The sequence below is a fragment of the Saccostrea echinata genome, unplaced genomic scaffold, assembly GCF_033153115.1.
Source record: "Saccostrea echinata isolate AGI-Se365-2 ecotype Australia unplaced genomic scaffold, CSIRO_AGI_Sech_v1 ptg000006l, whole genome shotgun sequence".
Classification (NCBI taxonomy): domain Eukaryota; kingdom Metazoa; phylum Mollusca; class Bivalvia; order Ostreida; family Ostreidae; genus Saccostrea; species Saccostrea echinata.
Genome location: NW_026889755.1, coordinates 13,414,183 through 13,486,271, shown reverse-complemented (window position 1 = coordinate 13,486,271; position 72,089 = coordinate 13,414,183). Strand labels below are relative to the sequence as shown.

Genomic DNA, 72,089 nt, shown 5'->3' with positions numbered 1-72,089 from the left:
GATTCTAAATTGTTCAAATCATGACCCACGGGGGTAGGGCGGGGCCACAATGGGGAATCCAATTTTTACAGTGAAATATATAGGAAAAATCTTCTTCTATAGAACCACTGGACCAGAAAAGCTGAAACTTATGTGGAATCATCCTGGGTTAGTAAAGATTCTAAATTGTTCAAATCATGACCCCCGGGGGTAGGGCGGGGCCACAATAGGATTCCAAGTTTTACATTGAAATATATAGGAAAAATCTTTAAAAATCTTCTCAAAACCACTTAGCCAGAAAAGCTGAAACTTACATGGAAGCATTTTGAGGTAGTGTAGATTATAAATTGTTCAAATCATGACCCACGGGGGTAGGGTAGGGTCACAATAGGAAATCCAAGTTTTACAGTGAAATATATAGGAAAAAAATCTTTAAAAATCTTCTCAAAACCACTTAGCCAGAAAAGCTGAAACTTACATGGAAGCATCTTGGGGTAGTGTAGATTATAAATTGTTCAAATCATGACCCACGGGGGTAGGGTGGGGTCACAATAGGAAATCCAAGTTTTACAGTGAAATATATAGGAAAAATCTTTAAAAATTTTCTTTTCAAGAACCACTGGACCAGAAAAGCTGAAACTTATGTGGAATCATCTTGGGGTAGTAAAGATTCTAAATTGTTCAAAGCATGACCCCCGGGGGTAGGGCAGGGCCACAATAGGTATTACAAGGGGGAAATCTGGTAAAGTACAGCCTGACCAAAGTCACTCAGGTGAGCGATGTGGCCCATGGGCCTCTTGCTTCATGGTGCTATGTTAGGAAAAAATAAAGTTTTGCATAAATTCGACATGAATATCTTTATAAGATCCCACAACTGTTAAAACATCAAATGCATCCTACTCTTTGTCATCCTTTATTTGTGTGTAAAGAAGTTGTATTTTCAACAGGTTCGGTTATTATACATGTACAGTCTACCTGCCCCGCATGAAATTTTTGATCGTTGCCAGTAGGTAAAAATTAAAACAAAGTCTGAATTAGATGTTTTTAAATAAATGTATCTGAATAGTTATTTTCTTTATATGTTTGTTAGATCAGTACTTTCCTATGTCTTGTAACAACCCTTTTGTTTCCATTTTAACTGGGTATGAATGCCTACACGGGGTGTTTTGAATAAATGGATGTCAATCTCGATTTATTCTCCAACAAAACAATAACTGATTTTAATTTGATGGTCATAACACATTTTTTTCCGATTTGTCAAAAAAATTCTAAAATATTCAAAATCTGCAAGAAGCAGGATAGGATAGGAAGGGATTCAACTGAAATCACGGGATAGGATTGTGGATGCTGGGTTCACGATAGGATAGGATAGGATTGTCAACTTACAGGAGAGCAGCACTGTAATTAAGAAATAAAGTCCGCGTTTTCGTGAATGTTGCAGGATAACCTCCGAGGTCCAGAAATGTTTGAAATATAAAACAATGATGCTTTTATATTTCAAAAAACAATTCGAGACCGAGGAGGTTATCCTGCATCATTAATGACAACAAATACTTTTTTCCTTTCTACTAATTAACAGCTCAAAAATACGGCTGATCGTTTTCTCTATAGAAAAACGAATTAGGTCACCATGTCGCAATTACCCAGAGGGTTAATTTGTTTGTTTACTTGTGTATCAATTGCTTTAAATGCAGGCGATTTGAGCTTTGTTGGGTACAAAACATTCTTTAATTAATCATAAATTTGTTTGTTACATATATTGATGAATTTTTATGAATGTAAAATAACAAAATTGGTTCTCTGTTTCATTGCTTTATCAGCAAAATCCCGGAGTGTAAATATTCTGGGGAGGTCCACTGAACAACCCAACTCAAAAACCCAGCTGTTTTAGGCAATACACACTCTTAAGACTGCGGATGACGACACATCGATAAGGTTTAAACTAGTATTAGATTCTTCAATGAAATATTCATTACTGTACAGGGTTGATATGTGTTTCTGATCTGATAATTTTTTGATGGCGGTCGTGATTTATTGGAGTATAATGTACGCGGCATTTCTTTGAACTGATAACTGTAGTAGAAATTCATATACAATGCTTCACATTTTTTTCTTGCATATTATACATCGTGTGGTTTAATGTATGTTAAAATGTACCAAAACACTGTCCTGTAATTATTCATTCTCTTATCCTTCCAATGTACTGTCCTGCAAAATGTCATATAAATTAAGGATGTATACCTCATCAGTGAAATCAGTTCTAACTAATCTCTTTTAAAACGTGGCAAAGGAATAGTTTAATGACAATCAGTAATGATTTAAATTATAACATTTATTTGTTGTATTCTGTGAAAATTAAAAATAAACCTTGTGTATCATGCAAAGCAATCATAAAAGTAGTATACAAAGGAATACGCACGTAATGAAAAGAAATAATTGGGTTAAATCCTCATAAATGACAGTCTCAACGTTCCATATTTACATACATGTACATGCGGTCAATGGGAAAGCTATCATATAAATATCCACTTATCAATAAAAAAATCTCCAGTTCACAATTTTTTTGTTTTTCGTTTAATAACTTTTTTCTGCGTGATTGAATGGTGTACAACTTTACTTTTTTAAAGTACGAAAGGATTTTTTAATTCTAGAAGGGGTATGTAGTGTTTACTTTAATTCAATACAAATATTTATGATGTTTAAGATTCGAAACTCCATGAATATTAAATTAAACCCTATAAATCGCGTAAAGGTATATGTATGAAGAGGTCAGTTAAATTTTCTTTGTTTTTCTCATGTTTCTAATTTGCCGTTCATAATGATCTTACTTTAATGAGGAGAGAGAAATAAAAACATTTAAAATAATGGGGTTGTTTTAAATATATGCTCAGGATTTGTTTGTTTGTTTTCTAACGTCCCTCTGAACAATTTTTCACTCATATGGAGACACCACCACTTGCCGATGGAGGGCTGAAAATTTAAACCTACATGTATACTCGGCACTTAGGGCCGTTAAGCAGTGAGGGATCTTTTTCCTGCCAACACCTACTGCGACATAGGACCTCGGTTAATAAGGTCTCATCCGTAGGACCGGTCTCCACGTAGGATTTCTTTGTAATATTTCTATGAATTAAAGAATGAATAATAACTTCCATTATTTTTTTTCCGGAGAAATGGAAGCACAACTTTGACTTTTTTGTCCTTTGCATTGGTTTTCGCGAATGCCAGCTAACAGACTGATTTGAAACGAAGTGAAGGCTAGTATCAATAAATAAGCAGCAATGCTAATATCTGCCCCCGAAAATATTCTCGAACATTTTCTACTTCAAAATCAGTAATATATTGTCTGTACATGTTAAACATTTAATCAGAACAACACAACACTTAACGAAACTCATCGGATATAGTGATGACTAAAGTGAACGTGCTCTGTCACATTTGCTTTTTAGTCATATCCGTACTACTGATTAGTAAGAAGTGTTATAATAAGTTAACAATGACTCAACAGACAGTTTAAACTCTACAAACAGAAAGCTCTGATCAAAATCAAAATCTGTAAATTGTCTTTCATGGTCGTCGTGGGCGTTGTCGTAAACTTTTCACAATTTCATCTTCTTCGGAACTACTAGGCCAAATTCAACCAAAATTGAAAATTCAATTTAAGTTTGTTCAAAAGGAAGGTCATACCTTCATTCAAGGGAATATAAAGAATTAGTAAAAAGAAAATTTAATAACCTTTCAGAAATCTTCTCAGCAACCAACAACCTGAGAAGATGAAATTTATGTGTAAGCTTTATTACATAGTGTAGATTAAAAATTGTTCATTTCCTGACCCGGGATAGGGTGGAGCTACAATCGTAGTTTTATATAGGAATATATAGGAAAAATGCATTAAAAATCTTATTCCCCCCAAAAAGCAAAGCTATGATTTTTCATAATAATTTAGTAGAATCCTCAGATAGTGTTGATTCAAGTGTTAAAATCTTGACCCCCTGTGGATTTACGGGGCAACAACGGGGGATCATAGATTGTTATAGTAATTTATAGGAAAAATTCTTTAAAAATCTTCTCCTCAAGAACACCAAAACCATGATTAGCATCTTCAGGTAACGTAGATTCAAATTTGTTTAAATCATAATCCCCGGGTGTAGATTGAGGCCACAATGGGGTTATATTGATATGGAAGCATCCTCATGTAATGTTGATAAAATCTTCCCCCCCCCCAACCCCCCCTTCATCATCGGGGGTGAGAGATCAAAGTTTTACATGGAAATAAACAGTTTTAAAATCTTCTCAAGAACAGCAAAGCCATGATTAGTTATATGAATTTGAATTTTTAGCATCCACAGATAGTGTAGATTCAAGTTTATTCAAATCATAGACATCGGCGGAAGGGTTGGGTCATAACAGGGATCAACGATTTACATTGGAATATGTAATTGAAAACCAGAAGACTGTAGCTCTACTGGATTCTACTTCACAAAAGTACAGATAGTAGCACTTTGACTTGAAACTGGCAACATCAATAAAAACAGGGTATTAAAATGATCCTTGGTTTAGTCTTTTTCTGAGACAATTTTACTTGCTGTAGTATAAATAACAATTTCACAAAAAATTCTATTTTTAGTAAGCATAGCAAAACTTCAACAAATATCAATATACTTCAATATGAATTTTAATATAGTCTACTTGTGTACCAAGTTATATTGAAATCGGACTGAAACTGTAGGAGGAGTAGCATTTTTAAAGAATTTCAAAGAAATTTCTATTTTCAGTACATACGAGGGGTGATCAAAAAGTTCACGAACTAATTGAATTTCGTCCATAAAAGAAATAAAATAAGATTTCAATGTTTAGTATTTTTAAAGTAGTACCCTTCGGTTTAAATGCACATCTGCCACAGTTCTGCCCATGCGCGAATCACGTGGTCTAGGCAGTCACGTGACATTCTCCGTAGCGTTCTGTTCACAGAAGCTTAAAGATACATAACAAGTTGCTGTCCTTTAAAAAAGGACTGCAATACGTGGACCATATGCATGTGTTTCTAAACGAAATTCAAAGAAAATTTCTAGATTTAGTGATTTTACAAAGGTGAAATTAAATTAATTTTTTTTAAATGTACCTTGTAATTTTCATCGATATTTAAGTCTGCTTAATTAGGCTGTAATAATGAAAAAAAATCATGACCTTGAAATGTTATGAATAGGAAATGTTGATCTAGGTATCTATCAGAATTGTAAAGTAGCCTTTAAAATTTACAACAGAATGAAAAGAGGGATAAGCGTGCAGGTATCGTAATGGTTGAATTTTAACTCCATTGGTGGATCCAGGGAGGGGAGGGGGTCGAGTGTTGGAACCCCATTATTTGTGCAGAAAGAGGAAGACAGAATGTTTTTCTGTATTGGTCTGTAACAAAATAGTCTCTAACCATTTTAACCAATTTTACATAAGATGCACATATGAAATCTAATACATCTGAACTTTGGGATTTCGTACACTATCTCAAATTGGAAGATGGAAGTCCCAAGCACTTATTTTTCATGTTTTTTACCCTCTCTATCACGAATTCTCGAATATCTCGAAGTTTTTTTTTAGCCCATCGAGCTTGACATAACGAGGGGTGACTAATTAATTTTTAGGTCACCTGAGTCACTCAGGTGACCTATTGCTATCTCACTCAGGTGACCTATTGCTATCTGTTTTCGTCCGTCGTCGTGCGTCGTGTGTTAACATTTGAACATTTTCAGCTTCTTCCCTGAAGCGCTGAACCAATTTCAGCCAATTTTAGCATATGGCATCTATGTGTGAAGGGAAACAAAATTTGTGAATTTCATGGTCCCTGCCCCCCTGGGGCCTGAGAGGTGGGACTAAAACCACCAAAATTAATGCAATCTTTAAAAATCTTTTTCTTTACTCCTGGACATCAAGCAGTCACACTGTTGGCATGATTGTAATAAGCATTGAACCCTCTACCAAAATTGTGAAATTGATGGCCCCAGGGTCAGGGGTTCTGGTGCTAGGGCGGGGCTATATAGATCATATAGTGAAAGTGCATTATTTCTTTGAAAATCTTCTTCTCTACTCTTGGGTATTATTGAAACAAATTAAATACATAGTTATGATAAGCAAGAGTGACTCTACCAAAATTGTGAAATTCATGGCCCTAAGATCATGGGGTTCTGGTGCTAGGGTGGGGCTATATAGATCCTATAGTGAAGGTGAATTATTTCTTTGAAAATCTTCTTCTCTGCCCTTGGGTATTATATAAATAAACTAAGTACATTGTTATGATACGCAAGGATGCCTCTTCCAAAATGTGAATTTCATGGCCTCAGGGTCAAGGGTTCTGGTGAAAAGGGGGGGGGGTGTCTATTGATTATATAGTGAATAAGCAAAATTTCTTTGAAAATATTCTTTTGTGCTTCTTGTTAAAAAGCAAAGAAGCTAAGTATATAGTTATAATGAGCAAGAGTGCTTCTTCCAGAGTAGTGAATTGCATGACCCCTGGGTCAGATGTGCTGGTGTAAGGGTGGGGCTCTTGATAATATAGTGAAAATGCATTAATTCTATTAAGTAATCTTGTCTGCTCCTTAGTGTTAAGCAGATAAATAAAGTGATTACTTATGATGAGCAAACTTCTGATCCCAGGGTGAGAGGCGCTGGTGTTTCTTGGGAAGGGGGGGGGGCTCTATTGACAATATAGTGAATCTGTATTAAAAATGCATTTTTTCTTTAAAAAGAGCTAAATCCACGAAGGGGCTAAATCGGCCTATATTTTCAGGAAAATTAAACTGAGGGGAAGAAGAAAATTAACAATAGAAATATTATCCTTGGGTATCAAACTTAAAAAGTTTATGCCAATTTTTTTTATTTGATGACGTCATATTTGTACAGAAAACGTCTGAACACGTGCACCTTGCTAGTTTTTATCAAAATAAAGCATTTTCTTTCGTCTTTGGTTCAAATTTTGTCTGTGGCCACACCCTTTCGAAGAAAATAAAATTTATACCATTGAAAAGAGGATTAAATTATGAATAAATAAAGTAAATTTTTATTTTGTTCGAGGGGTGTGGCCACATCGAAATTAATACTTTTCGTTCGAATCAAATATCTTTGCACCGACTCACACTGTAAAAATATCGAGGATTACCCTTCATTAATAGAAAAGAAAAAAAGATTCTATATTGTCTTTGTAAATATTAAAAAAGTTTCGAAATGCAAATGTTATATCTATTATGTTATATTGTGTTGTGGTGCAAAAAAATACGAAAAACTCTTGCTAAGCATGACTGCATGTAGATGCAATAATGTCGACATTTTGTGTACTAAGTGCCTCAGTCCTGACCCAAGACTTTTCCTTCAAGTAGCTGATCTGTTTTTATTTCATCATTATGCTGAAATGTTTAAAAAAAAAATAAAGTGTTCGCTTTTCCTCTGACAGCCTATTTATTTATGCTTTGAATTTGTTTTCCAACTCCCAGCATCTCGTCACCATGGTCACTATGTAATCAAAGGGAGATCACCCGAGAAACATGTAGGCTACATCTTTATTTTCTCCTGAGTGGCCGTGTCGGAATAGCCTAGAATATTAAACAAATTACATCGGATGTAACTACCAAGACGTATTTATAATGATTGTTTTGCCACCTTACAAAACATAAATGTCGTGAAGTCTGCATCGACAGCATACAAATGATTAATGTTACGCAATAGAGTCAATTATAACTACACATATTTTAACCCATACCCAACATGCGTTTCAGAAATCGCCAGTGGCATTTTAAGACAAAAGATTAATTAATATTTATTAGTGAAAACCTTTACTGATCCGAGACCTCTTAACATAAATTATGTTATGAAGTATTGAACCCAGAAAATTCGAGTTGACAAATCAAATAAACAGTAGATTGATTTAACAGATCGCGTGTAATTTTTGTGATAGGCCTCTATAAGAAAAATGCCCTATATTGTATAAACGAATAACTTACTACCAAGACAGTGACAACTCTTTATGGTTTTAAATAATTTCAGTATCGCATGCATGCTGTGACCTAGCCAACACATGAAAAAAAAATGTCAAAGGGGGGCTACTTGCTATCTCTTTCTATTTTGAGTTACTCCGCTTAAATGTAACAGGCCTAAGGGAGAGAGGGCAACCAAGATTAGCAAGCATGTTTACACATGTAACAGTGTAAATTCATAAAGGTGGATTAGAGCATTGATATAAAGTAAGAAGCAAAAAATAAACCTATTACATTTACAAAAAAAGACCGGGGTTATTGGGGGAGGGGGGTATCGGGATTCCCACCCTCACTCATTAAATATGTGGGACAGTTCGACCAATTACTGCTGCCATTTCAACAAGAAAGTAGTAAAGTGAATAAATAACAATGCCAATTATATTAATCCTTGTATATATATTATAACAAAATAAATTCAATAGCAGTTTTAATTTTTTTCAATCACCTTGATAAAAATTTAATTTAAAAACGATTGATTTTTCGTTACTCGGTCATTGCATAAATTTATTATAGATCCCAGACCCGTAGGTAGCAATTTCAGTTGGGGGGGGGGGGGGGCACAGCCATACATTTTCAGTTGGGGGAACTATCAACTACCAAAATTCCTTGACAAGGGAAAAAAAGTGTGGGGGGGGGTTCAGACGTTTTTATTGACGGGGCACAAGTATATAGTAGCTTTGTTATATATAGTATACTATATATCGGCAAAATTATAAGGGGTATAGTAGCTTTGTTATATATAGTATACTATATATCGGCAAAATTATAATCATAAAAATTATAGAGCACATGCCGAGCGACGTAGTCCCATACCCCCCCCCCCCCCAAAAAAAAAATCATGTTCAAATTCCCGATCTATTATGAAGTTATATTCTAGATAAACATCCCTTCAAAGAAACAAATATGATAGGCAGGCAGAATTAATATTAGCAGTTATATCCGTTAATAATAATAATACATTAAGGATACATGGCCGTAGGAACCGGGGGGTGGCCATGCCGCTGGGCAACAGAACAAACATCATTTTTAACCATCTCCCTGCCTTCACTAAAACATTCAATCTAATTAATGATTGAACTTCTGGTAAGTCTTTTGTCTTCATAATCCTCGTACAAATTATCATATTCTACTGCAAAGGAATTTCCGAGATATACGTTAAACTTTACAGCCGTTCATAGCTCGAGTACGACTGAGTCAACCGTTTTTTGTCACAAGTGACCTACATACTGACGTCATTTTCACACTGTGACGTCACAAACACGCATCAAAACATTATTTAACATCTGCTATTTATAGAACATGTGTATGACTATATGTGTGCCAAATTTCATTCTGATTTGAATTGTGGTTTTCTAAATATAGAGATAGTTCGCGAACTTTTTGATCACCCCTCGTACGTGCCCTTTCCGTTTATCTTGTCTTTTTTTTTAACTTCAGGTTCCGTTTTGAAATTCAAATACTTTGGAAATCTTGTGTTTTCGTTGGACTCTTAATTTTTTCGCGGCCGATTTGATGCTTACATCACTCTTGTTTAAAAGTCTGTAGTGGCTTCTTTCCTGACAATCTGTGGTGCGCAGGGTTGCCGTCCTACGTCACTATTTTACGTGTATTACATGTATGAATTACAATTTCATTTCAAATGTCCGGGAAATGCCATAAATTACGGAAGTGCAACGAAATTCTCAAAATGACAATAAAATAGATGGTTACTTCAAACGTATTAATTTTTAATGCAACTATCATTTTAATTTTATGTTTTCGTTATTAAAGAGTACTTGTGTATTTTCTGGAAAAAAACTCTATTTTTTGTTTGTACGCCGTACGACCATACAATAACACATTTAAGATTGATAAAATCCTTATCCATGGCTACCATAGTATATATTTTACTACATTAATTCAGTTCTACTCAAATATGATGGATTAACACTTTGTGTTTGTTTTCAGCTTAACGCGTCTCTTATTATCATGTGTTACATGTATCAACGATTATACCAGACAACCGTTGTATATAACAAATATTTGGCATTTCTTTAGAGTACAAATAGCTTTAATTAAAAAATAAACCAAAAGTTTTCAGAACTTCTTGAAAAAATCATAGTAAAATTTTCCCAACATTTTAAAGAAGAGCCTATATTGGTTATTTTTAATCCATTAACGTACATACGTTTCTTTCTTATACAAAATGTCAACGTCACGACGTTAAAATATGTGACGTCAACGTAATGACGTGATAGTATTAATAAGGAAAACAATACTAAACTTAAACGAATGTAAAAAGAAAACCAGAAAAAATATTGTTAAAAAATTGTTTTACAACATACAAATCTTAGAGTTTTATGTGAGAAAGTTTCATTTATTTTGATGACTGGGCCGATTTAGGCCCTTAGTGGATTTAGCTCTTTTCTCTGCACTTGAGCATATCAGAGGCAAAAAGAGTAAAAGTTTTAATAGGGAAGGGTATTTTTACCAGATATTTGAACATCTGGACCATTTGGTCAAGTGTTCTGGTCCTGGCCAGGGCTCTATTAATTTATATTCTACTGAGAGGAGTTATTCCCCTTTGCCACTTACTTTTGATAATTAATCACTGTAAATAAAGTACTTGAAAGGTTAATAGAATTTTTATTGTATAATACAAAAAGTACTTTCTTAGTTTTAATGATCAGGTAGACTTGTAAGTAATAGATAAATAAAAATGAAACAAAAATAACTTGTCTTAAATGTTCATCAAAGACCAAATAGAAGCCAATGTAAGAGATCTTAACAAGGAATTAAAATAGCATAGAGGAACTGATAGTTTGTTAATATACTGTATGGTGAGAGTGATAAATGGGGAACAGAGTAGAACTTAATTTATGAAACTGTTAATGAATACTAGACTAATTATTTTGTTGATCCTAATCACCCTATTTTTCTTGCTTTTGGGCAACAAAGCTTCACATTTCAGTTCATTTTATACTCTATGGATCCTCTAAATTGTTGTATTATACTCAGGTGACCGTTAAGGCCCTTGGGTCTCTTGTTTAAGATTATATTCTTCTGGTAAGAATTAAAATCTTTAGCCTATAAAATGTCCTTGAGATCCCAACTTTTTTCAGTATTAAACTCACAATTGTTATTTTTCCTTCTCTCACTTGGGCTAGTGATTATATTGCTGATATTGACCCATGGGTTGTTCTTGTCCCTGATCGGTCGTAATATTCTTTATTTTCTCTTGAATCGCTGAACCAATTTTATCAAAATATATCATCTATGGATGAAAGGAAAAACAGCGCACGACGATGGACAAGAAAACCCATGGCTTGATGCAAGATAGGGGTTAAACTAAAGGGAAATTAAACAGCATGCTCTGGTAAGATTTGATCCAGTTTAATGCTCTCCTCCAGATACCTATCGCAAACTATTTCATTTATAGTATTTTAGGGATTGTTAGTTTTGTTAAATGTCATATTATTTTTCGAATAATTAGACTCCGCCTACTCTTTTGAAATCTTACCTGTGTTGCTATCTTTTAAAAGAAGAACCATTTAAATGCACACGTGCTAAAATAAGCATTTCGAATCTAAAGTTCCTTTAAATGTTTACCATAAATTTACTGTTCCTTATTTTATTGCACCATTTCACCATTTTCTCTACGGACTGTTAAGGACTTTGATTCTACGAGTGGTATGTAACTTTATATAATTTACATATATAAAGTTGAGTCAAGATTGTGATTAAAATTGAAAAATTTCTCTCCGCTACTACACGTATCTAATATTTTGGTTAAATAATATTTAAGATCAGTATCTACTCTTTTTAGGCTTCATGTACCGAATTCCTAGTCACAATGAATTCTTACCTATTGCAAAAATTTATATTTTTAAATATTTTTTTTTAAATTCAGGGAGGGTCAGAGAGAATTGATGCTACAAATTCAGAAGCACCGATATTCTGTTTTGTTTTATAAAGTTTTATTCGTAAGGCATCAATAATAATAAAAAATGTACAGTACAAAGTGTACCAAACTCTTAGACCAATCTTGGGACTGAAAGGCGCAGGAATTCTAAATTGCAGTAAATTATCCTTAAATAATAGAATTTACAACACAGCTATTTTTAAGTGCTTCAGATATTTCGCCATCTTCAATAGGAATGTTTGAAACCTCTTATAACTAATACATAGAACTAAGGAAAAAAGTACGCCAATAACGAAGAAAAAAACGGATAAGGAGAAATATGTATATAAATATATTTTAGAAGTGTACGAAGTTAAACTGAAATGGGACTAAAGCTGTGGGAGGTTAATCATTTTTCAAAAATTGTTTAAAATAGAGAGACGAACACCTTCTGTCTTTCACCGAAGGAAGTAAAGAACATATTTTACAAAACAATTTCTTTCTTAAGACAAGCAGAAGAACTAAATACCCCAATTAAATTATTTCTTCAACAAGTTATGAACTTTTTTCATCTATTGCTGATACTTTGTGTGTACTTGTGATAGAGTTCCCTTTAACAATGTTCTAGATCCGCTTCTGGTAGAAATTGTATGAACATGTAATATGCAAATAATGTGATAGAAGTTATGTTTTACAAATATTGTGAAATACAAAGAATACGTAACTATAATGCGTAAGTCAAAGATTATAGTTCACTTGTATCTCAGAAGAAAGAAGTTTTAGGATAAGCAAATTCTCTTTTTTTTTTTTTTTGGAAAGTTCAAATCTTAACTTGATCATATAATTTTATGCTGCATAACTGAGTAAATTAACGGCCTTGAGTCTTTTAATGTATAATATTGCACATGTACATTAAGTAGTTGTAATTTTACGAGTTAAGAAGGGTATTTTTGGAATTTTTGTGTAGGAAAAGGACCAAGAAGAAACTACATTAGGCACAAAAATCGGCCGTATCCCCATATCTGATTTTTTTTTTAAACATATCTAATGTGGCCCCTTTCTAATTCGTTTTTTTTTTGTAATTATCTCAAACCATTTCTTCTATAGGGCTCTTTATATGGAGAGAGTTTTCTTTAGAAAATAACACTATATGAAATATATGGAGATAACGAACAGTATTCAAGCTCAAAGGTCCATTAAACATTACAAAATAGGAGCAGAGCAAACAAGGACCTCAAAAACATCAGAGGTGGGATCAGGTGCCATGTAGGAGTGAGTATCCGCTGCCAACCGGTCACACCCGCCGTGTGCTCCTTGTCATGATCTGTAAATAACGGAAAGATCCGTCGACAATTCAGTGTGTAAATAATGGCCTAACAATTATTATGAAAAACGTCAGTCAGCATTTGACTTAATGATAGACTGTATTTGCTGACAAGGTCATAGAACTCACAAAATGATGACTTTAAACGAGACTGTTGATATTCTTGTTTCATCAACTTGTTTGTCAATAACTTACCTCGTTTTAGAAATTGTTCATACGTAGAACATGCTCTTGCGTATCTAATCAACTGAGAGATATACACTCCATATGCAGGTGATAAATGTATATTGCTGCATAAGTAAGGGAAGTTGACGATTGAAAAGTTAGTCATCACGTTTATCATAAAGCTTTGTTGTTAGATTACCATTAACGTCTTTTTCTAGTGAAATATCCAAATATGAAACAGGTGTGTTAGACTCTGTGGTATCTTTTATTTCAAGCTCACTGGGATATTTCCTGTCGACATATGAATGGACATAACTATTGTTAATTGATAATACGTCGTCGCTATATCTAAATATCGATTTGAATGCCACAGCAAGAGATTTCTTTTCCTCATGTATAAGATTTTGAATAAATTCTGCTTCATATGAATACAAAAAAGGTCTGCTAATAAAAGAGTCTCAATTGGTACCCATGAGAATTCCAACAGATTGTTGGAAGACCTGGTGTCCAAAAACCACATAGATATTGTCAATCAGAAACTCAAGCATCTTTTTAATATCAACTTCAATGTACTTGAATGTACAATCAGAATGTTTTTAACAAAATTATTTTGTAAATGATCAGTGACAAGGCAAGTAAATTTACGAGTTCCATTTTTATTGAAAAAGCAGCTGTCAAAAACCCTTGACTTTATTGTATCATGGGAATGGTTGTATACAGAGTTGAAAAGTCGTAAATGTAATGTTATTGATTTTGGTAAAATCTTGTGATTTCAAATTTTCCAAAAGTTCCTTGGAATTTATAAGCATCCATACCTGATTTACACCACTTCTCGAATATATTGTTGCACAGTACTGAAGTTTTTCCTTCACTGCTATTTATATTTTAGTGAGGAGTAAAGTAAGAGGCTTGGTAAAACATTTACTGGAACCCGCTTTGTATCTTTGTACGGATATTTATGAAGTTTCGGAATCCAATATAAATATGGCAATTCAAATTCATTTTGGTTGTTGGGAATATTAAAAATATTGAATACATATGATTTTGAAGACGTTTCTCCTTAGAAAGCTATGGGTATAAGTTGGATTGCCCCTTGTAAAATTCAATCCCAGTTCTTTCAAAGAAAGACCATGTTGTTACCTGTTTTGTCAGCTGGGACAAGTTCATACTGATCGTGTAGTCTATCTGACTCTCTTTTTCACTTCTGAATTATTGAACACTGAAGAATAAATGGTTTTCATATTGCCCCTCAATCGATTAAGGTTTTGTCAAAGGTCAAGATGTCTAAAAATTTATTTTTACAATAGCTCGAAAACTATGTGGTTTATAAAGTTAAAACTTTTACAGTTTATAAATATATCATTGATTAACAGATAGAAAGTATCACTTGAAAACAAATACTTAAAAAAAATATTTTTAGAGAAAAAAAAAATGCAAAAAATTTGCACATTTTAAAAAAAAATGCACCTGCTTAATTCTGTACTTTTAGTGAAAACCATCATTGCAGAAATAATATATGTTTATCAATGAAGAGGAAGTTAGACGTGAATGGTCTCTTAAAGGCTGTTATTGAAAGCATGAGATGTATAAAGACAAGACCCCTATAAAATCCGCCATTTGCAATGTACTTTCGGTTTCAAATCTTAACATTTAGACAAAATAAACAGGGAAAACAACTTTCCAGAGGTCATCGAACTTGCCCTTCATTGATAAACATATATTATTTCTGCAATGATGGTTTTCACTAGAAGTACAGAATTAAGAAGGTGCATTTTTTGAAAATATATGCATTTTTTAAAAAGATTTTTTCTCGATAAATTCTTTTTTAAAGTATTTGTTATCAAGTGGTACTTTCTATCTGTTAATCAATGATATATTTATAAACTGTAAAAGTTTCAACTTTATAAACCACATAGTTTTGGAGCTATTGTAAAAATAAATTTTTGGACATGCTGACCTTTGACAAAACCTTAAGGCGTTAATTCATGAATCCGCCCTTGAGACATAATTTTCACCATCACTCGTAAATGTAGTTCAGAATCTGTTTCATGGATGGTTCGTAACACTGTATGACCCCCCCCCCCCTCCCGGGTCACACACAACACGCACATCCTTTTACAGCTTGACCTGCTATCACGGTTATATAAATAATTGCACCAACCTTTGCATTTCTAATGAATTGCGTTCATTTTTTTTTTAATTATTTAAAATATTTGCGTTTTTATTTCATGATTCAAACATCGATATATGTACCTTATAGGCATAACTCATAACTATGTTCTAAAGTTCCAGCCCGGGATATATTTTCCACCGGGTCATAATGACATCAATAAAATACATCAAAACTCCTTAGCAACCGGTTAGTTTAGTGTGACGAATCTCACAGAAAAAAGTTCTAGCGTCTTTTCAGCACTAATTTTAACTCCAACAGTTCACAGGGTAGCAATATCTTAATAAAAGGGGTCAAATCACATTCTTTATTTTGTAAAAAAAAACAAACAATGATCTGAATACAAGAAAAAGAGCTCAACTTACCTCCGATAATGAAATCCTTTTCATATCGTTTGGGTATGGGTTAGAGAAATTGTTGGCCGTGCTACATGTAGACCATTCAATTACACGTGTTCTTTGATTTCTGTGATGATACGATTGATAATTTTAGTTGTCATTTGACCATTCCTTTTTTATTGCTTTAGCATATTCATTGGATCCTAATTTGACAGATGTATGTAGGTTGTATATCGACATCTGTCTTATCCTTGCATAGTTCTTCTGCGATTTTAATGGCATATAGACTTGCATGAGAAATAATCAAATATCTTTGTATGGTATATTTATTTGTTAAAATTATTCGTGAAATAAGTCGTAATAATTTCACCTTAATTAAATAACACCTCTCAATCAACTAGGAATCTGCCACCAGAAGTAGACATGACACAAAATATAGATGCCATTTCCTCGAGCAAATTCTTACCAGTGTTTTTGCCTGTCTTTCATCAGAATGTTTTGAAAAATATATGTTTCATTTTGCTCGAAGGATGAACACAACTTAAATTTTAGGAATTCCTGGTAAAAATTGTGAAAAAAATTAGCAATTTTCGGGAAAAAACGAATCATTAAAAGTTGTGTATACGTCTAAATAATGTGGAAATTTTGCTATGCATATATTAAAACTGTCAAACTCTAAGTACATATACATAGTTGTTATATTTTGGCAAACCTTTTCATAAATATACGGAAATTTATGGTCCTCCCGATAATTGGTAACATTTTGAGTACTTTCGCAAACTTCATTAAGGTAGTAGTATACTCGGCACTAAATGGGCTCAATCTTGAAAAACCTGCTTTTATAAGATAGACATACATCCCAGCAGTGGATAGACATAAGAAAAATTATATGTCAACATGTTCATTTTTCCGCTATTGCCTCTCAGAGTATATACCCCGAAATGCAAAATTCTGAAATTAACCTATCCATGAATTTATTGTATACATATAAGAATTAAAATCTAAACTATCGACTTTAATACACAAAATAGAATAGAAACCTGTTAAAAAGCCTTTAAATAAAATGTTTTGCGTGAATTATTAGAAATATATGCACTTTCTTAGGATAACCTATCAAAATTTAGTATGTGAAAATATGCTTCACAGGTCAATCTCAGTCATTAAAAAAAAACATGGACTCAATCCTCGAAAATTTGCTTTATTTTTACTAAATAACATTTAAGAACAAGATGTGTTTGTGAAACACTGATGCCCCCGTATGGCAGTTTATGGCGAAGGTTAAAGTTTCTCAAATGCAAGTCAAAATCCAGACCAAAAGATAAAAAAATGTTGGTTTCCAAAGATAGGTCTTGTCGAGGAATATACCTGTGAAATTTGAAAGCCCTAGCTGCAGCTGTTCAAAAGTTATGGTGAAGGTTAATGTCTTTTAAAAGTAAGTAAAACGTCAAGGTCAAAGTTGTTGGTATCCAAAGAAAGGTCTTGTCACAAGGATTACGTATGTGAAGTATGAAAGCCCTAGCATCAACCATTCAAAACTTATGGCCAAGGATAAAGTTTTTCAAACGTAGGTCAAACTCCTAGGTCAAGGTCAAAGGGTCAAAAAGGTTGATATCCAGAGGAAGGTCTTGTCACAAGGAATACACATGTGAAGTCTGAAACCCCAAGCACCAACTGTTCAAAAGTTATGGACAAGGTTAAAGTTTTTCAAAAGTAGGTCAAAAGTCAAGGTCAAAGTTATTGGTATCCAAAGAAAGGCCTTGTCACAAGGAATACACATGTGAAGTTTGAAACCCTAAGCACCAACTGTTCAGAAGTTATGGCCAAGGTTAAAGTCTCATAAAATTTTGCAAAAGTGGGTCAAACTCCAAGGTCAAGGTCAAATATTATGGTATCTAAAGAAAGATCTTGTCACTAGGAATACACATGTGAAATATGAAAGTCATGGCTCCAACCAATCAAAAGTTATGGGCAAGGTTAAAGTTGACAACAGACAGACAGACAAACAGACAGATAGGACAAAAAAAACCTGGATCTTTCGATCCTGGGGCATAAAAAGAATAAACTAAAAAATTTATATGTTGACGCATTACTTTTCATGGTATGAGCTCTGCACTAAAGGGACCCCCATGAAAATTTTCTTCCAAAAGTAATATATTGTCACATTTTCCTATAATTCTGTTAGTTTTAGTGTCACTTGTATTTAAAAAAGTTGTTCATATTTAAAACAATAGTAATACACAGCCAATACCTATTGTCCCTTAAATTTATATTGTTTTATTTATAAAAAAAAAATTAAAAACACACTTGTCAGTAAATTAGAGACAATGTGATCGGAACGTGGTTGACTGATTCTCACAAACTGGATGATCTTGTTAAAGAAAGTAGTTGTGCTGCAAGTGAATCAACTATTTTCATATACTAGTATTCTAAAGATAATTTTGCATTGTGATTGATGGGTTTGCAGGGCGAAGGGGAGGGGGTATGCGTTTAATGAAATAATTATTACTCAAAGTAAATTTTGTAACGTTTAAATGATAAAATTTATTTGATTTGTCTATGTCTAATCATAGCAATCCCTTTTCTTGCGAACCATCAGTATTAGCTTCAACTTGTCCGCCGACAATAGTTGTTGACTTTGATACATGCTTACTCGTGTCCATGTTATCCGTAAATATCGGCATATTATCATGCACAGAAATGTCGAATATTTTATATCTTTATTACCTAATCGTGTCTCTGTTAACCAAAAGTTATTTCCAACCTTCCCTTTTTCAGTTAATTTATCCTTAAAGTGACAGTACGGCGCATCTCATCAAAAAACTGACTAGATAAAATTTTCCCACAAGATTTGGAATTTTTTCACTACTCATAAATGTATAAACTTTCAGAAAATTACAACTTTTACAATTAAATAATTTGGATTATTTGATTAAAATTAATAGTTATTTATGGGACGTAAATATATACATCGCAACGTGTTCGGGGTTCCACATTCCATGCTATGCATGCATGCGTAGTTTTCATAAACAAAACAGCATGGTTAGAGAGGGAATCCCGGTAGGCCTACTACATTGACAAAGTCGACCAAAAAGAAAAAGAAACTCAAAATAGAAGTTGAAAAAGCAACTTTCCTGACTAAAATTTAGTTTGGGGATTAATAAAATCGCTGGAAAAGGAAGAAACGGGAACTCGGCGACACTCACGCAGGGCTCTCTAAGGTTCTATTCGACAGGTTTTTTGATACTTGTTATCATTTCTCATTTTTTCGTCGCTTTCAAAGAAAAAAATAGTGTAAACTCAACATAAAAAATACACCTTTGACTTATAAACATTGTTGCCATTTGAAATGCTATTTTTTTTTTAACTGTGCAGAAAAATATTTTGTTTGACATTTGCCGCGATAACGTATGATTAGTTGGTTTTTCCTTTCTCGAACCCCAATACACAAAACGTAAACATTTGTACTTTTAATTCTGTTAAATTTGCCTGAATGCAGACTAAAATCTTTACGATTATTATTTTAGATTATTTTATCAGAAAGTTATGATAATTTGTGTTTTTGAAAATTGCTTTCACCTAATATTCATTATAACTGTAAACTCTACAGTGCAGGCACGTGCCGTTTTAGAATTCACGTGGTACAAATAAACAGATCTAAAATTGCTCCAGTTCGTACGACCCTTGATTTCCCGGCAGATTCTAATTATGTTAATTTTGTTTGAGTAGAGAATATTTCTGTTTCTCAAACTGCTTACATCAACTTTATACCTTATTTCTTAATGACATATTGCGTAAATTTGGATGAAAAAACACACATTTTGCAGCCGTACTGTCGCTTTAAACTGTGTAATCAAAGTTTGTACGTTTGTTGACGCGACCGACTTGGAGCAAAATCATTACCGGATATTTAAAACGCTAAGTAAAAGTCGAACCACAAAAATCACATCTCGGAAAAAGGAAGCGTGGTTCCGGTTTTACTATTAGTGCGAGTATTGGTCTACTTTAAATGATTGAATGATTGTAAGCTGCTTTGCATCTCGTTAGAATTTTTCACTCATATAGAGAGGTCACCATAATGATATGATGAAGGGCTCCAAAATTAGACCTTTACTCAGCACTGAGGGCAATTGAGGAATGAGAGATCTTCGTCGTGCGAACGCCTTCCTCACACGGGGCCTCGATTTTTATTGTCTCATCCGAAATTAAGACTCGCAGCATTCAATTCAAAGTGCCGCGCGCTTAGCAAAGGAATAGTCGATGCCCTTTTTTAAACGATTTAAGTTATAACCCACAACTTTCTGATCACTAAGCGAGCGCAAGATGATAAAGTTTCCCTACTAGTCGGTTTACAGTTATCAAATATACAAGTCTACTTAAATGGAATGCGTTTTATGTCATTTTATTACAATAGCATAAGTACATGTATCTCTGTTTTGTCAGTGTATGCATAATACTCGGACCTTAATGTTACTTTTTTGCAAAAAAAATTATCATTTTCATGTACTTTGTTTTATTTTTATAACTTGTAAACTTAGACAAATATTGAGGACTCGGTTTTCAGACCTGTCTTTGTATGTTAAATATCTGTAAAACAATTAAATTTTCGTCCGAACGAGTTTGGGCAATATAACAACTGATGTTAAAGATACCGTTAAACACAAACTTCTCATATTTCAAATTATTCAGGACATATTGAGGACATACTTTATTTATCTTTCAAACATTATCTTTCCACTACTTCAATTTCTTTCTTCTTTGATTTTTAGATAAAAGATTCAAATCGAAGACGTGCTTGCATGGCTTAACACTCTTTGTTATTCCAATACATTTATCTTTATATCGTATTTCAAAAGACGAGTAATTAAGCTGTCAAAGCAACGTTCCATTTATACACCTTACTTCTTTAGGAAACAGTGTTAAAGAAACATTTCTTTTAAAGTCAGACGACAAGTTCCTCGAAAATATATAATTTTTTCTGAAGAATTGTCACTGAAGTATTGCTACATAAAGAAGTTTCCTCACAAAAAATTGAGTTACCTTACCAGGCATTGGGGCAAGATACCAGAAGGTGATATTTCTTAAATAATCCTTATGGGTAATCTTTTAAATTGCCAATGTAACAATTTTTGGTGTACTAATTTTGTAAAACATGTTAAAAGCAATTTAGAGATCACAAGAAAATGACAATTATGAATAATTTTTTTTTATATACATGTAATGGCAAGGTATACAAATATATATTTGAGGTACGTGTCGTCTGACCTTAAAAAAGGATTTTGTTGATTTTTAATTTAAATAAACAATGTTATTTTCTGTCATTTTTTTTAAATCAAGAATAGAATTAAAAAAAAAAAAACATTAATTCGACAAAGACAATGTACTACAAAACAAGAGGCCCGTGGGCAACAACGCTCTCCTGAGACACTTTGGCCCTGCTGTTCATCATCAGATCCCCCCTTCCAAATACACATGTATTCATGTAAAAATACATGAAAAATTCATGATATGAAGAAAATTTGATCTAAACTGCCAAAGGAAGATTCATATAAATATGACTTAACAAGTTTTTGCTGCTTTGAAAAGGTTTTTAAAATCTCTTCATAAATACCTACATGTATGTAAAAGTATGATAATCTATTTGGCCCCACCCTACCCTTTGGGTTCAATTTTTTTTTTCAAACTAAATCTATACCACCTGAGGATGATTCCACATTAATACGATTTATAATGGCTTTGCTGTCCTTAAGAAGAATAGTTTTCAAAGCTTTTCCCTACTACAATCCTACGTAAAAATTGGTTTGTCTATTGTTGCCCACCTTACTCCCAGGGGCCCACGATTTGGACAAACTTGAATCTACAATACCTGGGAATGCTTCAATGTCCTTGAAATTATAAATATATTTCTATATAAACTTAATTCCCTTTTCTTGCCCAACCCTTTTCATGGGCGGCATGATTTGAACAATTTACAGTACCTCAGAAAGCTTCCTTACAAGAGTAATCTTTTCTAGTCGAAGAGTTCTTCAGAAAATTTGTTAAAAGTTTTTTTTTTCCTATATAGTAACACCAGAACCCCTGACCCAGGGGGCATGAAATTCACAATTTTGGAAGAGACATCCTTGCTTATCATAACCATGTACATGTACTTAGTTTGTTTAAATAATACCCAGGAGCAGAGGAGAAGATTTTCAAAGGAATTATGCTGTTTCACCATATGACCAATAGAGCCCCCTCCTTTCAAAAGACCCCCGACCCTGGGGCCATGAATTTCAAAATTTTGGAAGAAGCATTCTTGCTTATCATAACCATGTACTTAGTTTGTTTAAATAATACCCAGGAGCAGAGAAGATTTTTCAAAGAATTAATGCATTTTTACTCTATAATCAGTAGAATCCCTCCATTAAACCAGAAACCCTGACTCAGGGGCCATGAAATTCAAAATTTTGAAAGAGGAATCCTTGCTCATCATAACTATATACTTAGTTACTTTGTTTTATACTCAGTAGCAGAGAAGAAGATTTTCAAAGAATTAATGCACCATCACTAAATGATCTATATAGCCCCACCCTAGCACCAGAAACCCTGGCCCTGAGGTCATGAATTTCAAAATTTCGGTAGAAGACTCCATGCTTATCACAATCATGCCAACAGTTTAACTGCTTGATGTCTAGGAGTAAAGAAGAAGATTTTTAAAGATTGTATTAATTTTGGTGGTTTTAGCCCCACACTCAGGCCCCAGGGGGGCAGGGACCATGAAATTCATAATTTTTCTTCCCCTTCATCCATAGATGCTATATGCCAAAATTGGTTAAGATTGGTTAAGCGGTTCCAGAGAAGAAGTTGAAAATGTTCAAATGTTAAGCACAACGCACGACGACAGACAAAAACAGATAGCAATAGGTCACCTGAGTGACTCGGGTGACCTAAAAAGGGTTTTTTTTTTCTACGACTGAGCAAATTAAATGTAATGTAATGTCACATATATGTTGTAACGCTTTTTGTTCAAAAATAAATTTTACGGATACATTTATATCATAAATTCAACACTTAACGGCTAGGCTAGCTGTCCGTTCAATAGATTAGATATCTACCACTTATATATAGCTGCTAAGATAGCCACTACGATTTTGAACGCAGCCCTGGCATTGTGAGGATGATGGCTCAATGCCTATGATAATTTGGATGATAAGTCCAAGTATAAGTTTTGGTTATAATTCTTGCGCTTTAAAACTTCTTTGGTGTTACAAAGGGAAGAGGAAAAAAGGAATCAATGTACGTGGTTTTTTTTTTAAATAAAGACGCCCTCTGGGAGGACAACTGAGTACAGGCCGTTTACTTCTTCTCAGAATCCGTTGTTGAAAATAAACAAATTTACCCAGGTTAATAGCTAAAAAAACTTGCATTCTACTTCTAATTCTTTGACGTTATTGAAACCAACGAGATGACATTAAAGGCTTTCTGCCTGATATATTTAGATGATTAGTCCCAGTAAAAATTTCTTTGGGCTTGCAAAAGATTAGAAAAGGAAGAGAGAAAAAGGAATCCATATACGTGGACGCCCTCTGGCAGGACAACTGAGTACAGGCTGTTAACTTCTTCTCGGAATTCGTTATCAAAAAGCCAAACTTGTGACTAATTTCTGTTTGCTGGTAAATTAGTAATTGCTCACATTTATACTCTGTTTACGTGTTCATTGTGTGTACATCAAGTTTTTTTCTTATTTGTTACAGCTTTGTACCATCAAACAAATATCATAATTATCATCTCAACAGGCAGCAATGTTTAGGCACCACTTGTTCCATATATGATGTTCAACATGAATAAACTGTGAATTTGCCTGTGCCTTCTGCTTGGTTAACATTGTTCTATACTGTCGACACAACAGTAAGTCTTTATTAGTCGAGATGGAGATTATATATGTCTGTGCACTAAAATTTGTGCACTAAAAATAGTAAACCTTTTGTAGTATAACAGTGCGACGAAGTTCATTATAGAAAGAATTTTACCAAGTTATTTACGACTGAACTCTAAGTCTTCATAACAATTCAACATATTCTTTAAACGGCATATCATAACCTAATCGCAGACAATGTATTTGAAGTTTTTAGTGCGTGATCAATTTGTGGCTTGATCTCTTTTAAATTGGCATGTCTTTGTTTTTGAAATCCGAGATCGAAGATAGGGACATATTGTTCTTTGTCCTGTCTGGAAATGGGTCTTTTTTAATTTTTGTCATTAATTAACCTTACTGAGAACCTTAAACGTAAGTTTTAAAACTATTTCTGGTAGAGTTACGAATATATATGACAGTAATCACCTTCTCCGTCTGTCTTTCCATCATGCTCTCCGCCTGTTAAATTTTGGCCATATCATTGTAATAAATAAACACATTTAAGGTATATCTAATAATTAATACAAAGAAATTCATGGTCATTTGGATAAATTTAAGATCACTTGTAAGAAAGAGTAAATTTTGCGTCTAGTTCATAATTTTCCTATGTACTTCACTCGAAGAAGATTTCGTTCCAGTAATTTTGTCACGATCTTGACACCTCCTCATATAGGCAAAACGAAGGTCATGGGCCAAAAAAGAGTAAACAGATTTTAAAAAAAATAGATTGATTAATTGTTTAACGTCCCTCTCGAGAATTTTTCACTCATATGGAGACGCCACCACTACTTGCCGGTGGAGGGCTACAAATTTTGATCTATACTCGGCACTCAAGGCCATTGAGCAGTGAGGGATCTTTTTCGTGCCAGCACCTACTGCGACACGGGACCTCGGTTTATACGGTCTCATCCGAAGGACCGGTCTCCACGTCCCGCAGTGGGATTCGAACCCGCGACGTAAGGTTCAACTCCTTACTCCGCGACTCTAGAAGAGACGCTCTAACCACTGCGCCACGCGGGCTAAAAAAAAATGGAAAAACAAGGTTTTACGGGGAAAAAATCCATTTATTAATAAATTTAGCGCCCTTTAGGAAAATGCACAATTTCATAGGGTTCACGGCGGGTGTAACCAGCTAACAGGGGATGCTTGCTCCTCTTAGGCACCTGATTCCACCTCTGGAATTTCCAGGGGTCTGTGTTATATACCCTCTTCACATATTTGTATTGTTTATAGGTTTATTTTGAGGTCGATCACTATTCGTTATCTTCATCTTTTCAGGGCTCGAAATAATTGATGGCCCAATGGTCTGGGGCCAGTGAAATTTTAATCTGGTCTCGTACATTGTAGAAAGCATGTGCCCTTTTGGTCAGTGTTTTTTATGCATATGATATCAAAGTTCATTCACAGTCGGGCTAGTTAACCTTTGATTAGCCTCAGAGTTCAATCGGGTCAGCCATATTTGATTCCGTAAACAACTAGTAATATTATCCAATCGTATTTCACCGTTTAAACTTTAGTCATTCAGTTCGGATTGCATTCAATATGGTTGACCCGATTGAACTCTGAGGCTAATCGAAGGTTGAAAATGGAGCTGATCTCTCGAGACGGACGATCAACGATCCCTCAAATATTGTAAGGATGACCAAAAGCAGTTATATTTTTTAACGTTGCTCTAAGATAGAGTGCAACAGATGACAAGTGTTAAAAAAAAATTAAGGTAATGCACCAAAAAATGCAAGGAAAAAGTGGTGTAGGGTTAACGACAGCAACCTAATTCTCGGAAGTTCGAATATTTTTTTCTAAGTTTTAATGAAGTAAGGTTAATGACCAATTTATGACAATAAAGGACAACATTCTGCCTTTCGACTGGCAAAATTTTTTATGTTTTTTTTTTTTAATAAAAATCGAAGTTTTTTGAGTTTGAAGCGAGGCACGGAGGAATTAATGGCGGGTCGTTAGGTCCCTTCTCCCCTATTATATACTATATACCCGATTTCGCTAAAATTGTCTCAAGTCCCTCTGTGTAGACCCATCTGATAAAAACAAATAAATCTTGCCTCACAAGATTGTCTCAAGTCCCTATGTGTAGACCCATCTGATAAAATACAAATAAATCTTGCCTCACCAATATCCTTCTTTACTTTTTTCTTTCATAGCACTGGCTTAACTTTATGTTATCATCTTGCAACCTTAATCATTTTTATACATTGTTCTTGTATCCACATCATTTTTTTCTTGCAAGTTAAGTAACTCTGGGTAAGAAGAAAAAGGGCTGCGCCTTCTTAGAAATGTAAAAGGCTGTGTTGAACAGCACTCACTTTTTTTTATTCACATCATTACTTAGTTTAGACCCCTATAAAAATGCTGCATGGAGAGGGGGGCGCTTTTTGTCTGCAATCGACCTTTCAATACATAATTTGTGTTTCTTATTATCGTTGTGAGATTTGAGGGCACCTTAAATTTTCAGAAATTCAAACACCCTTTTACAAAAGCACTTTCTGGGTCAGATATTTTTTGAACTGCATGCGTACAGCACAATACATCTCCTCATTAACTTCTGTAACCTTCAATAACACCCAAGTAAATTCTTTTTTCGAAATCTCTTGAACTTTCTAATTTTTTTTTTCATATAATTTACGTTTCATGCTCTCAGTCTCGACCCTACATTCAACCTTTAGCTTCTTAGCCCCAGCTGTTGATTCTTGATCAGTGTAACTTTCAGATGACTCTGCATGATTTTTTTCTTTATCTGCTCTTTAATAAGGTTGTTTACTTTCAGTAATATTAAAATAACTCGTTATTGTCATCTCTCTCGATCGAGATGACAAGATGACATATTAAGATTGAATGTCGGAAAACGGTCCTGATGTAAGCTGCCATTATTGGCTGGTGGCCTAGCGATCTAAAAGTTCTATTTATTTCTATTTCTATTAATAAGATGGTGGAACTGACGATGAAGCGATTTCTCTATATAGAATTGTTCTTTGATAAACGAAAGAGCTTTGATAAGCGAGCGACGTCTAAGTTACTTAATCTACGGACAAGTAGAGCGATATGCACGTGCTTGTAAATGCTAATATTCTTGACAGTTTATATTAGAATAAGTAATAGAAAAAAATAATTGTAAATGCATATTTGTCTCACAACCACCTGTTTCGTAAAATAGAGCACTTCGTTAATGGAGGAGTGCTATTTAAATACAAAACAGAAGTCTGTGTGTCGTCTCCAAGACAAAAAAGTATCGATCTAAGGAACGTTTGTTCACGCTTAATTACTATTTGTATATCTTTAACTGTGTTTATTTTCTTATTTATTTATTTATTAAGTGAGACAGAAAACTTTACTTTTATATGTAGTACTCGTGTCCTTCAACAGCAGATAACTTTCCAGCTTGTGTAAAGTAACTTGTATAGCTGTTGTATATCCCTGGTGTTTGTTTAAAGTTTATGCGTTTTTCAGGGATGTCTCTACTGTCGTTTGTTTTATTGTCATTTTTTTTCTTAAAAAAACCCCAGCATATCAATTCCAGTAAGTTATTAAAATGTTACCTCTGAATAAAACAAGCAAGTACTTCATCTTAATTGTATTTTGAACTTATTAGACTTTCAGAAATAATTAGAACACCTGCTTAAAATTTTAAATATTCCTCCTGAAAAAAAAATTATCGGAGTAGATAATCTGCATTGCAAGAAAATGTTATTGCTGGACTTTTCACTTTGTAGCGGGCCTTTTCATGCTGATAGTGTATACATATACTGAACTTAAATGATAAAAGTACTATAAATGTAAATCATTAATTTTAAACTGAGCAACAAAGGGTATGGTCAGATCTGCCTTAATATCACCAGTTGGCGGCTCTACATCTTTACAACGCAAAGGGTCTTGTGTCAGCTTGTTGCCGTGGGAAACGAGTTTACATAGGACCCTGGGTTGCGTTCAAGAGCGTAGTCGCTATGTAACCTCTACGTAAAGCTACGGTCTTGAACGATATGGGGAGAGCTAGAATAAATATTTGATTCTAAGTCCCAAATCCAGGATGGCCTCCTTAGTTCACACAAGATTTTAACAAAAAGGGGGTTATTTTCTACGTATATGGTGAAACTTTTAATTCCAGAGTTATATTTTTATCATACATTTTACACTTAGCGGCTAGGCTAGCTATTAAATAGACTAGATATCTACCACTTATATATAGCTGAATGCTAGGATAGCCACTACGATCTTGGAATGCAGCCCTGATATTGTAATGATGTTGGCTCAATGCCTGATATAATTTAGATGATTAGTCCCAGTAAAAGTTTTGGTAATAAATAAAAGGCTTAAAAACTTCTTTGGGTTTGCAAAAGGAAGAAAAAAAAAAGGAATCCATATACGTGGACGCCCTCTGGCAGGACAACTGAGCACAGGCTGTTAACTTCTTGTCAGAATTCGTTATTAAAAAGCCAAAATTGTGATTAATTTCTGTTGGTAAATTAGTAATTGTTCAGATTTTAACTTATTCTAAATCCTTTATTGTGCAACTGAATTATGTTGAACTAATTTTTCGTTTAAATATGGTAACGTATATCGGACATTAGTTCAAGTGTACTCTGTTTACGTGTTCATTGTGTGTATATCAAGATTTTTCTTATTTGTTACAGCTTTGTACCATCAAACAAACATCATAATTATCATCTTAACACGCAGCAATGTTTAGGAACCACTTGTTCCATATATGATGTTCAACATGAATAAACTGTGAATTTGATATGCCTGTGCCTTCTGCTTGGTTAACATTGTTAGCTATACTGTTGATCCAACAGTACATCTTTATAATTAATTATGTGTAGCGTAGATATATTATTTTTCTTTTATTGTTTTATTTTAGATTCCCTTATTCATGTCTGTAGTTTTAGTTTAAATGTAGCATTCTACTGCATTGGTCACTTAGATAGATTTATTGGAGGTTTGACCCGGACTGTGGACAGGTCATGGGGAGCTAGCGGTAATTAAGTAAGGAGGAGAAAGTTAGGCGATTATAATCAGTGGGAGGAGGATGTTAGTGATTAATTACGTCTAGACTAGGTAAATGGATGGGGGGGGGGGGTTAAGTGGAGTAAGAGGAGTCAATAGAGTATATAAACGGGATAATTAGATAATTAGGAGAATTTTTGATATAGAAGTTGTTATAGAAGTAGTGATAGAGTTAGATATAGGAGTGAAGCAACGACAGACACTTGATCAAACAACGCGGGATTGGAGTATTAAACGAGCTATCAACTTCGCAGTAGAGAATATGGTTTACGAAACAAGTGCTTGTGAGACTAATACGCCTAATCCATGGTCACAACTAGCAAAATACAGGTTTACATCACAAAATCAGTTGATATTTGGTAAGCGGTATAGTAAAAGGAAGAAAAATGGATGTTCAGCTAAGCAAATAACCCAAAGATTGTGTAAAGAAACCCATGCAATGCCATTACATGTAAAATGATTCTTCATTTGTGCCCCCAAATTTTGTGAATGTTCAGTGTATCAATGTGAAATAAAGAGTAATTAAAAGTGAATTAGTGGAATTTGAGTTTGCCATGAATTCCTCAACATTTTCTTTGAGACATTCAGTTAACCCTACGGAATATTCATGCATATTTCAGTAGGATTATCATGTTAAATATTTATAATTTATGCTGCTAATTTTCTACATTGATCATATTAAAATGTTTGCTTTTTCAGTGCTGTTTATTTCTCTGCGTCACCCTTTGTTTTCATTTCAATGTTACCTGCAGCTATCCAATAAGTTGAATCGTATTGGACATCTAAGGTAACTTATTGGACGGAGTGCAGGACAATAAGATATTTACTTGCACAGGTTTAACAAAAGGTGACGTCACAAAAACGTTTTAAGTTTATTTATGTACACACTACTAGCATGAAAAGGTCCGCTGCAACGTGAAAAGTCCAGCAATTACATTTTGCATTGCAGATTTTCTATTTCAATAAGATTTTTTCAGGAGAAATATTTAAAATTTTAAGCAGGTGTTCTAATTATTTCTTAAAGTCCAAGTTCAAAATACAATTAAGATGAAGTACTAGTTTGTTTACTTCATAGGCAACATTTTTAATAACTTGCTGGAATTGACTTGCAGTTGTTAAGAAAATAATAATAAAGGGGGAAAAACACGACAGTGCTGACATCCCTGAAAAAACGCTTACTTTATACAAGCACCAGGGATGTACAACAGCTACATGTGCTTTTAAGTTGTATAACTTTACACAAGCTGGAAAGTTACCTGCTTATCGAGGGAGAAGAGCACTATATACAAAAGTACAGTACAGTTTTTTTGGCTTTCTTAATAAATAAATAAATAAGTAAATAGAAAAAAATAGTAAAAAGATACACAAATAGTATTTAAATACTATTAAATACTATTAAATAAATATTTAAATAGTATTTAAGCGTGAACCATCGTTTTTAGACCAGTACTTTTTCCCTGGAGGCGGCTTACAGACTCTTTTTTTTGTATTTAAACGGCACCTTTCTATTAAGGAAACATGTGCTTGTGAGACAGATATGCATTTACAATTATTTTTTCTATTACTTATTCAAATATAAACTGTCAATAATATTAGCAGAAACATACACGCGCATATCGCTTTATTTGTCCGTATAATAATGTACTTTCACTTTGCTTCATAGATCGCTCACTTATCAAAGCAGTTTTGTATATCAAAGAACAATTCTATATATATATATAGAAATCGCGTCGTCTTCAGTTCTTCATTGTCAGATCACTAGCTTTTAGATCGCTAGACCACCAGCTAATAATGGCAGCTTATAATATGTCATCTCTCTCGAGAGACGACAAAAATAAAGTTCCAATATGGCCACCATAGACAAAATCACAAAGTATAAAAACTGTGTTCATTAAACTCGTATTTAAGTAATATATCAAATAGGGAATTATCTATGTGATAAATACATGATTTATATAATTAAACTTACATTTTGAGCAGACCAGGATCAGTGGAGATATGCCCACCAAAAATTGCAAACAATAGTAGGTTCCATAATGTTAATAGATAATTGTACCAAAAAATAGATAACTCGTAAATAAAATCTTTCTAGTAAAAGCACAAAAGAAATGTGTATTTAAAGCTGAACATGACTCGTAAATAGGCATACGCCATTTTCGATATTTCTATCTAAGATATCTGCACCAGGATATACTCTTCCCATTCGTTACACTGACTTTATTGTCACGGGTTTCGGCGTGTAATGGCGACCCGTGTTCGTGCTGGTTATCTTGCATTCCCTTTGTTTACATTTTATTGCAGTTACGTATATTTGTGTTTGTTTGTATACTGCACTGACCTGTGCAAGTGTTGTAAGTGTCTTTGGTATCTTACTCTCCTGCATTAGAAGAAGCACACAGTTATTGTTTCGCTACCAAGTGCTGTACAGCATACGTCCGTCTACACCGGTGACGATTGATTACACTGAACAGTGACCAAGTGAGCGGCTCAGCCTCTATATATAGGGGCCCTCAGATACAGCTCGAGTTCAATCGAATATGGCACATTCTTTTTACGAAGCGTGTTCAGCTTTAATTGAATGTTCAAGACATGTCCGCTTTAAACACATTCAAGCCATTGCTGAACCCAGCTAAAAGAAGATGCAACACTTGAGATTTCTTTTTTCCATCATCATTGCTTATTTACCAATTAACAGTAAATTTAACATTTGATATATACATAAGTCGAAAGCAACGGTTTTTTTAGATTATTTTTTTTTTGCATTAAAAGCTTTGAAATCCTAGTGTATACCACTAATTAATAGACATTAAAATGTAGGCATATAAATTTAAACCGAATGGTACACATAATCCACATTTTAATATTAATAATTTATCTTTGGACAGGAAAGAAAATTGCGTTCATTATGGATTTTCCTTTTACGCAAGACACTCATTCAGAACATGTTGAAAAGGTAGCAAGATCAATTCGGTACATTTGTCCAGTCAAAACAGATGAATCTTTTGCACAGCCTATACTAATTGCCTTAGGACTTGAAGATTTAATAGTGAAAATAGACTCTCTTAGTAGAAGAGTTCAACTGATCACAGCGAATCAAAGCCAAGAGAGATTTAAGAATGGAACTGTGTGTGTCTTTGAGGTTGATGTGAGATTGGGAAGTTATGGCCTAGAAGTTCTGGATAAGGTAAGTAAAAACAGTTTTTGTTCAATACTCTTAGGTCATTATTTACACGTTGAATTTTCCAAAGATTTTACCGTTTACCCTTAACACCTGAATACAAGGTTTATATCTCTCTAAGTTGATTCGATACGCCAAATATGCTCTACGTACGAACAATTTCTAAAACGAGGTAAGTTATTGACAAACAAGTTGATGAAACAAGAATATCAGCAGTCTCGTTGAAAGTCATCATTTCGCAAGTTTTATGATCGATACAATAACCTTGCCAGCAAATACAATCTTTAATTAAGTCAAATCCTAACTGAAATTTTCAAACTAATTGTTAGATCATTATTTTACACACTGCATTGTGGACGGATTTTTATTTCCCGATCATGACAAGGAGCACTCGGCGGGTGTTACCGGTCGGCAGGGGATGCTCACTCCTCCATGGCACCTGATCCCACCTCTGATCTCTTAGATGTCCGTGATCACTCTGCTCCTATTTTGTAATGTTTAATGGATTTTTGAACCAGAATACTGTCCGTGATCTCCACATATTCCGATCATGCCAGGAGCACACGGTGGGTATTGCCAGTCCAAAGGGGTTTCTTACTCCTCCATGGCACCTGAAACTGATGTTTTCGGAAGTCCATGTTTGCTCTGCTCCAATTGTCTATTATTTCAGTTGAATTTCGATTTGATTGTATGCTTAACGTCTTAATCGACTGATTGCTTGTATGTTGTTTTACGTCTCATTCAAGAATTTTTCACTCATATAGAGATGTCACGATGTACCGGTAAAGGGCTTCAAATTTAGACCTTTACTTGGCACCCAGGGCCATTGAGTAGTGAGGGATCTTTATCGTGCCAACGCCTGCCGTGACACGGTCTTCGGGTTTAAGGTCTCATATGAATGACCCGCAACTTTCACTTTAAAGTACGGAGTGCTTGGCGAAGGAACAGTTGCTACCTATTTTTTATCAACTTAGGTCATTCGCGGACGAGATTCTAACTCACGATCTTCCGATCATGGAGTGAGCGCGACTTTGAGCTTGATTACTGCTTGTTATATCCATATTTCATAGTTTGATGAATTAAATTATAATGGCGATTTATATGAATTATTACAGTAAATGTCTCTGTGTCTCAAATGAAATAGGTTATCATGATGAACAGTCAAACCTACACACAGTTTGAAGTACTTTTGGTTTTACAAGAAACCTAGATTATTGATAAAAAGTAATAACAGAACTCCGAAAAGTTTCAACATGTTTAGATACATATTTACCTTGGGTTTTTTTCCTTCATAGAATTCCTCGAATAAGTATGATTTCTTCAGAGTGAAAGACATACCCAAAGCTATCCTCATACACAGCAAGTCTGTATATGTTGTTGACGCTAAGCTTAAAGTCTATGATCATTTCAAGAGCGAAATTCTATCAGGCAATATATTCCTTCAGCATGTATTTGATGGATATGAAGAAATATCAAAGATTTGTGCACATCATTCAATTTCCACGTTTAGTGAGAAAGTAAATGCAATGAAAAAAAGCATACCTGTTGGTGATCTTCCAAATATTCTTTCATTAGCTGCAGATAGGTCACTTTCAGAGACAAATTTAAGACATTTATGCCACAATGTAGTCATAAAAGATCAAGGAACAACTGTCGGTAAAGTGGGTAGTGCAAGCTATTCATGTCGCTTTATGCCCACAGTGAACCGCCTTAAACAGGAGTTGATGAAAGAAACACTTGACGAAGCAGTCAAGAGTTTAGCATCTGAGATATCTAAAGGTATTTTAGTACACATCGAATCTAAAATACTTGAAGAACTTGAACAAGACTTCAAAAAACTCAATATCTCAATATCATCAGAAATGTTTGAGCAAGTTAATGTTGTAGTTGTATCAATCATTGTTGTACTGTTTAATGAACTGAAAACCTTGATTATGACTGTGGTTACCTTTTTGGTTACAATAATTATACCGATTGATATAAATTCCACATCTTGGAGAAATAAAGTGGCAGAAGAAATTTACAACATTATTAAAAAGGAAAGAAATGGGATACTTGATAAAACTATACAAAAAATCCGTCCCATCTGCGAGAGAACAGTTGATGAATTAATGAATGTTTATAGCAAACTCGAGGAGGGAAAACGTGATCTACGCCTTGTCCCACAAGAAAGAGGTGAGTGATTCTGATTTGAAATTTTATTCTTGCATCACAAAGTTTGATTATATACTGAATGGGAAATGCAATTAATTGAACCAGTGAAACATCAATTTCAAAATCCTGGTTGAAGGCTTACTCTGGTCCTAAAAATAATAATAATAAAAACAAATTGCATGAATAAAAAAGTTTCTGAAAGTTATTAAGGTATTTTTTAAGTAAATGAGTAACTATTTTTAGAACATAATTTATATACAGCAAATTTTGCTATGTTGTCAACTGCCCATCATAATTTTGCAAAGTGTCCTACTGCTTAATAATCATAAAAAATGGCAAGAATATATGTATATTTAATTGTTCTTTCAAATTCACCATATTATCATGATTTTACTCTAAACTATGGAAAGAAATCTGATAGGCAAAAGATAGTTCCAATCATTACCACATATTTTAAAATTACTCGAATCATGCCTCTCTGGGACAAGAAATGACTAGATAAGGAGGTAATAGTAAACATGTCTTTTGATAAGAATCTGGGGGAATAAGACGAACCATGTGCCCATGCCCATTTTTCGGCTATGCAAGAACATTTATTGGAAAAAATCTCTCAATTTAATTGTTCGAATTTACTTAAGCATTTTAATGTTTACAGTAGTTCTCAAAATGATATTTATATTCTAAACAAGCTAAACAGTTGACTTTCATTCACTGTCACAAGTGTCTAATATGGGTAGGGACTTCTATTAATTAATCTGCACTAGACTTTGACCCGTGCGTGCACGGGTTGACATTGTTATGAATGCATCCATGTGCATATCGGACATTTACCAAGGGTATCCTAAGTAGGAAAGTAGGAACTTGAAAGTTCTTCTTGCTGCAATAATGAAGCCTTTTCATGGGGGGGGGGGGGGGTTTACAACTCTTTTTGGATCATACAATATCATTTCCATTTATTAATTGAAATCATACAATGTAATCAGAAACATTTTAAAATTAATGTTTTTGATGTAATTATTCAAAACATTTTTTTTTTCAAAATATTTAGTAAAGTCTGAGTTTACCAAACTTTAAAGTTTACTGACCTTGACCGATTTTATTTTGGGACAGCCAATGAGAATTTGGGAGCGGATCTTGAACTGAATATGGGAATTTTTCTTACTTCATACGTAAATAATGTAGCAAAAATAAAATACATATCTCATAAACATTTATATATCTGTTTAGTGATAACAAAAGTTAATCTTCTGCAGTATTAAACGTTTTCAATCAAAAGTCATTACATCACATGAGGAGTGTCATGGCTGCTGAAGAAGACAACTTGTTTTCACGCTGGTGTATTTTTTCTTTTGGCGATTTAATTAAACGTTAGTTTGTTTGCTACGATTAAATATAATTCATTTCATCAATGAATAAATATTCTTTATGATCTTAATTTTGTCCCACCTCATAGTTTTGAGATTTACTATGCATGGATTATATTTTACAAATCATAGGCGTCGTAACCGGGGGGGGGGGGGGCTAGGGGGGCTTAGCCCCCCCCCCACTTTTTTTTGGCAAAGATAGACATAGTATAGGTATTGAAAATTGGGGCTTACCTTTTTTCGTTGGTTTAGCCCCTCCACTTTCATTTAGCCACCCCACTTTCAATTTGCTTCCTACGCCTATGCAAATGATCGATATTTTAGCAGCATTGATAGAATGAACTGTACGGGCCGCAAGGACTGACTTCAGACTACCTATTAAGCGTAGTTACCACGACAACCTTTACATATTTAGAAGAACAGGCTGTCCCTTCTATATAACGTCAGGGTCAGAGGTCATGTATTTACATAACAAAGCTATAAGCCTACAATAATGCCATTAATTTCACTACACTCTCGTAAGAAATATAATGTGAATTTTTTTGCATGGAATCAAATATTTCTTTGCCCTTAGTTTTTGTTTCATATTTACTGCGTTATAAATCTCAGTAGTGAGGGTAATAGTAAACGTGGCGAACAAATTCAAGTTGCAATCATTTAGACACATTTCAAATTGAAAATATCGGTTATATTGACGTTATTTGATTATTTCGATTTATTTCAAAGTTAAGAAATGAAAATAATGTTATTGTAATTTTTGGCGGAAAAAGAATGCCTACTTCACTAAAATGTGATTCTAGCTGGAGCTGTAACACCCCCCCCCCTTCCCCTCAAAAAAGCAAAAAAGAAAGGAAGGATAAAATAAAATCGGGTAGTTACATTAATATTGCTCCTACAATCATGAGGTTTTTGCCTCCGTTGAGATGGCCAGAGACGTAAATAACATATAATAAATGCGTCTCCGAGATGGCGAATGAATACCCACGTGGCCACAATATCACATTTGCATGGATAAACTCAGAAACGATAATACAAATACGTGTATATTTTCATTGGAAATTTGCTATAAATTCTGTTCATATATATTTATGATTTCTTATTGGAGAAATTGTAAAATAACAAATATATATCTACTTAGTACTTTTGTCTTCTCTGATTTGAACACCGTGATTTAGCGTGAATGTAATGCGCACGCGCAAGATTGTAAAATCCAAAAAATCCAGATGATTTCCGGAATTTTTTGAGGAATTTTCGTTGATTATTAATTAGCGAAGCTTAATTGAGAAAAAATAAAAACAAATTGGTAATCTTCAAGTACCAATGATGTTTAAAAGATATAAAACAATAGACAGTACTCTTCCGATTTATCGGTATTAAAGGCCAAAAATTCGAGTCTATTATTTTAATATAGTAGTATAGATATTGAGTGTTAACACTTATTGTGGAGATATTATACAAATGTTAACATTGTATATAATGATAGTGGTGATCTAGGAGCGCTTGTGGTAAAAATAAATAAAAACGGGAATAAAAGTATTCAAATATCTATTATAATTTTTATCCGGCATTTTAAATAATTTACTGTAAATGAGTTCATTACTACATATATATATATATATATATATATATATATATATATATATATATATATATATATATATATATATATATATTATTTCCAGTGAAAATATGTTATTCCTATAGACATTTTGTATAAAGTTAAACAAAATTAACCCCCTCCCCAAAAAATAAAAAATTATGACTCGAACACTTTCCTCAATAAACGTCCCTTTAAAGAGCTCCTCGCTAATCACTATACCACGGAGTCACACATACATACACATTTAAATAGCATACAGTTCTCTATATTTAGCAAGCGTATTTGGACTTAGAATTTTTTAAGACCACGGTGAAAATTTAAGTAAGTTAACTTAATTTTTTATGTAGAGTGGGTCTTCGTACCAAATTTTTGCAAGTGTAGAAAGCAACATCTTTCCATTGCCTTTCATTAATCGTTCTAAAAAAATGGTACGATGACCCACTCTATTTAAAAAATGTAGTTATATCATCCAATTTATGTTACCGTTCACGGTAGCTCAGTCGGTAGAGCGCTCGCTCCGTGATCGGGAGGTCGTGAGTTCGAATCTCGGCCGCGACTGACCTAAGTCGATAAAAAATGGGTAGCAACTGTTCCTTCGCCATGCGCTCGGCACTTTGAAGTCAAAGTTGTGGGTTCTTCGGATGAGACCTTAAAAACCGAGGCCCCGTGTCACGGCAGGCGTTGGCACGATAAAGATCCCTCACTGCTCAATGGCCCTGAGTGCCGAGTAAAGGTCAAAATTTGAAGCCCTTCACCGGTATATGGTGACGTCTCTATATGAGTGAAAAATTCTCGAATGGGACGTTCAACAACATACAATCAATCAATTCAATTTATGTCAGTTTTTGTGAAAATTGAGCGTGATGCCATTTTTTGTGTTAATCAGAATCATTTTCGCTGTTACAGTATTCAGGTTTTGTCAAATTTGTATGCAAATGGTAATAAGCATTACATTAATTGAACAAAAAGTGAAATTTTTTTAAAATGAATTTACTGAATTTTTATCGATCGGTATGTAGGCATATGGCTTGGCTTATCCCCCCAGTTTCTTTGTTCAGGAAAGCAAGAATGTGATTTACCAAAATTATTAAGTATTCTCTCATGATGCAGATTCAACTAAAGTCATGCTCATAAAGAACAGGGTCTACAAGAACATTTAAATACTTTTGACAGAAATTTCCCTGAGATACATGCATTTCACATTTTGTCAAACCGCAGAATAAAAATCCTCCTTTAATGTAGTTAGATTTGGCAACACTCAATAGATTTTCTTCTTAGCAGTGCAGTAAGCCAGTCCTTATCGCCCTTTCATCTTTAATTCTGTGTATGAGGGTTCGAGTTAAAAATCAGATGATTTTTTCCCCTCTCCTGTGAGCATTTAATACATTTATTAATATTGTACATTAATAAAAATTTATATATATTTAAGAGTTGTTTTTATGTCCCCCACCGGTAATGCAAGACTCCGGGGATAGTCTTTGCCCATTTTGTCCGTCAGTCTGTTTGTCCGCAAAATCTATAACTTTGCCCTTAACGTTTGATTGGCTGGGTTTATGGCTTTCATATTTGAAATATGTATTCCTTATTACAAGGTCTTTCTTTGGGTACCAACTTATTTGACCTCTTAACCTTGGAGTGTGACCCACTTTTACAAAAATTATCAATCTTTAACATTAGCCATAACTTTCAAACAGTCGGTGCTAGGTCTTTCATACTTCACATGTATTCTCTTCAGGGATATCAATATTGTTGATCTTTTGAGTTTGATTTGTTTGTTGTTTAACGTCTCTCTCTCTCTCTCGAATTTTTCACTCATATGGACATGCCACCACATGCCGGTGGAGAGCTGCAAATATTGACCTATGTTTGGCATTTAGGGCCTTTAAGCAGTGAGGGATCTTTATCATGCCAGCACTTATATGGCACGGGACCTGGGTTTATACAGTCTTGCGCAAAGGAACGGTATCCACGTCTCGCAGTGGGATTCGAACATGCGATAAGGATCAGCTCCTTACTCTAGAGCAGACGCTCAAACACTGCACCACGCGGGCGACCTTTCGAGTTTGACTCACTTTTAAAATACTTTAATCTTGCCAGGACATAACTTTTGAACAGCTAGTACTAGCGCATTTATATTTCACAGGTGTATTCCATGTTACAGGAATTTTGTTAGGATAAAAACAATTTTTACCTTTTTATGTTGACCTTGAAGTTTCTCCTAATTTTGATAAAAAATAACCTTGGCCATAACTTTTGATTGATAGATGGTTCGTTATTTTACGTCCCATCCGAGAATTTTTACTCATATAGAAACGTCACCATATACCAGTGAAGGGCTTCAGATTTAGACATTTACTCGGCACTCAGGGCCATTTAGTAGCGAGGGTTCTTTATCGTGCCAAAGCCTACCGTGACACGGGGAACTCGGTTTTTAATATCTTATCCAAAGGATCCGCAACTTTACAAGTGTCGAGCGCTTGGAGAAGGAACATTTGCTATCATTTTTGTCGACTTAGGTCAGTCCCTGCCGTGATTCAAACACACGACCTTCCGGTCACGGAGCGAGCCATTTACCGACTGAGCAAAACTTTTGCAACAGTTGCTGCAAGGACTTTAATATCTCAAATTTATATCTCTTATACAAGGCCTTTTCCTGGGCACTGTTAATTTAACCTTGAAGTTAACATTAAGTTAACCCACATTTAAAAAAAAATTAACCATGGTCATTATTTTTGATTGGCTGGTCCTTGGCTTTCATACTTCGCCTATTTATTCATTGTGTCAAGGCCTTTCTACAAGTTTAAAAATATTTTGACCTTGACCTTAAGTTTGACTTTTTAGCCTGAGTGACTCAGGTGACCTATTGCTATCCGTTTTTGTCCGTCGGCGTGCGTCGTCCGTTAACTTTTGAACATTTTTAACTTCTTCTCCAGAACCGCTCAACCAATTTCAACCAAACGTGGTATATAGCATCTATGGATGAAGGGGAACAAAAATTGTGAATTTCATGGTCCCTGCCTCCCCGGGGCCTGAGGGGTGGAGCTAAAACCACCAAAATTAATGCAATCTTTAAAAATCTTCTTCTTTACTCCTGGACATCAAGCAGTCAAACTGTTGGCATGATTGTAATAAGCTTTGAACCCTCTACCAAAATTGTGAAATTCATGGCCCCAGGGTCAGGGGTTCTTGCCCCAGGGTGGGGCTATATAGATCATATAGTGAAAATGCATTATTTCTTTGAAAATCTTCTTCTCTGCTCCTGGGTATTAAATAAAGTTACTAAGTACATAGTTATGATGAGCAAGAGTGCCTCTTCCAAAATTGTGAAATTCATGGCCCCAGGGTCAGGGGTTCTGGTGTTAGGGCGGGGCTCTATTGACTATATAGTGAAAATGCATTAATTCTTTGAAAATCTTCTTCTCTGCTCCTGGGTATTAAATAAAGGAATTAAGTACATAGTTATGATGAACAAGAGTGCCTCTACCAAAATTGTGAATTTCATGGCCCCAGGGTCAGGGGTTCTGGCCCCAGGGTGGGGCTATATAGATCATATAGTGAAAGTGCATTAATTCTTTGAAAATCTTCTCTGCTCCTGGGTATTAAATAAAGTTACTAAGTACATAGTTATGATGAGCAAGAGTGCCTCTACCAAAATTGTGAAATTCATGGCCCCAGGGTCAGGGGTTCTGGTGTTAAGGCGGGGCTCTATTGATTATATAGTGAAAATGCATCATTTCTTTAAAATCTTTTTCTCTGCTCCTGGGTATTAAATAAAGGAACTAAGTACATAGTTATGATGAGCAAGAGTGCCTCTTCCAAAATTGTGAAATTCAAGTCCCCAGGGTCAGGGGGTTCTGGCCCCAGGGTGGGGCTATATAGATCATATAGTGAAAGTGCATTAATTCTTTGAAAATCTTCTTCTGTGCTCCTGGGTATTAAATAAAGTTACTAAGTACATAGTTATGATGAGCAAGAGTGCCTCTTCCAAAATTGTGAAATTCATGGCCCCAGGGTCAGGGGGTTCTGGCCCCAGGGTGGGGCTATATAGATCATATAGTGAAAGTGCATTAATTCTTTGAAAATCTTCTTCTCTGCTCCTGGGTATTAAATAAAGTTACTAAGTACATAGTTATGATGAGCAAGAGTGCCTCTTCCAAAATTATGAAATTCATGGCCCCAGGGTCAGGGGTTCTGGTGTTAGGGCGGGGCTCTATAAATTATATAGTGAAAAAGCATTAATTCTTTGAAAATCCTCTTCTTTGCTCCTGGGTATTTAGTAAAGTAACTAAGTACATAGTTATGATGAGGAGGTGGGCCTCTTGCAGAATTGTGAAAGCCATGGCCCCTGGGTCAGGGGTTCTGGTGTTAGGGTGGGGCTGTATTGATTATATAGTGAAAATGCATTGATTCTTTGAAAATCTTCTTCTCTGCTACTGGAGACTACTTAAACGCATAAGGATGCCTTTTCAAAAATTGTGAATTTCATGGCCCCATGGTCAGGGGTTCTGGTGTTAGGGCGGGGCTCTATTGATTATATAGTGAAAATGCATTGATTCTTTGAAAATCTTCTTCTCTGCTACTGGAGATTATTTAAACAAACTAAGTGCATTATTATGATAGACAAGGATGCCTCTTCCAAAATTTTTAAATATATGGCCTCAGTTTTTGGAGTTATTGAGGAGGGGGAGGGGGGCTAGGGCAACAATGCTTCATCTATCAGTGTATTTAACTTCTAAATTGTTGTATTATACTCAGGTGACCGTTAAGGCCCTTGGGCCTCTTGTTTAAAAGCATTAACCCTCTACCTTAACTATTGGACAGCTAGTACTTTGGCTTTTATATATTTCACAGGTATATTCATCGAGACAAGTCATTTTTTAGCTCTTCTGAGCCAAAGGCTCAAAGAGCTAATGCTATGGCAATTTGTGCGGTGTGCGTAAACTTTTTAGAATATGGGCCATAACTCGAGAACCCCTTGTCAAATTTGTCACAGGGTATTCTTGACCAAAGGGCTCCCTTTTATACTAAATCTAGGGTTGTGACCCTTAAACAAGGGGAGATAATTAGGAAAATAGAAAAAAACAAAAGTACTGGTTGCTAAAAAAAACCACTGGGCAGATTATCACCAAACTTAAAAGAATGAGGATAAGTTGAAGATTAAAGATTCTTCAAGGCATCACCCTGGGGCAAAGGGCGTGGTCTCTAGGTCACTTCAAAGTTGACCATAAATTACATTTTATTAAAATGTTGATATTTTGCTTACCGGTACTATAAGGACTAGGATCATCAAATCTTGTCAGTTGATGCATCTTAGAACCTCATATCATGATGACTCAAAAGTAGGTCACGGTGACCTACTTTTTAAATTTTGCGGCCATTCTTTTTCAAAATGATTTAGAGGCATATTTTGAACAATTTAAGGCCTGTGATCATCAAACTTTGTCATTTGATGTATCTTGGGTCCTTGAAGGACGTCAACTAAATAGTAAGTTACCTTGATCTACTTTTTGAATTTTATGGCTAATCTTTTTCAAAACAAATAAAGTCATTAATTCGAATACCGAGAGGTTTAGAATCATTAAATCTTGTAAGGTGATGCATCTTGGGGCCATAAAACATATTTATTAAAAAGTAGGTCACAGTGATCTACTCAGCTATGTTAAGGAAGGAAATGGAAAATGAGATCTTGGTACATTCTTAATAGGTATTATTTTTTAAAATCTTTGTAACAAAGTAACTGTAAACATTTAGGAAAGGTAATATAGATATCCATAATGGATAGGTTTGTGGCTTACTCAGTACCAGTTACATCGCATGTATCAGCGGTGTGTCACGTGTCTGGTATAAAAATAGAATTGTTCAGCCGAATGTAGAAAATGAGGCTAGTGCAAGGGCATACGCATGTTTTTGGAGAAAAATATTTATACATATTAAAAAAGATTTACATCGCCTTCCCGAAAAGTGCTGGGCGCTACTTTGAGCTGTTTCGGAAAGACTCGTGATTATCCCCTCGCGCAACTAGTTGCGGAGGGGATATAGCATCGCTACTGTGCGTATGTGTGTGTGTTACTGTGTCCGTTACAGCTTGTGGGCAAGATTTAAAGAGAACCTTTGCACTATTATTTCTCAGTCTTTACATACTTATGTGGCATTGTTAAAGGACGAACCCTATTCATTTTCAAGTTAATCGGTGAAATAGTTCTTAAAATATCGCCTGTTTACTACCTTCAAACCCTGCAATTTTATGTACGAGTTGACAATACTCACTTCCGGTAAATGTAACAGGTTAAAATTCGGGTCGTCTCGATAGCCGCTTCTATGAGTTCTACTTTGTATTTGCGTATTGTCGTTTTTTTGTGCGTATCTTGAGAATGTTTGTATGAATTAAAGAATTAAAAGTGTCATATCTGTCACTAAGTAATTGAAATAATTTGATGAACGTCGCGGTTTCAATACCAAAATCACCACACGTGTGTTTACAATAGGGGCCTGTGGAATTAAATCTTGAGGCGAACGTAATTCTTGAAAGCTATAAATATAAAGTTTCACAAGTTTCATTGACATCTCAACACCGGTATATTGTCATTTTTCGCTACAAAAAATATTACTTCCGTGCGTATTTTCAGATTTGACGCATAATGCATGCTACTGTGGGGTTTACTCAGATAGGTAAATTAATGAAATTTAGAGCATACGTGATATGTTTCTGCTAGGAATAAGGGAAACTGCCCAATCACGTATGCTTGTTATAACCCCCCTCCCCCGCCCCATGATATCCACCTTGACTTTTGTTAAAATTCAATTAGTGTTGCAATACATTTTAATATCTTTACCTTATTTTAAACTTTATATAGTAATACTGGGTACCCTTGATTACTAGGCCTAGATGATTGTATCTTGTTTAACGTCCCTCTTGAGAATTTTCTCTCGTATTGAGACATTGCCATTACTGACGAAGTTCCTGGCGCGAGGGGATGCTCCGCGTAGCGGTGCTCTTGTTATGCTTAAAATATGTATAATAGCTCAAAATCTTCACTTCGCTTAAATTCTGTCATGAATAAAAATAATGTTATGCCGACCAGAATCAGCTCCCAGCACTTTTCAAAATATACATAATATAAGCAATTGACATTCCATATTTCAGCTCAAACAGTCTAGTCTATGCCCTTGCACTTTTGAGGTTAATCAGGCATACACGTATCGTGTTAGCGATATTCTTTACGTTCTTTGTCTATGTGCAGCTCCATAGCACCTACATAAATTAATAGTCTACATTATTGTTTTAGATAAATTATTTCCTTTTTTTATTAATAAGATTTAAATATTGGCGAATGTTTTATATTTATTTAAGCATTTTTGTAATTATTAGACCAATGGATCCACTCCTCTGGATCACTTGTACTGCGTCAAGTCAAGGCTAGTGACTCATATATGACACAAGATTTGCTTCTAATAACTCGGCAGTATTGCTATCAGATGTTGTGATTTTGCAAACTTTTATAAATAATTGATAAGATAAATGAATGCAAGTTGTTATTTACGCATCTGTATGTGGTTAAATATATTTTTGTCGCTTGTTCAATTTTTAATGACGTCACAATAAAACTTCTCATACGGTGCATCACTAATGTGAACTCGGGCCTTCCTTAACGAAGCTGAGTACGTTTTGAACTTTACAGGAATTAGATTTGAAAGCGTTTTAGAGGCATAATTTAGACATTTTAAGGCCTATGATCATAAAACTTTGCAAGTTGATGCATCTTAGGTGTTCGGAGTAGGTCGAAAGAAAAGTAGGTCACTGTGACCTACTTTTAAATTTATATGGCTATAATTAAATATTTCAGGTACTAATTGGCTTAGATTCATCAAACTTTGTCAGTTGATGCATCTTGGGTCTTCGGAGTAGGTCGACCAAAATGTAGGTCACCTTGACCTACTCTTGACAATTTATGGCTTTAATTAAATATTTCGGGTACTAATTGGCTTAGAATTCTCAAACTTTGTCAGTTGATGTTTCTTGGAACCTCGGAGTACAACAACTGAAAAAATAGGTCACCGTGACCTGCTTTTGAAAATTTATGGCTTAAATTAAATATTTTGGGTACTTATTGGCTTTGAATCATCAAACTTTGTCAGTTGATGCATCTTGCGTCCTTGGAGTACGACAACTGAAAAGTATGTCTGGGTGACCTACTTCGGAAATTTTATTTGCTGTATTTATTATTTTCGGGTACTATTTGGCTTAGAATCATCAAAATTTTTCAGTTGATGCATCTTGCATCTTAGATCCTCGGAGTAGGTTGACTGAAAAGTAGGTCACTGTGATCTACTTTTGGAAATTGTCAGTTGATGTATCTTGGGGCCTTGGAGTACAACAACTGAAAAGTAGGTCATGTTGACCTACTTATAAAATTTTATGGTTATAATTTAAAAAAATATTTTAGGTATTAATTGGCTTAGAATCATCAAATTTAGTTGATGGGTCCCCAGAAAATGACGAGTGATAAGTAGGTCACAATGACCAAATCTGAGGTACTAATTGGCTTAGAATCATCTTGGAGAGTGTGAATTGGAATTTCAAGGGTTTATCTAAATATACAGGATACTTAGAGGCTTCAAATAGAAGTGATAGGTTGTACAGTTTATCAGAAGAGCGATACAAGGCCCTTGGGCCTCTTGTTAGGTTAACAACGTCTTTAATCTCTTGACCTTGACCGTGGAATTTGTCTTCCATTTCAGAAGTTTTCATCCTACTCAAAAGTTCCCAAACAGATTCAGTGTATCACAAACACATCTTGTTTCCCATGCCATTTTCATTCTATGTTTAAGAGCATGTTTCCCTTTAAATTAATTATTTCTATGCCCCCGTAATTGAAGATCCGGGGGTATGTTTTTGACTTGTCTGTCCGTCTGTCTTTTTGCAAAAACTTTAACCTTGCCCATAACTTTTGATTGGATAGAGCTATGAATTTTGTAAGTGTACTTCTTGTGACAAGACCTTCCTTTCAGTTAAAACATTATTGACCTTTACCTTGGAGTTTGACCTAATCTAACTTTTGGACTGTTGGCGATATGGCTTTCATGCTTCGCCTGTGTATTCATTTAGACAAGGCCTTTCTCCAGTTTAAAAAATTACCTTGCCTGATTAAATAAAAAGTTAACCTTTGTATAACTTTTGGAGAGTACTAGGTGTTCTATATTCAGATGTTTTCCCCTTGAGACAAGATCTTTCTTTGGATTCTAACAATTTTGTCCTTGATCTATTTAGTTAAAAAAAGCAAGATATGTTTGTGAAACACTGATGCCCCCATATGGCAACTTATAGCAAAGGTTAAACTTTCTCAAATGCAAATAAAATTTGTTGGTACCCAAAGAAAGGTCTTGTCTCGAGGAATATACCTGTGAAATATGAGAACCTTAACAGCAACCATTGAATAGATATGGAAAAGATTAAAGTTTTTCAAAGCAAGTCAAACATCAAGGTCAAGGTCAAATGGTAAAAAATAATGGTGCTTAAGGGAAGGCCTTCTCACAAGAAATATACTGGTGAAATATGAAAGGTGAAGCACCAATCGTTCAAAATTATGGCCAAGGTTTAAGTTTTCCACAAGTAGTCAAACTCCAAGGTCAAGGTCAAAGTTGGCGGTATCCAAAGGAAGGTCTTGTCACAAGGATTACATATGTGAAGTATGAAAGCCCTAGCACAAACCGTTCAAAAGTTATGGCCAATGTTAAAGTTTTTCAAAAGTAGGTCAAACTTCAAGGTTAAAAGGTCAAAGTTGTTGGTATCCGAAGGAAGGTCTTGTCACAAGGATTACACATGTGAAGTACGAAAGCCCTAGCTTTATCCGTTCAAAAGTTATGGCCAAAGTTAAAGTTTGGTAAAATTTTGTAAAACTAGGTCAAACTCCAAGGTCATGTCAAATATGGTGGTACCCAAAGAAAAATCTTGGCACAAGGAATACACTTGTGAAATATGAAAGCCATAGCTCCAACAAATCAAAAGTTATGGGCAATGTTAACGTTTTTGTGGACAAAACAGACAAACAGACAGACAGGGCAAATACTATATTCCCCCGAATCTTCGATACGGGGGCATAAAAAAACTATTATCATTGTCCTAGCTTTTTTGAGTTGTTGGTGATAATAATTTTTAAGGATTTAATACAACACTTTTGCATTTCTTATGACTAGGCCTTCCCCTGGGTACCATTAATTTTGACTTTGACCAAGCAGTTTAACCCACTTTAGAAAAAAACTTTAACATTGTGCATAACTTTTAAATGGTTGGTGCTTGGGCTTTCATATTTCAAAAGTATACTCAATTACATAAGTCCTTTCTTTGGGTAACAACGTTTCATGTTAAAAGTGAATGAATCTCTTAGAGAAGTGTTTAACAGTAGCAAATTTGCAACAATATCAAAAGCTTCATAAAAAAAATCCGCGTATCATTATTAACACGTTTTGATCGATTGTATATTGTTTTACATCCCCTTCGCGATTTTTTTCCACACACATATAGAGACGTCACCATATACATGTGAAGGGATTCAAATTTAGATTTTACTCGGCACTCGGGGCCATTGAGGGTTCTTTATCGTGCCAACGCCTACCGTGTTACGGGGCATCGGATTTCAAGTTCTCATCCGAAGTACCCTCAACTTTCGAAAATCGGGTCACTGTTCCTTCGCCAAGTGCTTGGCACTTTGAAGTAAAAGTTGCGGGTCCTTCTGATGAGTCCTTGAAAACAGCGACCCCGTGTCACGTTAGGCGTTTGCACGATAAAAACAATCACTGCTCAATGGCGTCAAGTGCCGAGTTAAATGTTTTTGAATTTATATTTTTTGCAGATGTTGAAGAATGGGGAAAAAAACGTGATATAATGAAAGACGTGTCAAAATTGAAAGATTACCCGTCTGTTTTAACCTTCATTGCTGGTCGTAAATATGGTAGCCCCCATGTAAAGGTGTTCCTCAAATTTGAAGACGAAAAAGCAAAGTCGTTTTTGAAATCAAGAATAATTCCATTTGGAACCAGCGTGGAATTCGTGAATGTAACTGAGCGTTTTAATACACTAAGAGAAGAAAATATTCAAAGGCAAGAGGAAAAAGAGGGAACTACCACTCTCAGAAATCCACTGTATGAAATACTTGAAAAAGAAGAAGAAAAAATTTATGCAAAACATTCTAGTGTTGTTGCCATCGAAGCAAATCAATCGAAGCTTTATTTTACTTTGTACTGCCTAGATAAATTTTTAATACCTTTTGGCGAGGAGCCCTTACCAAATCAACTTAGCGGATACCCTTGTTTTGTAAAAGAGGACATTGTCCGATTAGGCTACTGCGATGACTGTCGAGAACTAAACCCTGGTTGCAGTATCGGGTTACCGTGGACACCAAGCACTGGCTCAGTTGGATTTCTGGCAAGGTCAAATAACATTTCTTTACCAGTCACTGGCTTCTTGACTGCAGCTCATGTTGCGATTGAGGAGTATGGGGAATTGTTTACACAAGAAATAAGGTTTTCTGAAAGTTACTTTTCTAATCGTTGGCATTATGTAGTTCATCCTTCGTTGCCGGATAGTGCCAACAGTACCATCATTGGAAATGTTGTCGATTCATTTTGCGGAAATTATAATTCAGTTGGAATAGATGCTGCATTTGTTAAGGTGTATCAACCAAGAAAAAGAGGTATGCCACAATATCTTAAACACCCATTATAAAAGACATTTCTTGTTTCTTGTCTGCTTGTATTTATCATATGTATGTTTGTATATCGTATTTAAGGTCAAGATCTAAAAGTGTTTAGTCTCCTGATCCATTATGAATCATTCATTCAAACTTGCAGAACATACAGTACCGACCGGACACAACTTAACACCAAAGCGAACCCAAAGCGCACCCCGGGTTCGCTTCCTGGGTTCGCACGGGGTCCGCTTTCAGAAATGTTGGGACCGCTCTGGGTGCGCTTCGGGTTCGCTCCGCTTCGCTAGGGGTCAGCTCTGGGTCCGCTAGAGCGAACCTGCCATTCGCTTTCCGGGTTCGCTTAGCTCACTCATGCGTGAAGCGGACCCCGCTTTAATCTTGCCGCCAGTAAGGCCCGCCCCTTCTATATTCCAAATACAGTAGTGAAATCGATCATTGTTGTTTTTAATGCGATCGAAACATGTACATGTAGGTGACAATATGGAGTACGTTGATAAATTTTCAGGAATTTCACCGTACATTCGACGTAGAATTATAACTTTTATTTTTCTCAACTTACAAGTATATCTCGAGAAAAAAAGACAAGGTGTTGAATTTAATTTCGATGTATTGGATGGAGTGAAATTGATAAGAGTATTTTAACAAAAAAGCTTTTAAATTCATTTGTTTACATTAGACATGCGTGAATAGTATTAAAATCAGTTGGAACTTCCAATTGTAATTGCAATTGCTAAATCGTAATTTAAATGTTTGAAATACAAACAAATGAATTATGATCTTATCGATGAAATAGCTGAGACATACTGTACACGTAAAATGCTAAGTTTTTAGGTCACCTGAGTCACTCCGGTGAACTATTGCTATCCAATTTCGTCCGTCGGCGTTCGTCGTGCGTTTACATTTGAACATTTTTAGCTTCTTCTCTGTAACCGCTCAACCAATTTTGGCACATAGCACCTATGGGTGAAGGGGAACAAAAATTATGAATTTCATGGTCCCCTCCCCCCCCCGGGGCCTGAGGGGTGAGGCTAAACCCACCAAAATTAATGCAATCTTTAAAAATCTTCTTCTCTACTCCTGGACATCAAGCAATAAAACTGTTGGTATGATTGTAATATGGATTGAGTTCTCTACCAAAATTGTGAAATTCATGGCCCCAGGGTCAGGGGTTGTGGTGCTAGGGTGGGGCTATACACATCATATAGTGAAAGTGCATTATTTCTTTGAAAATCCTTTTCTCTGCACCTGGGTATTTAATAAACTAACTAAGTACATAGTTATGTTGAGCAAGACTGCCTCTTCCAAAATTGTGAATTTCATGGCCCCTGGGTCAGGGGTTCTGGTGTTAGGGCGGGGCTTTATTGATTATATAGTGAAAATGCATTAAATCTTTGAAAATCTTCTTCTCTGTTCCTGGGTATGAAATAAACTAAGTACATAGTTATGATGAGCAAGAGTGCCTCTACGGAAATTGAATTTCATGGCCCCAGGGTCAGGGGTTCTGGTGTTAAGGCGGGGCTCTATTGATTATATTGTGAAAATACATTAAATCTTTGAAATCTTTTTCTCTGCTCCTGGATATGAAATAAACTAAGTACATAGTTATTATGAGGAAGACTGCCTCTTCCTAAATTGTATATTTAATGACCCCTTGATCAGGGGTTTTTGGTGTTAGGGCGGGGCTCTATTGATTATATAGTGGAAATGCATTAAATCTTTGAAAATTTTCTTCTCTGCTCCTGCGTATGAAATATACTAAGTACATATTTATGATGAGCATGGCTGCCTCTTTCAAAATTGTGAATTTCATGGCCCCTGGGACAGGGGTTTTCAGGTGAAAGGGGGGGGGGGACTTTATTGATTATATAGTGAAAATTCCTGGATATAAAGCAAAGAAACAAGTGTATAGTTATGATGAGCAAGGATGCTTTTACAATTTTTTTTAAAACTTGTGGTCCCAGGGGTTCTGTTGTTTCTCTGAAAGGGGGGGGGGGGCTCTGTTTGATTTTATAGTGGAAATGTGTTAATTCTTTGAAGATCTTCAACTAATTGCATAGTGTATTGCATATGATGATGAGGGTACCTTTTCCAAATTTGTAAATTTTCATGACCCTAGTTCATGGGTTCTGGTGTTAGGGTAGGGCTGTGTTAAATAGTAAAACTGCATTATTCATTATGCAAATTTCCTCTGCTCTTTGGCATATTTGGAAACAAACAGAGTAAAAGTTTTAATAAGCAAGGTATTTTTACCAGAAGTTTGAACATCTGGACCAATTAGTCAGGTGTTCTGGTCCTGGCCAGGGCTCTATTAATTTGTATTCTACCGAGTGAAGTTAATCCCCTTTGCCATTCACCTTTGATGACTGATCACTGTAGATAATGTATTTGAAAGGTTAATAGAATAAGAGAATTATGCAAGATATTTATTGTATAATACAAAAAGTACTGTCAAAGTTTTAATTGTTAAGTAGACTTGGAAATAATAGATGAATAAGAATGAAACAAAAATAACTTATCTTTTTAAATGTTCTTCAAAGGCCAGTGTGAGAGGTAAAATATAGACATTTTGTTAAATGTCTGCATGGTAACAGTGATAAAAAATAGGGACAGATAGAAAGATACTAGACCAATTATTTTGTTGATCTTAATTGTACTATTTACCTTGCTATTGGGCAACAAAGCTTCATTTATCAGTTTATGGATCCTCTAAATTGTTGTACTTGGGTGACCGTTAAGGCCCTTGGGCCTCTTGTCATATTTAGCAGTTTATATTTAAGCTAGGTTGTCGTCCATTACATGTACATGTAGGTCGTGATAATCACTAAAAACTATCATAGTACTAGTGTAACTTGAGTTTCGTTTTACAGATCATTTTATCAATTAATTCCATGCTATAAATCATTGTTTTATAAGGCGAGTTTAACGGAAAACTTATTAAAAAAAACAACAATCAAAAAGCCAAAACAAACAAAAACTAATACTAGTAACTGGTCCACTGATAGAATGTATTAATTTTTTAAAGTTATTTTCAAATAAATGACCATTTGATTAGTTTTTGTTCTTTGCTGGTTCATGATCCCCCCCCCCCCCACTACATACATGTGTATACTGGAGCGGCATATAAACAATTAAAATTCTAAATGTTTAAAAATAAATAAAAACAAGAAAGAAGACAAACAAATCAAGAATTCAATAACTGTAAAATCGCATTTGATTAAGTAGATGAAAGTAAGTTAATAACACTCGATGTTGTTTTTTTTTTAATTTCTTTGAGCCCCCCACCCCCACCCCACTCCATATTCGAATTGTTTTCTATGGGCCGGTTGTAGCGATTTTTATTTCAAATAATATACAGTGCTCTCTTTTTCTCTCTTTCGTAAAGCTATTTTACTGATTTTCATTCAGGTGGCAGCAAATTACAAGAACATGTACTTTTCATGCAACGTACCGAAGAACTATGATAATAATAATAATTGGATTTCTCATTGATAACGTGCCCAGACGAGGTAACTTAAGGGACATGAATGGTTTATGAAAGGTTCAAATGTAGGGAGAGTATATAATCAGGTATACCGTAACCATGGAGACAGTATAGAACCAGCTTACAAGTGTCAATTTAAAAAAAACAACCGCAATTGCTCTTAGCAACTGCACTACGCAGTATCTCCGAAACAGGTGGATGATTACAGACACGCGATGACCCTGGCTTCACTTTGAAACTATAGTTATTAAAGTGTTAAAATTATGACAATCAAAAAAGTTCAAATACAGGTACCTATATAATGAAAAAAATATATGTATGCTTTCGTATTGAGGTATCTTTGCAAGTTTAATTTAGTAATGTTGGTATTACGTGTACTTTTCATGCACAAGTACAAAAAATACATGTCTAGTATTTTTTTAAACATATATAAAGTATTTCGAAAATTACATGTACTACATGTAAGAAGTTCGTGTACATGTACACCTGTATATATATATATATATATATATATATATATATATATATATATATATATATATATATATATATATATAAGCATTTTTTTTTAGTTTTGTTTTTTTTTTTGACTAACTTGCAAGTAGTTACAAAAATTTAAAAACATGCACGGTAAGGTCTACATGAAGAATAATTAAACTTGACAAAAAAATCTTTGCCTATATACATGTATTACTATCAAGCTATTTATTGGATTTGGTAAAAGATTAATAAAAAAAAATCATAGTAGTTTTTTTTTTAAAGTTTTTTTTTTTTCAATTTAATATTTGACATAATGCACATTTATACATGTACTGTACAATGTTCATTTAATTTTTTTAGCTCTTCTGAGCCAAAGGCTCAAAGAGGTAATGCTACGGCCATTTGTGCGGCGTGCGGTGTGCGTAAACTTTTTAGAATATGGGCCGTAACTCAAGAACCCCTAGGCCAATTATTGTCAAATTTATCACAGGGTATCCTTGGCCCAAGGGCTCCCTTTTATACTAAAACTAGGGATGTGACCCTTTAAAAAGGGGAGATAATTAGGAAAATAGAAACAAAAGTACTGGTTGCTAAAAAATTTTCTTCTCAAGAACCACTGGGCAGATTATCACCAAACTTACTTAAAAGGATGAGGATATGTTGTAGATTAAAATTTGCAAGGGGATTTACCCTTGGGCAAAGGGCGTGGTCTCAAGGTCACTTCAAATTTGACCAAAAATTACATTTTATTAAAATGTTGATATTTTGCTTATTATAAGGATTAGGACCATCAAATCTTGTCAGTTGATGCATCTAAGGACCTCATATCCTGCTGACTCAAAAGTAGGTCACGGTGACCTACTTTTTAAATTTTGCTGCCATTCTTTTTCAGAATGATTTAGAGGCATATTTTGAACAATTTAAGGCCTATGATCATCAAACTTTGTCATTTGATGTATCTTGAGTCTTTGAAGTATGTCAACTAAAAAGTAGGTCACATTGACCTACTTTTTTGAATTTTATGGCTTATCTTTTTCAAAACAAATAAAGTCATTAATTCGAATACCGAGAGGTTTAGAATCATTAAATCTTGTAAGATGATGATCTTGGGGCCATGAAACATATTTATTAAAAAATAGGTCACAGTGACCTACTTTTTGAACTTTGCAGGCATTCAATTTCAAAGCGTTTAAGAGGCATAATTTGGACATTTTAAGGCCTATGATTATAAAACTTTGATGCATCTTGGGTCCTTAAAAAATGTCAACTGAAAAGAAGGTCACCGTGACCTACTTTTTCAATTTAAATAACTATAATTAAATATTTCGGATACTAATTGGCTTAGAATCATCAAACTTTGTCAGTTGATGCATCTTGGGTCTTCGGAGTACAACAACTAAAAAATAGGTCACCGTGACCTACTTTTGAAAATTTATGGCTTTAATTAAATATTTCTGGTACTAATTGGCTTAGAATCATCAAACTTTGTCAGCTGATGCATCTTGGGTCCTTGGAGTACGACAACTGAAAAGTAGGTCATGGTGACCTACTTTTGAAAATTTATGGCTTTAATTAAATATTTCTGGTACTAATTGGCTTAGAATCATCAAACTTTGTCAGCTGATGCATCTTGGGCCTTCGGAGTAGGTCGACTGAAAAGAAGGTCACCTTGACCTATTTTTGGAAATTTATGGCTTTTTAAATATTTTGGGTACTAATTGACTTTGTCAGTCGATGTATCTTGGGTCCTTGGAGTACAACAACTGAAAATAGGTCACCGTGACCTACTTTTGAAAATTTATGGCTTTAATTTAATAGTTTAGGTACTAATTGGCATAGAATCATTAAACTTTGTCACTTGATGCATCTTGGGTCCTTGGAGTACAACAACTGAAAAGTAGGTAACTTTGACCTACTTATAAAATTTTATGGTAATAATTTTAAAAAAAATTTAGGTATTAATTGGCTTAGAATCATTAAACTTAGTTGATGGGTCCTCAGAGAATGACAAGTGATAAGTAGGTCACCATGACCAACTCTCAGATACTAATTGGCTTAGAATCATCTTGGGTTCTCAGAGTGTTTCATCTAAAATGTAGGTCATGATGGAATTTCAAGGGTTTATCTAAATATATGGGATACTTAGAGGCTTCAAATAGAAGTAATAGGTTGTACAGTTTATCACAAGAGCGATTCAAGGCCCTTGGGCCTCTTGTTTTTTATGATCAATTATTTAGATCGATAATTTCGATGTTGATCTCGATAAATTAAAACGTGCAAGTAAATTGAAATAATTAAATTAATGCACGTACATGTTCTTATACTGTATCTTGAGATAATAAAATTCTATAATTTGTCGAAGACCATTTTTTAAAATTCTTTTTTTTAAGTAACAGTTGTTATAAACATTATTATCATGAATTAAAGTTCTTATTGTCTGATAAATTAACGCAATGTATTTTTATATTAATGGATTTTAAAAATAAAGAAAAATAAATATGTAACTAGATATGTAACGTGCTACCTGGATAATAAATATATATAATGTATTAATAGATTTTAAAAATAAAAAATAATGAAAACAAGAGGCCCAAAGGCCTTAACGGTTACCTGAGTATAATACAACAATTTAGAGGATCCATAGAGTTTAAAATGAACTGAAAGGTGAAGCTTTGTTGCCCAAAGGTAAGAAAAATAGGGTGATCAGGATCAACAAAATATTAGTCTAGTATTCATTAACAGTTCATAAATTATGTTCTAATCTGTTCCCTATTTATCGCTCTCACCATACAGTATATTAACAAATTATCAGTGCTTCTGAACTATTTTAATTCCTTGTTGAAATCTCTAACATTGGCCTCTCTTGGTCTTTGATGAACATTTAATAAGACAAGTTATTTTTGTCTCATTTTTATTTCTATTACTTACAAGTCTACCTGATCATTAAAACTATGAAACTATTTTTTGTATTATACAATAAAAATTCTTGCATAATTCTCTTATTCTATTAACCATTGAAGTACAATATTTACAGTGTTTAATTATCACAAGTAAATGGCAAAGGGGAATAACTCCTCTCAGTAGAATACAAATTAATAGAGACATGGCCTGGACCACAACACTTGACCAAATGGTCCTGGTGTTCAAAAATCTGGTAAAAATACCCTTCCTTATTAAAACTTTTACTCTTTGTGCCTCTGATATGCCCAGGTGCAGCGAAGATTTTTAAAGCATTATTGCATTTTCACTATATAATAAATAGAGCCCCGCCCGAACATCAGAACCTCTGATCCAGGGGTCATGAAATTCACAATTTTGGAAGAGGCATCCTCGCTTATCATAACCTTGTATTTGTTTAAATAATACCCAAGAGAAGAGAAGAAGATTGTTAAAGAAGTAATGCACTTGCACTTAGCTGCAATAATGTAACCCTCTCCGGATTTTTAAATCTGATATTTTCAGGAGAGGGCTACAATTCCACTGCATCTCCGTAATGGTGCAAATCTATTTTTTAGATACGGGCGACTGCAGTCAAAATAAATTGTTTTTGCTTTCAACTTACTTCCAATGAAACGGAATTTTTATTCATTGTCAACATCATAGCCCTTTATACGCGAAAACCAATTAAGTAAAATAAATCTGCGTGTTTACCAGTCGTTCTCCTCAGCAGCCATGACAGTTCTCGCGTGATGTACTGAGACTTGCGCTTGAAATTTAGAATCATTTGATAAAGTAAATGTCGGTGGTGATAAATGTTTGTGTTGTATGATATCATTAAACATCGATAAATAAAAGCATTCCATGGGATATTTTTTCAAAAACAGTTATATTTAAGCTTAAAGTAAGGGAAATCCTAAACGATCCGCTCCCCTAGATCCTGAATTCTCATTGGTTGTCCCAAAATAAAATCAATCAAGGTCAGTAAACATGGCGGATAAATTCAAGTTGTGATGTTGACATACACGAAAAATAACCTATATACGGATTGTTCTGTATATTTTTGGATCAATTCATGTCTTGCATAATTACATTTTATGAGTTCAGGTAAGATATGTTAATAAAATACCCACTTACTGATAATCTGAGCTGAAATCTGTGCGGTAGTGAATAACTCCCGCACATGCACCATTACGGAGATCCTAAGGAGTTGTAGCCCTCTCCCGAAAAAAAAAATCGGAAAGGGCTACATTATTGCAGCTAACTTTCACTATATAATCTATATAGCCCCGCCCTAGCACCAGAACCCCTGACCCTGGGGTCATGAATTTCACAATTTTGGTAGAGTCACCCTTGCTTATCATAACTATGTATTCAATTTGTTTCAGTAATACCCAGGAGTAGAGAAGATTTTCAAAGAAATAATACACTTTCACTATATGATCTATATAACCCCGCCCTAGCACCAGAACCCCTGACCCTGGGGTCATGAATTTCACAATTTTGGTAGAGTCACCCTTGCTAATTTTAACTATGTATTCAATTTGTTTCAATAATACCCAGGAGTAGAGAAGAAGATTTTCAAAAAATAATGCACTATTACTATATGATTCATATAGCCCCGCCCTAGCACCAGAACCCCTGACCCTGGGGTCATGAATTTCACAATTTTGGTAGAGTCACCCTTGCTTATCATAACTATGTATTCAATTTGTTTCAATAATATCCAGGAGTAGAGAAGAAGATTTTTCAAAGAAATAATGCACTTTCGCTATGTGATCTATATAGCACCGCCCTAATACCAGAACCCCTGACCCTGGGGCCATGAATTTCACATTTTTGGTAGAGTCACCCTTGCTTATTATAACTATGTATTCAATTTGTTTCAACAATACCCAGGAGTAGAGAAGATGATTTTCAAAGAAATAATGCACTTTCACTATATGATCTATATAGTCCCGCCCTAGTGCCAGAACCCTGATCCTGGGGCCATGAATTTCATAATTTTGGTAGAGGGTTCAATGCTTATTACAATCATGCCAACAGTTTGACTGCTTGATGTCCAGGAGTAAAGAAGAAGATTTTTAAAGATTGTATTAATTTTGATGGTTTTGGCCCCACCCCTCAGGCCCCAGGGGGGCAGGGGCCACGAATTTCATAATTTTTGTTCCCCTTCTCCCATAGATGCTAAACGCCAAAATTGGTTGAAATTGGTTTGCTGGTTTCAGAGAAGAAGCTGAAATTGTTCAAAAGTTTACGAACGACGGACGACGACGGACGAAAAGAGATAGCAATAGGTCACCTGAGTCACTCAGGTGACCTTATAAATATGAAAATAGTGCATGCTGTCTGGAGAATTAAAATATATAAATATAAAATCATGTTTAAAAATCATATTAATAATATTTTTACACTGTACATTCACACGCTTTGCTTGTACAATGTTTAGATGACAAACTGGCATGTTGACTGGTCGACGCGCTGATGGTCAACGCATTTTATCACTTATCCAGATTGACAGACCTGTTCGGCATGTTGATTGGTCGACGCGCTGATGGGTTAATCGCTAATAATGATTGACAGCTCTGATATGCAACACCGAACGCGCGTTCGCTTTCTTGGACCGCTACAGAATTTGGGGTTCGCTTTCAGCGTTCGCTCTGGGTTCGCTTGGGGTCAGCCTTAGCGAACCCCAAGCGAATCAAGAGAGCGAACCCGGGGTGCGCTCTGGTTCGCTTTCTGTTAGGTTGTGTCTGGTCGGTACTGTAACATGCAGGCCTATTTGAACAATACAAATGATTAATCGAGATCATACAAATTACCGTTCTCTAAGAGACTGTTAGCAATCTTGATAACTCTCATTTCTAAGAGTTGGAAAAAGGCACAAATTTAAAGTCGATTTTCTTCATTTATTTTTCAAAAGAAAGATTCAAAACTCATTTTGTTTGTTTGCAAACTTACTGCCCCAATACAACTTTTAAACAAAGATATGGTAAATAAAGATCATTAAGCAAATTCATTTCTTTTTTTCAATTTTGACCTTTCATTTGCTAGACCCTGACCTTAATATTATTGTTTTTCTTTTGTTATTACAAATGACAGACAATATTTAGTTCACCAGTTACTTTTAAACAAGCTTATGACAAGTATTTTGTGTATAAAAATATAGCAATAAACCAGTAAGCAAAGAAAGGTTGAACAAACCGAAGTAAAAAAAAAGTGTCTTTAAATCTAGTTAAGGATTGTAAAAGAAAATTAATATAACAGAAAATAATATAAAACGATATTGTCGAAAGATCCATCATCTTTAAAGGGGTTTGGACAGAGATTTAAAGATAATATTTTCCAAAACTTCGGTAGAAATCAGAACTTACATACTGCTTAATTATTTATTCTTGAAATTTCTTTGCTTTTCTGTTGAATATTTTCATCAAATTCTTTATCTGATTTGCCCCGCTCTGATTTATCTTTCTCTCTCTCTCTATATATGTTTAATGCGAATGTTGTGTAATCCAAAATCTTGTTTAATTAAGGAATCACTGCCTAGTTAGTAGAGTATGCCAGGGCTCAACGATAATTGGAAACGTGGGATAATTTGCATAACGAAGCCCGTTATGCATAAATTATCCCACGTTTCCAACTATCGTTGATGTCCCTGGCATACTCTACTAACTAGATAGTGATTCCTTATATTTCCATTCCATTGTGAAATAAATTTGTAAATTTAGATTGTAAAAATGTTGACTAATAGATTTAAATTACACGAGGCCTCACGTGTCAATTTCAAGAGTCCCCGCCCACTGACGTCAAACACAATGGCAGCTGCACGAGATTTACATGCATATTAGGCCTCCTTAGCACCTGACCTTTCGCTTGGCGAAATTCCCATTCCGGTAGAATGATCATGAAATCAACTCAACTAACTTTCAAAGAGTTATCACAGAGAAAACAAATAGAAATGGAGATATTTCGGTGTAAGCTTTAAGTCCCTTACAGTAAATATAATTGTTATAAATGTTGTCTAATCCGAGATGTTGCCTAATCCGGCACCAGTGGTGTCCAGATTATACAAGTTTTGCTATATATATATATATATATATATATATATATATATATATATATATATATATATATATATATATATATATATATATGTGTGTGTGTGTGTGTGTGTGTGTGTGTTTATTGCAGGACATTTTGGTAAAGGGGGAACATGCCAACTAAAAAAAATTACCCATATACCCATTTTTTAAACCAATAAAGATATGTTGGAAAGTTACAATTAACAAATTGAGATAAAACATTTACAAATTAGGATATTTACAATTAATGACCTATTCAGTTTAGAAATTAGGTTTACATCTGTACATTTTAAAAATTACAGAGTTGCTTTCCATAATGGACAACTTCGATGAAAAATATGCGTTGCAGACGAGATTTTTTTTTTCAACGTATTCTGTGAACCAGTACCATTCATTTGTTTTCAGTAACAAGTATAAAGTAGGAACAAATAAAAACAAATTTTACGGGTAGATAACAACTATTAACACGGAATATTGGGTCTCACAAAAACAAATAGGAACAACGGTGTACGTTAGCATGATGGCCAATTTGCATATCCCCACAAAATTCATCTGTCTTCGGTCTTGTGTTTGTTATGATATACAGGGTGTCCCAGAATATATGATACCATTTCAAGATCCTGTAAAACCTAATGTAATGAATATTGGATTACAACAAATGCATTATAAACATTGCATATATTGTCCAATTTTATTCACAAAATTTGACAGTCATTAAAAAGAAAAACAGCATAAAAGTTCACTTTGAAAAATGCTTTGGTTTTTAAATGATGCCCTCTAAATGACGTTCTATCTGCGTAATGATATTGCACAGAATTCCTTAACTTGAGACAGCAGTACCTGTCTCGGTAATAACTTCAGGATTTTCATCAGTTAAACTTTTAATATATGTTAAGTATTCTGGTTTGGTTTTAGCAGCAGTAACCTAAGACTAGAATTAATAATTACAGTTTTAAAATGAGGGTAGCCAGCACTTTTGATAATCCACTTTGATTGAAATTGCAGTTTTTTTGCAAAAGTTTGACGTAAATTTGATTCGTTGCAATTTCATAAGTGTGAGAATTTTTTTGGAATATTTTGTTGCTAAAAAAGTGTACTTATTCAAATATTTTTAGAGACATATATCAAAGAAATTGGCCAATGGATGTGTTTGTGGCAGGTATTTCAAATGGTATTATATATTTTTGGACACCCTGTATTATACGAATTGACTTTAATCATGGAATAAAGTCTCTTTAAGTTATTTTTGTGTACAATTTTGAAGGCAAAACATTTAATTTTTTCTTGTCCAAGCCAACAAATACCGCGAACTTGTACCAAGCACATTGCGCGTATGGGTTATTTCCGCAATACTAGGATTTCTTCGTTTCATGATGAAAATGTGCCAGGTTACCCGTATGTATCATACCCGGTGAATCAAATTATTGCTTACAGGAGAGGAAGAAGGGAGTTAATAAATCATTGATTTGAATTCTATTTTTCCTTTCAGAACAAGTTGTGATGAGGACCGCCTCTGAACATTTACTTTGTTCTAACGGCAAGACAGAAGTAGTGAAATATGGGAGAGCAACTCTTAAAACAAAAGGTATTCTGTACTGCCTAATGTATTCCTGTAAAGTGGATTCACTGGTGAATGGATATATGATCCCACGAGTCTTTAGAAATTGCTACAGCATTGCAGATCAGGGCGAGATTTTCTTCAGGGAAGGCGACTCTGGGTCTGGGGTTTATTTAATCGACAGACATGAAAATCAATTGAAGCCTCTTGGAATTGCATTTGCTTTCCATATTTTTAATCCAAGAACTGCAGTGTGTAAAATTAAAACCATTCTTCAGGTATTAAACGTCTCTATAGTGAAGGATAGAGACTTGGTGGTAGAAGAAGACATGGACACATCTTAAAATGACTAATATGTTCCAAGGAAGACGGTATACAGTCTTTGGACAATGTACTTCCTCCCTAGATCTTTTGTGATTGGAAGAAATTGCATGATGTGAAAATTTTCAATGATTTCGTTGGTTAAAATGCTGTTCAGATTGATTGATTGATTGTATGTTGTTATACGTCCCGTTCGAGAATTTTTCACTCATATAGAGACGTCACCATATACCGATGAAGGGCTTCAAATTTGGAGCTCTACTCGGCACTCAGGGCCATTGAGCAGTGAGGGTTCTTTATTGTGCCAACGCCTACCGTTAGACGGGGCCTCGGTTTTTAAGGTCTCATCCGAAGGACCCACAACTTTCACTTCAAAGTGCCGAGCGCTCGGCGAAGGAATAGTTGCTACTTATTTTTTGTCAACTTAGGTCAGTTGCGGTCGTTATTCGAACAAAAGACCTTCTGATCACGGAGCGAGCGCTCTAGAAATGCTGTTCAGGGCAAGGGAGATAATTTTCTATGATCTAATTTTCGTACGACTTAACAATATCTCAAGATTTTCAATCGTAAGAAAAAAAATTGTCAAAACAAACCGGAAAAAGGCAGTTATTATACCCCCGCTCTGAGGAAGAAGGGGTGTACTGTTTTACCCTTGTGTTTCTGTCTGTGTGTCTGTCAGTAACAAATTTCTGTCACAGTTTATCAGCATCTACTCGGCACAGATGCTTGAAATTTTAGCACAATCTTTGTTTTGTCATGCCATATGGTGGGATTTATTCTTGTTCGAATCCGATGTCAACTTCTTGTTTATCTGGGCTTCTGTCCGTACCAAATTTCCGTAAGTTTTCTCAGCAGCCACTCATCGCAAATGCTTGAAATTTTAGCATAATCTTTGTTTAGGAATGCCACATGGGAGGATTTATTTCAAATGCGATATCAACTTCCTGTTAAACCGTGCGTCTGTTCGTATCAAATTTCCGTCAGTTTTCTCAGCAACTGCTCAGCACAGATGCTGGAAATTATAGCACAAAATCTGTATAGCCATGCTAAATGGTGGGATTAATTTATGTTCGAATCCGATGTTAGCTTCCTGTTTATCCGTGCTTCTGTCATTACCAAATTTCCGTCACAATTTTCTCAGGAACTACTCAGCGCAGATGCTTGAAGTTTTAGCACAGTCTTTGTTTAGGCATGTCAAATGGCGGGATTGATTCATTTTTGTATGAATTCGATGTCTACATGAAAGTGTATATTCACATCAGAGTGGGGGTAAAACTAGTGAGCATTCGCTCACAGACTTCTTGTTTATTCTAAATAACACGTAAATTCGTATAGCAGTTACTAAAAAGCGTTTCTATATTTTCATTGTTAACAGAAATGATCGTAAAAGGATGCAAACTTTACAACTTGTATTTATTCCTTCCTCCTTTGTTTTGCACTTGCTTTATAATATCGGCAGAGTAAGAGTTTACGAAGAAAGCCAAGTGTCTGGTTGAACTAAAACCTTACTTATACACGAGAAAAAGAAATCTCTTCTGTGGCCTTCAACTGGACATTAAGATATATCGGCGACGTATTATCAATTGACAATATATCCCAGTGAGGTAGAAATAAAAGATATCAGAGTCTGACACATCTCTTTCGTATTTGGATATTTTACTAGTAAAAGACGTTAATGTTAATCTAACAACAAAGCTTTATGATAAACGTGATGTCTTTAACTTTTCAATCGTCAAATTCCCTTACCAATATACCATTATCATCTGCATATGGGGTGTATATCTCTCAGTTGATTCGATACGGAAGAGCTTGTTCTACGTATGAACAATTTCTAAAACAAGGTAAGTTAATGACAAACAAATTGATGAAACAAGAATTTCAACAGTCTCGTTTAAAGTCATCCTTTCGTAAGTCTTAAATTAAAAGACTACAGTTGTTGCAAAATTGTGCTGCAAAGCTTGTGTTGAAGCTGAGGTCTACGGATAGTTCTACTGAAGCACTCAAACGACTACACTGGCTACCGGTACACTACCGCATTAAATTCAAACTTGCATGCATTGTCTTCAAGTGCATTAACGACAGTGACAGCCCACAGTATCTTAAAGAAATGCTCAGTTTACGAACATCATCATATAGCATTCGATCCGTAAATCCTGCAGCGAAACGTCCCGTCCGTAAGACGCAAAACATTTCCCTCTAGGTCTTTTGCGGTAGCTGGACCTTCGATTTGGAATGATTTGCCAACGAACGTTCGAATGTTAACTGATTTCTGTATTTTTAAACATCTCAAAGCGTTTTACTACACATGTGCGTTTAAATAACATTTAATTGTGAACACTAGTATATTTTATTTAAACAGCCAGTGATCATTTAGACTTTATTTGATATTTTAACATATGCATTGTTTTTTTTATTATATGTATGTACAGCGCCAATGATTGCATACGTGGGGGTAATTGGTCACTTTTCGAGTCGCTAATTGCTGTTTAAACACATGTCGTTACTCACCCTGTCCCGTGTTTCTTTAATGATTTTAATTAAATGATCGTTGACTTCTGTTACCCTTCCAGGTTAATGTAAACTGTACACTTTTGCATCATGTATTTTGTTTGATATTGTTGTTGGATTTTCTCTATGTTGTTTTACACAATGTGAGAATAAATTGAATTGAATTGATTATAATGTGCACCTTACCTCTTCTATCCTTTGCAGTTACCTATCAAATTATATTCTAAAACAAACTTTGTAAGCGATAATTCAGACTTAATTTTGATTATCGTGAAAATGCAGAATGACATCTTTTCTGAATTTTTTTTTATGCATCCGCGATCTTAGGATGTTTCATGGGTTTCTTAGTTTTTTTCTCTTTTCTTCCCCCCCCCCTTTTTTTGCCCATTAAAATTGAAATACAATATATGTAGTATTCTGATCATATAATAAGCATAATATTACTACATGAACATCTTTATAGTCTTACTTATTCGAGTTTAGCTATGTTGAGAATTTTTGATCCGATTAACCGACTAATCGGTCGGAACGTCTTGCGGTTAACCGATTGGCAATTCTGTATTTGATTGCCATCCCTAATTGTAACACAATGAGCGTATAAGTTATAATTTAAATTGATATATTAATTTGTACAGTGCATTTATTTATGTTGAAATATTATGTTACAAATTATAATTGATACTATCAGTGCGTAAAGCGACGGACAATAACCACTTAATTATGAACTTGTTTACAAACTCTGGGAGATTGGATACAATAAGTGAGCGTCTTCATTTGACGGACAATTAGTTTTTACGATGTATTGTTCTCGAACATTGACACTTTTCAATCTGACTTTGTGCAAAGCTGCAACCATCTAATTAACTGAGGAATGTGAAAATACACAGTGTTAATGTAAACAGAGGTCATTGCCGTATCCTATAAGGAGAAGAGACAGCTTCAGTGAAGGGCGGACTATATTAATATTAATTATGTGACACCGTAACTTACTGATTGTTGTTACCAAATACGTGATCCCTATGATGCAGCTTCTTGTACAAAAGATATGCGCACTGACTATCTATAGCTTTTTTCCCATTTTAGCTCCAAGACTGAATATGTGAGCTTTTACCATCTTGGCTCCGAGACCTGCAGCCATTGAACTTTTTTTATGTACCATTGTTTTTGCCTTTGCTGTGCCTTTATAATAAAACTATAAACTTACAAAAGTCTTCTTAATCCAAACACATAGAGTAATTGTGTTATAGTATTTCTCATAAAAATTGTTTTCATTATTCTAAAATTTCATAAACATTAACATTTGTAAAAAGTTCATACATCGTTCTCACATTACCAAAAAGTCTACTTGGAATATGTGTGAAATTGGAACATTCTAAAAGCATGTGGTTTATAGTTATCGGACAGTCCAAGGATATACATTCTGGCTGAGACTCCCGATTCAATAAGTATTCCTGTGTAATTTTTGAATGACCAATACGTATTCTTGAAATAATTACTTCGTCTTGACGTTTCAGACAAAGTCAGATGATCTGTTTACTTTGTTTTCAATAGCATAAAGCTTACTTTCATCACGAAAATCCCAATAAATTTGACAAAGAGAATCAACATAATTTGAACTAGATATCGGTGCAAGGAATTTTGAATAAAGTGATTTCATGTTGTGCAGTTTTAACAGCATTGTCGGCCTTAGTGTTTTCAGGGATGCCGATATGATTCGGAATCCAACAGAAGTTAACTGTTTTACCTTGTTGCCCGAAATGATAATACTGAATTAATATATCTAAAATGTAAGGTTGATCATTTTGTATATATTGTAAGCAAGAGAGCGAGTCCGAAAATATTGTAAAAACGTTTTCACTAGAAGATTTGATATATTCAAATGCAAGTTGTATGGGTTTTGCTTCTGCTGACTTGTTGCTTCATTTGGAAGCCGTGCAGAGAAAATACTGCCTTCCATCACTGCAGCTGATGTAGCTCTATTTTTATCCTTTGAACCATCCGTATAAATCTCGACTGTAGAACCTTTAGAATGTTTTATTTCATCAAATTTCTGTTTAAAAACAAGAATTCGTTTCTGATTTTTTAAATTCGGTTACAGATAAATCTACGATTGGATTTATTAATTTTTTATGGAGGTATTTCGGAGAAATTAGTAGGCTTAAAAATATCAAAAGGTAAATCGGAATCTCTGATATGTTTTAGCTCTACTGGTCAGAGACCAGAAGAACTTATGCGATAGTAATATAAGTTGTCCGTCGTCCGTCCGTCTTTCTGTAAACAATATTTCAAAATGATACTCCTCCTACAGTTTTGGATATCAGTTTTTGATTTCGGTGAATGGTGTTGCCATGGTAACTAAACTAAGAAATTTCTGTGAAATACTTTCAAAATTCTACTCCTCCTACAGTTTTGGTCTGCTTTCAGTATAACCTGGCAAACAAATAGACTATACTAAGATACATAATTCGATATATCGGTTTTTGATTTCGATTAATGATGTTGCCATGGTTACTAAAAATAGAAATTTCTGTGAGATACTTTAAAAATGCTACTTTTCCTACAGTTTTGGTCTGATTTCAATATAAATTAGCACATAAATAAACTACACAAAGATACATAATTCTTTTTATCGGTTTTTGGTTTCGATGAATGGTGTTGCCATGGTTTCTAAAATTAGATATTTCTGTGAAATACATTCAAAATGCTCCTCCTCCTGCAGTTTTGGTCTGATTTCAATATTACTTGGCACACAAGTAGATTACACTGAGATTCATAATTCTGTATACCCATTTTTTGATTTTGGTGAAGTGTTGCCATGGTTACAAAAAAAGCTGAAATTTCTTTGACATACTTTCAAAACATTACTTGACCGTTTACGGTAGCTCAGTCGGTAGAGCGCTCGCTCCGTGATCGGGAGATCGTGAGTTCGAATCTCGGCCTTGACTAACCTAAGTCGATAAGAAATATGTAGCAGCTGTTCCTTTACCATGCGCTTGGCGCTTTGAAGTGAAAGTTGCAGGTCCTTTGGATGAGGCCCCGTGTCACGGCAGGCGTTGGCACGATAAAGATCCCTCACTGCTCAATAGCCCTGAGTGCCGAGTAAAGGTCAAAATTTGAAGCCTTCACTGGTATATGGTGACGTCTCTATATGAGTGAAAAATTAATCAAAACATTACTTGTCACCCGCGGTGCGCAGTGGTAGAATGTTTGCTCTGGAGTCGCAGAGTAAGCTGTTGCATACTGAGCATAGGTTCGAATCCCACTGTGGGAAGTGGACACCGGTCCTTCGGATGAAACCGTATAAACTAAGGTCCCATGTCGTAGTAGGTACTGGCATGAAAAAATTTCTTACTGCTGAATGGCCCTAAGTGCCGAGCAAAGGTCAAAATTTGCAGCTCTCCACCGGCAAAGTGGTAGCGTCTCTTTATGAGTGAAAAATTCTTGAGAGGGACATTAAACAACAAACAAACAAAATATTACTTCCCGATCATGACAATGAGCACACGGCGGGTGTGACCGGTCGGCAGGGGATGCTCACTCCTCCATGGCACACTGAATTGTCGACGGATTTTTCCGTTATTTCCCGATCATGACAATGAGCACACGGCGGGTGAGACCGGTCGGCAGGGGATGCTCACTCCTCCATGGCACCTGATCCCACCTCTCATGTTTAGAGGTCCGTGTTTGCTCTGCTCCTATTTTGTATTGTTTAATGGACTTTTGAGCTTGAATACTGTTCGTTATCTCCATATATTTCATTCGCCTATTTGGTCTGATTTTAATATAACATGGCATGCAAGTAGACTACACTGAGATTCATAATATTTTTTTTTTTTGATTTTGATGAATGATGTTGCCATGGTAACTAGAATAAAAATTTCTCTTAAATTCTTTTAAAAGGCTACTCTTTCTACAGTTTTAGTCTGGTTGTAATTCATCTTGCAACAAAAAGAGAGTAAAACAAGGATTATTATTTATTCATTGCTGTTGCAAAGTTTTAAGTCCAAGTGCTACTTTTCCCGTCCTTTGGTATAAGTAAAAACCAGTAGAGCTACAGTCTCGACAGAGACTTCTGTTTATCGACTTAGGTCAGTCGCGGCCCAGATTCGAACTTACGACCTCCCGATCACTAAGCGAGCGCTCTAGAAATTATGTAACCGGAAGTAGAACTCTTTAGTGATAAAAATTTCAGAGTTACTAGACAGTATGTCTTAAAGTAGTAACCCAGGTAAGGGGATTTTTGAACTATGGTCAACACTTAATGAAAACACTGTCGTAAGTTTTATAAATGTGTTAAAGTAAGATTTAAACTTTGTAAATGATAAAAGTTAATAAATAACAATATAACAAGAGAATAGTCTTTTAAAATTGCACAAGTATAAATGAAGTTTTATCAAAAATATAATTTATTTATGCAAGTGAATAACAATAACGTCAATGAATAAATAAGAAGTTTATGCAAAATTTAAATAGAAAATGGGAGGAATGTGGAAAAACTATGAAAAATAATCTATGTCCCAACTGGTCTTCAATACTTACGAAAAACGTCAAAAATCGTATTCGATAAAATAAACACTGCTATAAATACAATGAGTTGGAAAAATGTAAGAGAAATCACCTCCATCACCATATATAAACTTATCAACACTCTAGAGTTGAACTTACAAAAAAATTATAAGTCTAGGCTCTTAAAATAACCGATCTAGAAAATAAAAAACACCAGTAAATGAACAATGAATGTAGTTCAAGAAATTATACCTCTTATCTACATGCATGTATCCTTCGTCCAGGCTAGACTTGGAAAGGGTAAAATTAGACTTACTATAAAACCCATATCCTAGCTTTTTCCTAACTTAAACCTAGAACTTATGAAAATCGTGGAACTAAAGCTAACTAAAACCTTGAATACTGTTAAACCATGAGGTTTTCTTTGCACTGAAAGGTACCAAGTAAATAGTGCTTATAAACCGTAAGTTTTTTCCAAATGCAGTAAAGAGTAACTAACCATAAGGTTGTGTTTGTTAACTCAAGTGATATAAGCTGATCGGACACGGCTTTAAATACTTTAGCTACAGTACCGACCAAACAACTTAATAGAAAGCGAACCCAGAGAGCACCCCGGGTGCGCTCTCTGGGTTCGCTTCAGTTTCGCTCGGGGCAACCCCGAGCGAACGAGTATATACTCCCTTTACATTCGATGCCCCTTAAGTTACATGTACCTCGTCTGGGCATGTAATCAATGAGAAATTCAATTATTATTCTCATTTTTTTTTATTTTTGAATTTGGAAACCTCATAGTTCTTTGGTACGTTGCATGAATAGTACATGTTCATGTAATTTGCTGCCACCTGAATGCTGAAAATCAGTAAAATAGCTTTACAAGAGAGAGACAGAGAGAGAGAGAGAACACTATTTATTATTTGAAATTAAAATCGCTACAACCGGCCCATAGAAAACAATTCGAGTACGGAGAGGGGGCTCATCGAAATTTAAAAAAAAAAAACATCGGGCGTTATTATCTTAATTTCATCTACTTAATCATGCGAGTTTACAGTTATTGAATTCTTGTTTTGTTTGTTTTCTTTCTTGTTTTTATTTATTTTTAAACATTTAGAATTTTGTTAACAAGGGGGGGGGGGGGATCATGAACTAGTAAAGAACACAAACTATTCAAATGATCATTTATTTGAAAACATCTTTAAAAAGTAATATATTCTTATCAGTGGACCAGTTACTAGTTTTTGTTTGTTTGTTTGTTTTGGTTTTTTGATTGTTGTTTTTTTTTAATATAAGTTTTCCGTTGAACTCGTCTTATAAAACAATGATTTATAGTATTATTCAGTGTAAGTGATCTGTAAAACGAAACTCAAGTTACACTTTATGAGAATATTTAGTGATTATCACGACCTACATGTACATGTAATGGACGACAACCTAGCTTAAATGTAAACTGCTAAATATGAAAACTTAGCATTTTACGTGTACAGTATGTCTCGGCTATTTCATAGATAAGATCATAATTCAGTTGTTTGTCTTTCAAACATTTAAATTACAATTTAGCAATTGCAGTTACAATTGGAAGTTCCAATTTATTTTTAAAACGCATGAATAATGTAAACAAACGAATTTGAAAGCTTTATTTAAAGATTCTATTATCAATTTCACTCATCCGATACATCGAAAATAAATTTTTAACACCTTTTCTTCTTTTTTCTATCGAGATATACTTACATGTAGCTTGTAAGTTAAGGAAAATAAAAGTGATAATTTTACGTCGAATGTACGGTGAAATTCTTGAAAATTTATAAACGTTCCCCATATTGTCACTTACATGTACATGTTTTGATCGCCATCAAAACAGTAATGATCGATTTCACTACTGTACTTGGAATATACAAGGGGCGGGGCTTACTGGCGGCAAGATTAAAGCGGGGTTCGCTTCACGCTTGAGTGCGTAAAGCGAACCCGGAAAGCGAACGCCAGGTTCGCTCTAGCGGACCCAGAGCTGACCCCGAGCGAACGCAGAGCTTTGGGTTCGCTCTGGTGTTAGGTTGTATCCGGTCGGTACTGTAGACTCACAAATAAAAGCCAATATATATCAAGGATCCTATGGCTAACTTAATCAATCAGAACACAACTATCAAAAGTAATAGGGAAAGACTGCCAACATGGATGACACTTCCTGTTTAAATGTAAAACGTGTGAAATGTCAATTACTAATAAAAGATGATAACTAATAAAGGGGTTTTGCGAAAGTAACAACTGAAAACACAAGGTAAATAGAATCATCATACTGAAATACCAGCAAATACTTGTAATAAAATAAAGTTTACGAAACCAGGGCTATAGAAATAAAAACCAAAATCATTACATCACCACAATAAATTTTTGTTTACACTGATAATCAAACAACTTTACCAAGCTTAGTGAAAATGTGGTTTTGTATCTCAAGAGTTGAGATTATTGGGGAGTTCAAATAAGGATCACTCTGGAACTAATGATCATCTTGCAGTAGCTGCATGATCTCTTGACTTCCGATACACTGGTGGTAATGGCATCACATGGATCTCTGGATGACAAAATTTTGTGTTATCGGAGAACTTCTTGAGGAAACATCCCTGAAGGCCTTTGTGTTTCTTTGCAAAATTAATGCTTGCGCAATGGATTCATTTTAGTGACGAAAAACCCACAAGGTATAGTGGCGCAAAGTAAAAATGGACTTAAGCCTCATGGACTTGTAGATACACAGGATGAAAAGCCAGGTTTCCCAAATTTGGAAACCCGATGGAAACATATAGGAATCGTGACATCAGTAGTTTCCATTTTATGAAAACCACATAGTGGTTTCCACTTGGATTTCCGATATGGAAACAATCAACCTGTGGTTTCCCGTACGTTTCCCAATATGGGAAACCGTGGAAACATGCAGTTGTGGTTTCCACGTAGATTCCCGATATGGAAGCAATCAACCTGTAGTTTCCTGCATGTTTCCTAGATATGGAAAACACTTATGCCTATTTTCCCGATAATAGACATTTTCGAAACGTGTATGATCAAAAGAATAATAAAAAAAACTGTTTGTGTAATCCTGTGTAATAAAATTGAACATTCTGTGACAAATTTAATAATTTTTTAACATTTTAGTCTCGGTAAAACTCATAAAGACACGTGAATTGGAATTAGTAGAGAAGATTTAATACAACTTTTAATTTTAGAAAAATCAGTGTAAACTGTTCAGATAAAATTCAATCATTGCGCTGACCCTTCTAATCGCGGGCACCTGTTCTCACGTGCCACAGGTGGAGACACGTGTCGCGACGACACCTGCGACTGTGTATTTTTTGTATATTCTATGTGATTTGATAGGGTTTTCTACCTAAGGGGAACAATGGGCTGTGGTCAAGCGTGTACATACACATAGTCTCCACAAACTCAATTTA

At 34.8% G+C, this 72,089-nt stretch overlaps 1 protein-coding gene across 1 annotated transcript; it reads left to right on the top strand.

The window, feature by feature from the left end:
- Positions 1-31,686: 31,686 nt before the first annotated feature.
- LOC133180409 (uncharacterized) lies at positions 31,687-61,664 on the top strand. Its single transcript, XM_061314940.1, has 4 exons — positions 31,687-31,965; positions 33,255-34,134; positions 47,928-48,767; positions 61,252-61,664. Exons 1-4 carry the CDS (start codon positions 31,687-31,689, stop codon positions 61,662-61,664), a joined length of 2,412 nt encoding a protein of 803 aa, XP_061170924.1.
- The last annotated feature ends 10,425 nt before the right edge of the window (positions 61,665-72,089 follow it).

Excerpts from the sequence above, each read along its gene's own strand:
- LOC133180409 (XM_061314940.1), top strand. The coding sequence starts at position 31,687 with ATGGATTTTCCTTTTACGCAAGACACTCATTCAGAACATGTTGAAAAG. Across the intron at positions 31,966-33,254 it reads GCCTAGAAGTTCTGGATAAG|AATTCCTCGAATAAGTATGA; the intron begins GTAAGTAAAAAC and ends TTTCCTTCATAG. Across the intron at positions 48,768-61,251 it reads GTATCAACCAAGAAAAAGAG|AACAAGTTGTGATGAGGACC; the intron begins GTATGCCACAAT and ends TTTTCCTTTCAG.